A 72,089-nucleotide genomic window follows, 5' to 3' on the forward strand; every position below is an offset into this window, starting at 1 on the left:
AATTAATACACATTCGGCCATTTGATAAAGATTTAATTTCAGGGACCTCCGTCTGACAACATTTTGGCTGTTCGATATGATTAAGACCAGAATTCAATAGAAAACTGTGGAGGAAGTGAAACCTATGATCAGAACAGGTCCTCTAATGAATCTTGCTCACATTGGGCTCACTTATTTAAATAGTGGAAATAAACTTATTCCCGTTTTTCTGGGGGACGCATAGAACTCCCTGAAGGACCCCAGGGGGTTCACAGACCACTGTTGATTGAGAAGTACTGGATTAATCAATTGACAGAAAGCAATTTTAACAATCAATGAACCATCATTCTTCAAGCATCCATACCTAACATGCTCTATTTCCATCTCTTCAGCTGTGTAGATATGCCACTTTTCTTTGTCTTGTACTATATGATAGTAAAGTGAATATCTTTGGATTTTTGACTGTTGGTCAGACAAAACAAGCTAATTGGTGACATTACTTATAATTCTTGCAAACAGCATACAGTAAAACAAGCTTTAAACTGATAAACAACCGAATAAAAGACACCCCTACTTGAGGTAGAAAAAAGGACAACCATATTTTTTCATGATTTAATAATTTGGACTCGACACTCACAGACAGTCATTACATACAATAAAGCAAATATTGCATCAATATCTTTGTCCATCTTTGAAATGTATACTTTTGAAATATAGACAGAATTATAATGGATCGTTTGATTAGGAAATGCAAACGTATGTGTATGTCCGTCATTATTAAAGTAAGGAGATCAATGTCATTTACATGTACCAAAGTAATGTTATCTTGTCATAAAAGTAGGTTATTCTACTATTCACATCACTCTTATAGAGAAGGATAAAAAAATATACCCAGTTCATTATATAGCTTACCAGTTCAAGAACTGGTGGGGTTTTAACCAGTAGCAGCATATGGACTTATTTCCCTCTAGGTTGTTTCCTGTGTGATTTTACCTCTTACAACCTCAGCAAAAACAAACAGGGTTTTTTAATGAAAAAGAGAAAAACCTGTGGGATTCTCTTTGACAGGTAATGTCAGGTTTGGTTTGCAGGTTTCACTGTGTATGTGTGCACACACCACACTTCTGTGTGAATGCATGGTGTTCGATGACATCAACGTGTGTCTGTGTTTGTATGTGTGTGTGTGTGTGTGTGTGTGTGTGTGTGTGTGTGTGTGTGTGTGTGTGTGTGCTTTGGATCCTAACAGAACAGTGGAGAACTATGGGACTTTGCTGTTTCCTGCGCTTTATGAGTTTTGCGATTAAAGGCCTGTGGCAGCGAAGACTCTTTTAATCTCTGTCTGTTTGTCTCTTGATGGTTTTCTCTAGAGCTTCCTCTCCCCCTCGTCCAACATGGGCCTGGACAAAAGCCTCTTTCAACTACTCCAATGTGGGATCCTGCTCCATCCCGCAAGACAGCGCCTTTTAATTCCCATTTACAAGACAAGCATGAGAAACAGAATGTTATGAAATAGTAAAATGATATTTATATAGTACAATAAGCGGATTTAACTGTCGAACACAGACAGTGGAAAGTACCTCAGTGCAGAGAGGAGGAGAAATAAATTGAATCAGGGCCAGGCACATGTGTAGTTAAAGAACGGTATCTTCCACTTAGATAATTGAATTTCCCTCAATCCCAAGTGGAGAATAAAATAAAAACCTGTGATTAAGTTGAAGCTGAGTGTAGAGGAAAGGGAAATAAATTCAGTGATTAGCCAGAGCATTAGATTTAATTTGTATTGTGTTGGAGCAGTATTCCAATGTTTCCTAAAGCAGAGCTGTGGGTTAATTGAGACACACACCTATAATCATTGCTTTAGAAGAATCTGCTGAAGAAGGACTCAGCTTTTAAAAAGTAAAATCTTGTGTCTTTTCATCTAGTCTATAACACTGTAAATGGTAAAAACATATAAGGAATGCAGTATTGAAAACAATGTAAAATCCTGGCACTGCAGGTAAAATGCACAAAAACAAGACAAAGACTGATAAATCAGCTGGTGCTTTTTAGATTTTTACAATTCCTTAAGGAAAAGAAAAACATCTGAGAAAACCCAGTTGAATCTGTGGCTCTGAGCACTCCCAGTGTTTTGGGAAGAAATGAAAAAAATCAATTGAATATATGTGAGGGGATAGAAATAACAATATATTCGCGATACTACACACAGTAGGAGGCGACACCGGTATCAGCATTGTAACATGCAATGTAAATGCCTGAAAAGGGCGCACACCGCTTTCCTTGCAAGTGTTGTGATCTATAAAAACAAACTTCACAGAAGAATGAGCCCACCAGGAGGTAAACTCTGATCTAAATGTGAGAGGCTTCATTATACATAGAAATGTCTCTCACACTTTTAATTTCATATCACACGTTAGCCTACTTATAGATCCACTTTATCATAAACACTACAACCATGCAGTGTTATTTCTAGAAAATATAACTCAATTCTTCAACCAAGCTTTCTCCCCATCACATTCTGCACCCCAGCAGCACAGAGCAGACACACTGTGGTAACTAACTGATGAAATCATAATCAGTTGCAGATAAAGCATAAGCATTAGAGCTGCTGAGCAGAGCATCAGTAGTTTGTAATAATATTGTCGAATATTGTGCATTTAAAAACTAGATTTTGCTACAGTGAGACTGTCTACCACACACACGCGCACACACGCACACACACACGCACACGCACACACACACACACACACACACACACACACGCACACACACACACACACATACACACACTTGTACATCTATCCCCGGTTGTTGGAGGTACCTCTTCCAGTGGTGTGAGCTCGGGCGTGCCCTTGTCCCCACCAGTAGACACGCGCTGACAGGTTGCAATTCTTTTCTTTTGCCTTCACCTTTACATCTGACCACTTTTTATTTCAGGTCTGTGTGATGAGCTCACTGCATTAACCGCAGCAGCAAAACGTTCAACTCGCTGTATTTCATTTTGTCTGTGACCCCGCTGCTGTGGCCACCAGACTAAATGTGTTCTCTAACCTGCACCTCACCTGCAAACACCACGCTCTAAAGTTATTAATAAAAGGAGTAAACACGCAGCACTTTCCATTTGTCAAGTATTAAGTTCACGCATAGTATACAAAAAGGCTTTACAATGTTGTTATTTCATATGGACTATTTATTTATTGAATTATTTACTGAAAAAACATGCAATATCAGGATATATATTGTCATTGAGAAATTACATCAGGATAGAAGCCCTATTAACGAGGTGTTTGAAACAGCAATCATGCTCCAGGAGGAAAAACATTTCCCTCAAAACTTAATTGAGAATACAGTTTAGTTGTATGTAAACATTCTTTTGTAGGAGAAGGGGTTGCACATATAAGGCCACATATGTAATGAGTGAAGCAAATGTTGGAACTATCTATAGTACACTCAGGATATGACCTGTGTCAAAGCTTGCTGCTTTGTTGGTCCAGTCACTCACCCACCCTTCACCTTTACAAGCAGTCATCATTCGCACAGCTGCATGAGATCATTGTAAGATAAACCTTCTGTTGGTGGTTTTGGATTAGAAAAGATGACCAATGCTGTTGCTTTAAAGAAAAAACAAAACAAACATGGAATTTGTCCTTGTTGGTTGAGTAAATACTGAAAAAGATTTATTTTCTTTATTCTTTGAATCATAAAGTTTTGTGTTATTTTTGTTTCTTCAAGTCAGATAGGAGACTGTCTGTTCACGCCTGCACATTTCCAGACCCGCTATGGACTTTTTTTCTTTGATTAAGCTGCCAAGACGCTGAAAGTAAAGCTATTGGGTACTGCCTGCAGGGAGAACAGAAGAGAGATACAATGATAGGTCTTAGTCTCTGAGGTGTTTTTTTATTCCTAAATCTTTGTCTCAGAAATCCGTATACGTATTTCATCTTCACCTCGTTACAATATGGCAGCTTTTTGGATCCCGGCCGCTGCTTGTGATGGTAAACAAAAACATAAGCCTGTGTTTTTATATCTGGTTGAATTTTGTTGGATATGTGTCACCTATTTGCAATACACTGGTAATGAGCAAAGTCTGATCCAATTATCAGCGCAGCAATGTAAACAGCTATGTGGGAAGGAAGAAAAACAGCTCTCACAAAGCCTTTCTCCGTCTATAATATCAACTCACACTGAGGCACACACTCAATACAGACAGGCAAACACTATACCGCATGGTAACACTCAAACACTAGAAAAATATGTAACTTATTTGCAATTGTATTGGTAGGTTTGTTTGTCTGCTGTTTGTTTGCTTTGTTCCCAATAAGCAGGTATACTGTGTCACAACCTTGCTGAGCCCCTTGCTTCACTGTCCACGCACACCACTGTATTTATAAGCAAAATACATTTTGTAAGCATTTGTAAGCAGCAATTAAGTTTCATGGTTATCAGAATTTGCAGGAGTTTGTGATTTTCTGCCATGATAAAGGGATTATCTGGGGGAAAACAAGGACATTGCACTGTGCCATACCACAAAACAAACTAAATGAGGCATACAGACATCAGCTTTGAGTCTGCATCATTGCTTTTGTGTTGATCCTCTGATTTATACACCATTGTTTATTTGCAGAAAATTCAGAAATGTGGATCAAGACTGCATCTATGCGCTGCTGTGTTTCAACAGAACAGAAGATGCACTCTAATGAGCGCCTACAGCAATGTAGTGACCTACCATTTTATCCATAAAAAGTTGTGTGAGCTTGTGTGTCGGAGAGAGATGCCCACTTTTATCTTGTGAGGTCTGAGGGCAGAAGTGACTCATATGAACTGTCGAACCAAGACACCGCGCTGAAAATCTCAGAAGAATCCAAGACCCTATCAATCCTTACACATATCTGATGGTATTTAATTCAATATTTGGTGGAAATTATGTTAACCAAATCTTTATCGTTATTATTCTTCCGTACGTTTTTTCAGTCGCCTCTAGCTGCTGCATACTTTCAGCTACAAAATCCATTCAACTATCAAAATGTTCAGCTCCTTTAGCTGATTTCTGCTTATCTTCAACTTTTTTTCTGCCTTTCATACGTTTTCATATATTCATATTTTTTTTATAATGCAAACCAATGGAGATAAGCTAAAAATACTAAAACAATCATGCCCCTCTTTGAACCTCATCTTGTCCCACATACTTCAACCTACAGACTTCATTCCAACTTTAATGACTTTAAATGAACACGTAAGACTATTTACAGATTTTTTCTCCTTTCATCTGACCGCACCCCTGTCACTCCACGGCACTGAGTCGCGGCGGTAAGTCAAAATGGGCACTTTAGCTAGCGTTAATGTGGGACATAGCGTATACTGTATTTAAATAAATTTGCTCAGCTGTTTTTCTTTATACAATACAGTATATTTCCATTTACCACCGTTTATAAACGTGTATTTGCTGAGTAGTCCACATTTAATTTTCATAATTACAGATTACCCCAAATTAATTTGTTTCTAATTGAGGATAAATGCATGCGATCATCCGTTGGTAAGGTGTATCAGCTGTTGATTTGCGTTGCGTTCTTCAGTTGGCCGTTGGTTTTACGGCCTGATTTAAACTGGATAATTTTTTTTTAATTGCCGTTTTTCATGTGCTGTGAAGTCACATTCATGTGACTTCACACAGAATGAAGTCGCTGATCAGCTTAGAATATAACATCTGCATGTCCTTTATTGAGCTTAAAACACTGTGACTGTGCAGAAAGCACAATGTTTAATCTCAGTTTAAACATCTGTAATTCTTATTCAGTGTTATGATATCTTTTACAGTTTTCCTATAACTGCGGTAAATGTTTTATGTTATTTTTAGACCTGATCAGAGTTTAGAGGGAAGAGAATAGCTTTGATCTCTCACCCACTCTGGCGTTCAGGTGTGAGTTTCTTTCTGACTAAATCTTCCACTACCTTTACTTTTCAGATATTATTTTGATCTCTAAATGTAGGCATTTTGTCTTCATTCAGAAAATGTGCTCATTGTAGCACTAAGACTTGTAATGTTTTTTAAATTCTGTGGCTCAAAGCACCAGGAAGTGCCTTCCTGCCATTGACTTAAACTATGATTTAGAAGCCATAGCAGTCAAAAAGTGAAAAAAATTTCAACAATACAAGTCGTAGTTTTTCCCGCGAGAAGGAGTTGTTTTGCAGCATGTTTCTATGCATTTCAGTGCAGAGACCAATGCTTTAGTTTGACCTACATATGATGAACTTATCTGCATGGCAACCGTTGATTCGTCTCAGCTGGGTGGTGAGGTCAAAAGGTCCGTCCTGACAGAACTCAGCTGGGAACTGAAGGGTCGCTGGCTGGAGTCCCTGGATGAGGGAGCTGGCCTCTGATTGGCTCTCACAGAGCTGGCCTCTAAATGGCTCTCACAGAGCTGGCCTCTGATAGGCTCTGAGAGAGCTGGCCTCTGATTGGCTCTCACAGAACTGGCCTCTTATTGGCTCTCACAGAGCTGGCCTCTGATTGGTTCTCACAGAGCTGGCCTCTGATTGGTTCTCACAGAGCTGGCCTTTTGCACAATTTCAGCTGTTTTAATATTCCTTACAAATATTCAGCTATATTGTACTTTTACACATATTAAGTTGTTTTTCACTATATCTTAAGCATAAAAGCATTTCCACGTATTTCCGCAGGAAATGCATTTTCTAGTTATACTAAAAAGTGAAACAATAAGGTTTAAGTCACAGTTGATCAGATTCAAGCAGCAACCTCCGGAGCTAAAAAATAAAGCCAACACTAAGGGCCAAAAAAAGGCAGTCACTCATGCCCACTTGAATAGAATAGAATAGAATAGAATAGAATAGAATTACTTTAATGATCCCAGACTGGGAAATTATTTTGTAACAGCAGTAGTGGGTCAGCAAATAAAACTTTGTACATAACATAAATAGAATCCAATATATACATAGTGTATATATACAGTGCACAGTGTGCTATAAACAATAAACAATAATAATATATACAACAAAATATGCAAAATATACTATAACAATAATAATATATACAAAGAAACAGTAGAGAGAGCAGAGTTCTCTGTCAGGCAGAGGTGAGAGAGTTATTATAAAAAGTGATGGATTGTGGCAGGAAAGATTTCCTGAATCTGTTGCTACGACAGTGAAGCTGAAGCAGCCTTCTGGAGAAGGTGCTCCGCTGTCTGACCAGTGTGAGTTGGAGAGGGTGGAGAGGATTATCCATGATTGATAACAGTTTTTTCAGTGTCCTCCTCTCCACCACAGCCTCCAGAGTGTCCTGTTTGCAGCCAATCACAGAGCTAGCCTTCCTGATCAGTTTGTTGAGTCTGTTGGTGTCGCTGGCGCCAATGCTGCTTCCCCAACAAACCACAGCAAAGAAAAGTACACTGGCCACCACAGACTGATAAAAGATCTCCAACATCTTGCTGCACACGTTGAAGGATCTCAGCTTCCTCAGGAAGTAAAGTCTGCTCATCCCCTTCTTGTAAACAGCTTCAGTGTTAGATCTCCAGTCCAGTCTGTGGTTGATGGTAACACCCAGGTACTTGTAATCCTCCACCGCCTCCACATCCTTACCCAGAATGCACAGATGTTGGAAAGCTGTGTTCCTCTTCTTCCTGAAATCTATCACCATCTCTCTGGTCTTGCTGATGTTCAGCCGCAGGTGATTCTGTCAAGTCAACTTCACAAAGTTGTCTACCAGTGCCCTGTACTCCTCCTCCTGTCCCTCACTTATACACCCAACAACAGCCGAGTCATCAGAAAACTTTTGCAGGTGACACGACTCAGTGTTGTACTGAAAGTCAGTGGTGTATAAGGTGAACAGGAAAGGAGACAGTACAGTCCCCTGTGGAGCTCCTGTATCACTAACCACCACATCAGACAGAACACTGCCCATACGGACAAACTGTGGCCTGCCTGTCGGGTAGTCAGTAATCCAGGAGATCATTGGTTCATCTAGTCCCATCACCCGCAGCTTCTCCCCCAGTAGCAGTGGCTAAATGGTGTTAAAAGCACTGGAGAAATCAAAGAATGTGATTCTCACAGTACCTCCTCCACCATCCAGGTGCAAATGGGCTTGTTGCAGCAGATAGATGACAGCGTCATCAACTCCCAAGTGGGGCTGGTAAGCAAATTGCAGAGGGTCTAGCAGGGCTCTCACCTGCGGCCTCTCACCTGCGGCCTCAGGTTGACCAAAACTAGTCTCTCCAGCACCTTCATGACGTAAGATGTGAGGGCCACTGGTCGACTTCTTTGGAACAGGAATTAGGCAGGAAGTCTTCCAGAGCACTGGTATTCTCTCCTGACCAAGGCTCAGGTTGTAGAGGTGTTGTAGGACAGGAGACAGCTGGCTGGCACATGTCTTCAGGATCCTGGGGCTGATACCGTCGGGGCCTGCAGCCTTATGCTGGTGGAGTCTCTCCAGCTGTCTCCTAACCTGGCCTACAGTCACTGTCATGCGGGGGAGGCTGCTGGTGTCTTCAGTGGAGGACGAGGAGGTGGAGGTTGAAGAGGTGGAGGAGGAAGAGGTGGAGGAGGAGAAGAGGTGCTGCACATGAGAGCTCACAGCAGGGGATTGAGGGGAGGGGAGGAAGCATTTGGGGCAGTGAGGGTATGTGGGGATCTGGAGGTGTCATGGAGACGAGAGAAGGCTGTGAGCTGAACCTATTGAAGAATCTGTTCAGCTCGTTTGCCCTCTCAAGGCTGCCTGATGACTGTCTGCCGTTCACCTTACACCCAGTGATCTGCTTCATACCAGTCCACACATCCCTCACATTGTTCTGCTGGAGTTTGGCCTCCAGCTTCCTCCTGTAGACGTCTTTACAGGTCCTCAGCATATCCCTGAGTTCATGCTGCACTCTCCTCAGTTCTTCCCTGTCTCCAGACCTGAACGCCCTCTTCTTCTTGTTAAGAAGGGCTTTCAGGTCACTGGTGATCCACAGGCTTATTATTAGAGAAGCAGCTCACAGTCCGGGTTGGCATGGTGGTGCATTCACAGAACCTGATGTATTCTGTGATGCAGTCGGTCATGCTGTCCAGATCCTCTCCATGTGGCTCAACAAGTGCATCCCTGTCTGTCGACTCAAAGCAGTCGAACAAGGGGAATATACTTAGGGGTCAGCAGAACCAGGTTGTGGTCAGATCTTCCGAGAGGGGGGAGGGCTGTGGGACTGTATGCATCCTTAGCATTTGCATACAACAGATCCAGTGTGTTACAGTCTCTAGTGGGGCAGTCAACATACTGGTGAAATGTTGGGAGGATTTTATCCAGTGAGACGTGATTAAAATCCCCAGTGATGACAACAAATGCGTTAGGATGCAGCGTCTGTATCTGGGCAACAGCGGAGTGGATGACGTCACAGGCCAGCGTTGCATCAGCTGGACAGGAACGAAGCAGGAGGAACGTACACACCGATAATGATCACAGGCGTGAATTCCCGGGGCAAATAATAAGGCCTCATCCCCACAGTCAACTGTTCAATGTCTCGGGTACAGGGACGTTTCTTCACGTGAACGTGTCCGGGATTACAACACCTCTCACTCACGTACAGTGCAATCCCTCCTCCTTTTTTCTTTCCGCTGATTGTCACGTCCCTGTCCGCCCGAACAGTGCTGAAGCCGGGAATCGCCACGCTGTGGTCCGGGATGTGTGAAGCCATGTCTTCTTGAAACACAACACACTGCACTCACGATATTCCCTCTGAGCCTTTATCAGTGCGGCGAGCTCGTCCGTCTTGTTCCCCAGAGACCTCACGTTTCCCATGACGATCGCCGGTACAGTCGGTCTGTGTCTCCTCCTCTTCACCCTCCATTTCACTCCAGCTCTGCAGCCACGGCGTCTCCTCCGCAGCTCCTTCAGGACCTCAAGTCTGGCTCCAGGCAGCAGTACAGGTTCATACAGCGCAATCAGCTGGTCGCGTGTGTAAACAATGCGCTCAGTGATGCGCTCCTGACCCTCCGTTGCTAGGGTTAGCAAAACCATCACAAAAACAAAAACAACACAGAAAGTGCCGTGAAAGTTCAAAAAAAAGAAAAAAAATGAAAGGTGTTCGTCCTCTCCCAGGAAATATTAATCACGGAGAAGAGTCGCCAAACGTTGAGCAAAAACCAGAACACAAACACAACAAAAACTTTTTAAAAGCTTAAAAACCCACGGGAGCTGCTGTTGCAGGCTGCCACCTAGTACGGCGCCATAACAACCAACGGTTGGCTCTAACAAAAAGTCTGTCCCCATAGGCCCCCATGATAAAACGGCAAATTATTTGGTGTTTGTTCATAAAAATAAAAAAATGTAAATGGTAATTAACTGATTATTTAAGTGGTTGTTAATCAATCAATTAATTGATTGATGCACTTATCTTTGCAGTTCTATTTATTTTCAAGCATCCTTTCAAAAGTACATGAATAGAACACATTTTTCAAATGGACTATATAAAAAAGTGTTTTAGGTTTGTAAGCAGGGAATAAAGATTTTCACCAAGTGAGAGTGAATCTGTAAAGATGGCTGAATTGTTCACCTAAGGAACTAACAGGTGTTAAACATGTATACACAGCCATTAGACACGTTCTTGGGACAATGGGCAACCAAATCACCTCACCAGCTCTGAGAGGAAAGGAAATTGACACTGAAAGATAGATGATTTAAATCCATTACAGCTGGGCAGTGGCAGGCACGATATGGGAAGCTTTCCTTGTTTCTTCAAAAACAGATGAACTCTTACATGGACAGCTTTTGCGATTTTGGCATAAAATTGCTTCTCACCAGCCAGAAAATGTTTCTCTAACAACTTGACAGGAGCCATTTAGACAAGGATAAGCAGATTTTCACCGATAGGCCACCTACTTAAACTTGGGGTAGGGACTTTATTTGTTTTTGGCGATGCCAGGTAAAAAAATCCAAAATCAAATTCTATTTCAAGTGTTATGAGAAAAAAATAGACTTCTCTTGGTTCTGTTTTCAGTAGGGGTGTAACGGTACACTAAAGTCACGGTTTGGTACATACCTCGGTTTTGAAGTCACGGTACGGTACAGGACGGTAAGGTTCATAGTTAAGGGGGAAAATGAAAAAACTGCATGTTACATAAGATTAATAAGTAAACAATTAAATACAACAGTTAAATATTTAAAAAAATATTGCTGCAATTCTCCAATAAATAAAATACTTCTTAAATAATCGCAACTTCAGCATTAACTTAGGTTATGGCATTTGCACGTTCTGAATTCCCAGGTAGGGGTTGTTGAAATAGTGTCCGGAGCTGGGTTTGCACAAGTTGTTATTTTTCCACAACGGTGATAGTAACACCTGGATGGTGCCTTTTAAATGGATGAGCATGTTCGCAATTAACCTGGAATCTGAAATTATCCCACACTTGGGCTTTGAATGACTGGGGGACGTCTGCAAGCTCCAGTTTCATGTTGTCGTTGGTTGGTGTCACCGTTCTTTTTCTGTTCGCTAGCCATTGATCCACACAGCTGCGCTCGCTGGGGTGCGGGGCCTGCCTGCCGCCGCCTGCTCTGCTACTCTCACTTGTTGGCTACTTCTGCACACCCATGCTGCGCAAGCGGAGCTGGAGGCTGAACGGACCGGGGGGAACTGCTACTTCAAGTTGTAAGATCCGCACTGCAAAACAAGACTGTACATTCGCCATATTAACGATATGTATGCCACATTTACAGGCCGTGGTCCACCTCTGTACCCGCTCAGAAGTGCCCATACTGACGGTTTGGTACGAATACGTGTATCGATACACACCTAGTTTTCAGACTTTAGAAAATATAGCACATGATGGGAGACTATGGCCAATCAGAGGTCCTTTCAGAGAGCGCTCCTATTGGCTCAGGATAGAGAAGGAAGAAGGAGAGCTGCAAGTAGAGGTCTCACTCTAGTTCAAATTCTGGTGTTTTTTTGCTTTTTACCTACTCAGCTTTAACTGTCATTTGTTTTTGTTTTTTTCTCTGTTGCATTCACATGAATGAGGCTGGCAGGGATGAGTATGTATAACAAAGGTATTTGCTGGATTATAATTATTTGCCTGAATCAAAAATATATTGCTCTGCAACAATGCTGACTTTGCAAACTACAGTATATTGCCACCACACATGCCCGGTATAATCTAATATCCTTTATGCCCCATTCAACACACCAGTTTTTATAACAATATAAGCTTCTTTTTTTTTACTTCCTGAGAGCGAAATTGCTCTGGCCAGATGTCAGTGAGAATATGAATTACTACAGAAAAATAGGATTACAAACAGGGAGTGAAATATTAAGGAGTGAAACACTGGCCAAAAAAGCAATGTCAACCAGCTGAGTTATTCAGCACAATGAGACTCCTATTTGGATTGTTCATTAAAGCACCATGGTTTCTGTCATTTCATGCTAAAGCAGTGAGCAATAATATTAAAATGATGTTTTTTCTAGCAAATGCTAGTCTAACATTATAAAGGGGTATTAATAGACAAAAGTAGACAAATTAAGAATGGTTATACTGTATAACATGGAATCAAAAAACACATTTATAGAACAATACATGCATAATAATTTGCATGCATACAATCAGACAAAAGCATGTGTTGGGGTGCCACCAAGGGATGCTGCCGAGGAGCATCAGCGAGGAGAGATTCATGAATTAATAAATAAACACTTTGACACTTTTGACTTATTCATTCTGAGCTTTCAGTTGCTGAAAGATACTCTGGGTTTCCACATGTCACTGAGAATCCTTGAAAGCCAAATGTGCAAATCAAATATCTCCATGAAAAATGAATTTCTGTCTCTTTCACCACCTCTAAGAATAACACTGAGTGCAAGTCCGTTGTATGTTAAAAGAACATACACATTACGCCCAACTTTCAAAAGTGCTGTGTCTTCTTCTGCATTTTTCAGCTAACCTCAAATTAATTTAATTAAAACGATACTTATGTATGCTATGTACATAAAAGGTCCAATCACTTCCTTTTTCTTCAAGCATGTTGAAGCTTATGCAGTGATCCAAGACTTTATTTAGACGTAATATGCTCCTGCAGCAAACAACTCAGGCAAGGTTTATATTGTCATGCATTCCACTTGGGTGATTTATGTAAGATAAATTCATTCAGCCTAGGTTAAAGCATTCTTATGTTTTTCAGGGCTCAATCACAATCCAACATGTAAAGATCCATCAATAGGAACCAGGAGAAGTTCTTACGAAAAAATTGCTTCCATTGTTGACTCACATTTTCTGTTTTTTTCCCTGTATATTCTCGCTTTGAATCAGACGAAGAAAATATTCCTTGACAGTTTCTGCCATCTAGTCTCAGGTTGAACCTATAGCTTGGTTCCAGTCAATAAATCAAAGCCTTTTTCATGCAGTGGCTGGTGTTAATCTTTCAGGCAGGGTAGAGCACTGCCAGGTTGTATGATCAGGCAAACAAAACTCTCTTTGCAGGGCCTTGCGCTCCTGTTCGGTGCTGTTTCCAAAACAGGCAGTGAAGTTACTCATCCGGATGCTCTTGATAGAGCAGAAGTAGAAATTCCTCCTTATTTGAGGGTAATTTTCTCAGGCGATTAAGATGAAACAGTCTCTGCATGCTGGAGCCGATCCCAGCTGACATCGGGCGTGAGGCGGGGTCCACCCTGGACAGAACGCCAGTCTATCGCAGGGCACATAGAGACGGACAGAGACAGACAACCATTCACACCTACGGGCAATTTTTTAGAGACACCAATTAACCTAACACGTGCACGTCTTTGGACTGTGGGAGGAAACCGGAGAACCCGGAGGAAACCCACGCATACACAGGGACAACATGCAAACTCCACACAGAAAGGCCCAGGCCGGGATGCGAACCTGGAACCTTCTTGCTGTGAGGCGACAGTGCTAACCACTACACCACCGTGTAGCCCATTACAGATTATTACCTTTTATTATTTTTTCAAATTTGATATGTTATATTTTATTTATTCTTTTTATAATTTGTTGAAAAGGATGTTGTGTTGCAAAGAATAATGGTGGAGATGTGCACTCATGTTGAAATAAATCCCCATTGTGAAGCAACCATTACTTCCACTGAATTGGAATTATTTTAGAAAAAATACACGGAATTACAAGGCTTTAGAGAACAGTGCGCTATTGTATGCTTAACATGTAAAGTTATAATTACATTGTTTTAATATAATAGGTCGTGATCTAAAGTGGGCCGGTCTGAGGTATGAAACTCCAGGGCTGAAAATGAGTCCCACTCCGGCCCTGTTCAGTGCCCAAGTCCGGCCCCAAGTGATGTGTACACCAAGGTTCTTGAAACTCTCAACCGTCTCCATTGAGGACCTGTTGATATTAAGGGGGGCGTCGTCCACTATCATCTCCTTAGTCTTGCTGACGTTCATGAGTCGGTTGTTGACTCCAGCGGGTCAAGTCCTCTATTTCTTTCAGGTAGGCCTTTTCATTGTTATCTGTGATCAGGCTCACCAAGGCTGCTGACAGTTGCTTGACAGTTGTGTGAGTACAGGGAGTGCAGCAGGGGGATCGAAACAGGGGGTGCTCCGAAGTCAAGGATGAAGGTGAAAGTGGTGTGTCTGTTCTCTCTCACCACCTAGGGTCTGTCTGTCAGGAAGTCAAGGATCCCCATGCACAGTGAGGTGTTTAATTTTTTTAACTTTTTTATTATTAACCTTTATTTATACAGGTCAAATCTCATTGAGACCCAGGGTCTCATTTGCAAGAGAAACCTGTTCAGGTCGGCAGCAGCAAAACACAAAGTTACAGACTAACTGAACACACAGGAGACACAACACAGAACTCAAACAGTAAAACAGTGAAATATTACAGTACAAAGTGCAAAGGGAAAAGAACAAGATAAGTTCAAGTTAAATTATGTACAAGTGCAGACCCCCACAGACTGTCTCAACAGCCTTCCTACAAGCAGTTTGAAGTCCCCTAAAGAAATAAAGCTGGACAGCTTCAGCCTCTGCTGGAGCTGGTTCCAGGTCGCAGGCGCAGCGTAGGAAAATGCCTTCTTGCCAAGCTCAGTACGGACTGACGGGACGGCAAACGAGATGTAGTCCAGGGACCGGAGGCTGCGATGGGACTGTTTCCGTACCAGATACATTGACAAATAAGATGGGAGCAGTCCGATAATGGATTTATAGACAAATAAATACCAGTGAGTGGTTCCGCGCATGGAGAGTGAAGACCAGTTTGTGAGAGAGTACAATGTACAGTGATGTGTGAGGGGTTTACAGCCAGTTATGAATCTCAAGGCCCTGTGATATGCGGCATCCAGTAGTTGCAGGGAGTGAGCAGAGGCATTTATATATACAACATCCCCATAATCCAGGAGTGGCACGAAAATGGCCGCAACAATACGTTTCCTGGCTTTAAAAGAGAAACAGGCTCTATTTCTGAAGAAAAACCCCAGCTTTAATACCAGGTCCTTGAGCTTTGTGCAAGCCTGGAGGGAACTCTGGTGTTAAACCCTGAACTTTAGTCAATGAACTGAAATCACACATAGGTCCTCTTTTTTCCCTGTTAAAATAGAGTGGTGTGGAGAATGTGTGCGCTAGCATCTTCTGTTGATGTGTTGGGATGGTAGACAAACTGTAGTGGACCCACTGTGCTAGGTAATGAGGGGCAGGTCGAATTCTTGACCGGCCATTCAAAGCATTTCATCACTACAGAGGTGACTACGACTGGGTCGTAGTCCTTCAGGCAGGCTGGTTTTGTGTTCTTGGGCACCGGAATGATTGTGGGCTTCTTGAAGCATGTGGGTATGACAGACTGAGGAGGTTATAGGCTTGAGAGGTGCACCCACCCATACATTTACCTCTGTTTCCTTGTTGACTGCCCGTTAGGGGTCAGTCTTGAAATTCAAGGTGAGGTTATACAAAGATTACAATTTGATTTGATAAAGCCTGACATCTAGCACATCTCTCACCTGTCACGTGTCAGGCCCCTTCCACTATCTCTACTATCTATCGCAAGGGCACCATATCTGCATCCAGGGCTTAGCACCTTCCAAGACAGTTATAATCGGTTTAAAGAAATACAAACAACCCAGAGTGTTTTTTCCCCATCCGAGAATGATAAGCTGGTGTAGTCAGCTCTAATACAGCACTGTGGAGGAATACAACATTACAATTTGATGGCTAAATGATAAATAAATGAAATACACAGAATAGAAAAAAGCCTCTTGTAGTGAGGCCAATGTCATTTTCACCATCAAGGTCATCATTAGAACAGCTTCTAGGTCATCAGAGGCAAGAAGAGAGAGAGAGAGCGAGCGCTACGATGGATGATGATGCGCTGCTACACATGCGATCTGAAATATTAAGAAGTTGGAGAAGCAACATCGCACAGAGCAGTTGATCCCACTCAAAACAAGCAGACATGCAGAATTATGAAAAAAACATAAACTGGGAGAAAAACAAGATTCCCATCTAGAAAAAGCAAAAAACATGTTTTCCCCTCTCACAGAACAGAAAGTTAGACCCAAAAGAAATATGTGAACTTCTGCTTCAAGCAGTTTCACTTTAAATTGCTGGATCATGTAAATAGTCAGACTTGCAATCAAAGGGAAGTGATGAATAGGATGAAATATTTAATTAGGGAGAAGCATCTTTAGGTCACAAGAAAATGGTCTGGTGAACGGACAAAGATGGAGAATATTTCTGGAGAACATTTTGCATGCAGCAATTTGTAGGCAAGATGGAATACTTATATAGTAGATTGAATTTCTGCAACATGCTAATGATATGAGTTTAGAAAATGGGGAAAGTGTTTTGATTCAAAGAGTTAAGATGTAGTGAAGCCATAAATCCTGATATGTGATGTACACCAACATTCATACATACTGTAAGAACTCAATAGTTATATTTTAGAGAAAACAATTTGTGATCATGTAATCAGGTACGTCATCTGTAGGGCTGTACATTATTTTAACCATCAGTTGAGATTTACTTATTCTCTATAATTCTTAGAGCAATTTGGAAAACGGAGAGCTTAAGCTGTTTATCGTTCTGAGTGACTTGTTCTATTCAATTCAATTCAATTCAATTTTATTTTGTAGTGCCAAATCATGACAAAAGTTATTTCAGGACACTTTACAGAGTAGGTATAGACCACACTCTATGATTTATTTAAGATTTACATAGACCCAACAATTCCCCCGTAGAGTACAATGGCAACGAAAAACCTTCCCTATAACAGGCAGGAATGTTGGACAGACCCAGCTCTGTGGAGGACGGACATCTGTCTGCACCGGTTGGGTTCTGTATCAGTATTCTGGTGGTCTCATCTCTAGTTAGAGAAATCTGACAGAAAGGTTTACTAATAATGTGGGAATGTCAATATGAATGTCATAAAAGTTTAAAAAATGTGATGTGTCACTAAAGTGTGGGCAGTGAAGGTTCTGCAGGTGGTCCACGAGAGGTCACAGTAACTAATGAAAAGTTTCAATTTTGTAATTAACTTTGAATTGACCATAACATATTTATGATTGGATATTTACATTTGTTATTCTTTACTCAATCAAACGTATCTTATCTCAATGGCTTACATTTGTTCCTTTACACTTACTTTATTTGTTAAATGTATTTGGATGGCTTATAAGCACGATTGACTGGGTGGATTATCTGCTGTTCTGTTTATGAAATACTACTCGGGGCAGCAGAAACAGCAACGTTAACCAAAATTCCTCCTCCCATACTATAGCTCTATGGAGCACATGAAAACCTTTGCAAACAACTGGCCCTTCAATGTGCCAATCAGAAAAAAAATCATACTACAGCATGAGTCCTAAACCTGCCATATTCAACAGTCAGCAGCCATTTTGTACACATAGAGGGCTCTCGCACGTCAGACTGAGAAAGAAAGCTCCACAGTTTTTGCTAACACAGAGCACTAGTTAAAAAAGAGCACATCATAAAAAAGTGAAGCAGTCAGCGTATTCTGACGATAAGAAGGGTGTGTTGCGACTGATGTTAATGTTAAAGACAGCCACAAAGCTTCTTCTGCATGCGTGCGTAACTGTAGCAGTTTAAGTTGGTTGGGGAAGCATAATTAATAGGAGAGCAAACAGGAGCAGCTCAGTGCTGGCCTTCTTGTTCTGCTCCATTAGAAGGAGAGAGCATCATTGGCCTAATGTGCCCAGAACCAGCTGTAGAAGAAGAAAGAGCTGTCTGGAGTCCAAGTGGAAACACTAATGAGCTGCTTTTAAAGACACAGCCCTGCCACTGGCCGACAGGCTGAGGCTCGAGGGACTAGCATACACACACACACACACACACACACACACACACACACACACACACACACACACACACACACACACACACACACAAACACACACACAAACACACACACATATATGAGCACGTACACGCAAAATGCTCAACTTGTTATCCTAAACTAAGGCTGTCTCCTCAGCTAATGAGAGGAGGATTGGGAACAGGATGTGAGGAGACAGGAGGATAATTGTGTGAGTTGAGTGGAAATACTTTGAGAAGCAAAAGGCAGGGGAAGGTAAAAGGAGGGTAATGGCTGCCGGATGGAACAGATGACAATACACTTCCACCATGACACAGCAGGCTACATGCACATTTGTCTCCCCCTCCCCTGAGAGTGCCTTACAATACTCCGCTGAGAGTTGCTGCATATGATGATCGGGGAATGAGACTGTTCGGAAATCAAGGACACTCAGAGAAGCACACAAACAAACAAACACACCCTTCAACATGCACTGACATATACACACAAACACACACTCAAGGGTAAAGTGATCCATTGCAAATGACATTGCTTTATAAGCCAGGACCTCTGCAGTCACAACAATCCCTTTAAGCTGCTCTCTGGGAAAACCCACATTTTCCACAGCTACAGCAGGGGCGATTTGTCCTCCTCTCCAACAAACTTTTTCTGCATTGCTGCAAAACTAATACACATTTTAAGCACTAATTATTCTCCATTATTTGTGCTGGGGGTATTACAAATGGCATTTTTTTTTAGGTTTCTGTTTGTTGGGTTCTATACCAATACATACTTTAGATCAGACCGTGCTCGCCAAAAAAATAAAAAACAAAACAACCATGTACTGTAGTAGGTTCATTGTGCCATTTTCTAAACCTACTGTAACCAAGTATTTTTGTTGCCTCAAGTTCTGTTCTCAAAATGTTAACTACATGTTTAAAGTGGCTAGGGTAACTGTTTAATTAAAAAGTAGAACGGTAATAGCAATCGTTGTATGTCGTTTAGGTATGAGGATGTTGTTTAGACAGTACATAGACTGAAGTCCATATGTGGGGGTGAGTGATAGTAATATATGTTTGTCTACAGTCGGATATTTTGTCATAGTGGTTATATCATGGCAGCTATTAATGTAAAACCACTGGGTGTACTAGGCCAGTGTGGGCACTGAAGTGTTTTACAGCAATATTAGATTATTTTATGATATTTGTATGAATATGATGAATCACTTTGATTTATCAGGTATTCAGTTCACTGGATTACCATTAGCAAAGTAATCTGGTTATTATATGAATAAATGATTTCTTAATTGATTTTGAAGTATATTTACTAAATCGCCAGGAATGTATTTATATCATTTAAAAAACAGATGTATCATGTGATTATATCCCACCCATATTGCGAGATGTAGTACTTTATTTCTACTATTTCTAATAATCTGCTAATGGAAGAAATATAGTCTTTAAGGTAATATTAGAAGAATGAATTATGTGAAGACAAAGCTTCACTCATGACAGCATATGATCAATAAAATAAATCGGCTTCAAAGTAAACAACTCGCTATAGTCGCATCAGTCAATCATGCATCATATACGGTATCTGCTATTGACTTGATATGATGAGCAAAGCCTTGAACATGTTGTTGAAGGTTGATGACTGAAGCAGACCATCTTTGCCCTCGGCAAAACCAATGTTTAAATCCAGTATTTTCAGACACAGATCTACATAAAAAAATACCTCTCACTGCTCCCTTCTTTGCTTTCCACAAGCGCCAATAATCTACTTTTCCTACTTTGACAAGTTAAAATGTCTTCTGTGAAAAAGGCCTTTAAAACAGATACGTATCAAACCCATGTACACTTTTTCTTTTCTGCCAGTATTGTTTTTTTCTGTTTTTGATCAAAAAATAAATAGATAAAAATCTAATTTAAATGATGCAAACATTATTTTACAAAATGACAGAAAAAGCAACTGTGTTCTTTATCTTGTCCAAAACAAAAACCTTCTCATTGAAAAGCTAACAACATTACAGACGACCAGAACAAACTTGGTGTCAATAAGAAAGAACACAGTCCCTCAGTTGCTGTACAGTACATGGACAAAGAGATATATAATATAATGTTTCCTCCACAACGAAACACATAAACAATGCTTTTTATGGAGTATATTTATATTTGGAATATATTTATATCTGCCTATCAATTAACATGATAGAGTACTAGTTTTTAACTGCACACACAAGTACTCTTGTCCTAAATAATATGAATAGCTTCAGCTTCTTCACATTTGCTTTATAATGAGAGCCACTTTGATCAGGATGGATGGAAGTTCCAAAACATGGTTCCAGCTACTGCATGCTGGTGGCTCATCGGGTGAATGAATGGGAAATGTATTGTCTTCTGATTCTGCCATTTTCTTTTAAGTGGTAAAAAAGTATAGGAAATAAAAACTAAAATAACATCTACTACTTGGAATACGTACATTTCAAAGGTACTATACTCAAAATAATGAGTAAAAAAGTGGGCTTGCCTCCACACGGCTCTGACGCAGAGAGGGAGTGACTTCATTCTCTGCTCAGGCCGCCATTACTCCACTTTATCTTTACATAACAAATATTCGTTTACTGTTATATTAATGATCTGAATGTTGAGTACAGTTCCCTTAAGTGCTTTACATAAAGGAACATTAAGTCTTATTGGAAATCCTCACACTTCTCAGTCATCTCACAGCGCTTCTACTCTACTGTTGTTGTGACAGGCTTCCCTCTGTCTTATTACGGCGATCTTTTCATAGATCACTGGGTTCGTGCCTCTGGGACAATTCATTAACCTCAGATTTATGTTGTCATAGTTATTGCAACATCAGCCTGAGGGGAAATTCCTCGAGTACTGGCTAATTCAAAGATTGAAACAGAGTAATAAAGGTTGTGTGTCTGTCACTGTCTTGATGTGAGAGGAACAAAGAGCATAGCCCTGAGGTAAATAGTGTCAGTCCCAGTAACTGGCAAAGACAGACAGCTCAAGTCAGAGGGGTTTCAATCAAGATGGACTGCAACAGGGCAGTGAGTCTGCCTGTTGGTTTTGCACCACAGTTTAGGTTGTTAACTTGGATAGCGCTGACAATCATGAACACGTGGAATTTAGTCATGAGTTTAAACATTGGTATTGGGAAGAATTGGATCACAGTACCAGAGATAACAGTCGGCATGATATTATGGGCAAAATCCCTAAGAAGAGCGTAAATAACATTAAAATAATGTGTTTTCAAGCACTAAAAGTATTCAGCCACCAATAGCCGCAAAGAAAACAGTACTTGGCAGACTGCTTGGTGACTGATGTTTCCCACTCTTTGCTCTGTGTACTGTTTGTAGGGAGTTTCTCTCTGCCCTTCAAATCATTTCTAATCCCAGAAAAAGGAAGCACTGATTAAATCATCAGTTAATAAGTATGCAGCAAACCAATGCTAGGTTTAGGACAGTGCTGTCTTTTGAGATAAAGTAAGTTGTGCCTTATGAAAAGTATGACTCACAAACAAAATAATGCCTAAACAAACCATGAAGCTCATTTTTTTATGTTTTATATATATTTTATTCCTGTGATCTTGACATCACAACTTACTATTGAGTTTGTGGAGTTTCCTTTTGTTTTATATGGGGCGTTCACACCAAACGCGATAGATGCGAATTGAGCGACAACTCTACATCGAAAATCAATGTAGATGGGGGAGGGGGCGTGAATGGAGCATCCACTTCCTCTGAGAGCTCATTTCTGTTCTTTGAAAAGCATTCAGATCCCTGTTATCACTAGCATCACTTTCCATTTAGCACAACAGCAGAGTAGGCTGAGCTGGGGGTTAGCTTCAGTTAGTTACCTGCCTCGACTGCTACATGCGAGACACGCAAATGGAGCGGTGCACTACTACTATAAATGAACTCAGCTTCAAAATTCAGCGTAATTTGAAATGTTTTGAAACATTGGAAACAAACAACAACATGCAGAGGGCAGCACGGTGGTGTGGTGGTTAGCACTGTCGCCTCACAACAAGAGGGTTCCTGGTCTGAATCCGGCATGAATGACATGCACGTGTTAGGTTCATCGAAATTACCCTATGTGTGAATATGAGTGTAAATGGTGTCTCTGTGTCCCCCACAGCTCTGGCTCCAGCTGACAGCTAGCTGCTGGCCCTCACTTCGCCTCGGAGGTATACATCAGCCAGATGGACCAATGTCACATCAATGCCCTTTTTTGGTAAGAGGAAATGAGGCGGAGTCAAAGTCTGACAAGATGGTGACTCCCGTAGGCGAGTACGATTGGATCAAGAACGGACCCCGACGGGTATGCTACATCCATTTTTTTACAGTCTATGTTTTTGAGGCATAAATGCAATCAGCAGAAGTAAAAAGGTAATGCTTAAAGCAAACTAAACCAACCACTATAGCTGTCAACTAATTTTGCTTATTTGCGATAAAGACGTTTCTAGTCTCATTTAGCCACTTTTTTTAAAAACACGCACAAGCTTCGGATTTCATAAATGGGATATTTACTGACATATTCTAAATCTTAGAACAAAAAATGAGAATCTCTTAAGCCTGTGTTAACCACAGACGGAATTTAAGGCATACAACCAAAAACCCATTGACTTTGAGACGAGGGAACCGAAAGTGCAAAAATGCTAACTCATTTCTGGGTTTAAGCACTTGTTCCTGCATCACTCTATTCTCATCTTTTAAGGGAAAAATTATCACTATCAAAAGTAAATATGCATTGGTACCCTCTGCAGTCATTTAGAAATTGCAACACATCACACATGCTTATGGAGCAAAACACGGCTCTACAGCGCCACTTGTGGTCAAAAACTCAACACGCAACCTTTTATTATTTTGAGAAATCAAACTTTCTACTCTTGTAGTCACAATTTAATAACCTTATTACCATAATGTGTTCTTGAGATCATGACTTAACTGGTTATCTCAGTGTCAATGATGATTTATGTGAAATCTAATGTGACGATCAGTCATGATATTTCTGTCTGACCAGAGGTGGCCTTGAGCATGTGGGGGCCCGTTTCAAGAGCCAATGCGGGTTTCCATTGAAAGGGGTCAAAACAAAGCTAAGGCCATCACTGTGTCTGATTGTTCAGTTTTACGTTGTCTACTGTTTGACTCTCCAATCAGGTCTATTGCAATTGCCCTTCATGAAGGTACAGTAACAGCAGTTTGACTGCACTTGAGACCTTGAAAAACCATTAATTTTCTATCTTGAGATAACAAGATGATTAAATCAAGATCTTGAGATTAGAGCAGTTAAAAAGCATGTGGAACAATGGCTGCACACAAAACTGCTGAGGTCACAGATATTTGGCTGAAACGATACTCGACTTTCAGCTAAGTGGGTGTTTAAGACTTTTCACAATTTGTGATCTTGCCGAAGATCATAAACATAATTTAAGCCATGGATTGGATAACAACAATTTCTTATCTCTTGTCACGAGATACCTAAGTTTTGACAACGAGAAAAAATCGAACCGCTTTCAGCTTAAAGAGAAAGTATGAGCAATATAAAAAAGAATATTAAGAAAGTATTGCAAGTCATCTACCGATCATTTCAGGGCCCACACCCTTATACATAGACTCACAAGGTATCTTTTAAAGCTAATTCATCTTCTGACAGGAAGTTTAGCCAGCGTTTTTCAGACTGCGTCGTGCAGAGTGTGAATTCAGCTCTGCAAGACTGCCAGTTGTAATCAGTAATAACCAGACCTCCTGTCGTTTTCACAGAATGGAGGGGGTGCACAATCGTTTTGCGTAGGTTGAAAACCTCAGGAGCCCAACGTTTTGTACTAACACTCCTGCTTTGTGTCAGTCAGTCTAATGTGCTGCTCTTTGACTAGTTGGAGTTACAAAGGTTATTTTTAGACCCGTTCCCATGATAATGATAGCCAAGTCCTTGGTATGCCTTGGCAAAGACTTGTGGGGAGAGATATCTTGTATTGCCTGTTAATGTGGAACGTATGGACTGGAGCCTTTTTTTATCGAAGGACACAGCCCTCAGCCATATGCTTTTATTGCAGCACAATTGTTTTGACCTAAAATACACACACACACACACACACACACACACACACACACACACACACACACACACACACACACACACACACACACACACACACACACACACACACACAAATACACACACATATTTTTCTTTGTACCCTCACCATAAACAACAGAACTGTTCAGGGGAGCCTGATGAAATTACCCTGGCAGATTACAAGTGAGGCAAAGTATACATCACATGTGGTCAGAAAGAAAATAACATATGTCCAAATGGCAGCCTGTATATGGCAGCCAAGTGCCACATCTCTTGTTATACTTTCAGTGTGTGTTGTTGATGTGAATTCTGTCCGTATACCAAATTTTACTTGCTAAATTACAGAATGATGAGCTAATTTAAACAGAAGGGATTTGAACCTGACTCATTTGAATTTAATTTGATTGAGTCATACTCAATAAATCTGAGCACAGCTGCACTGAAAAATGACAACAAAGTGACAGCACTGTTGTCAGAAAATCAGCCTGTACTGGCCAAAAAAAACGGCCATGTAGGTCGATTGTGCATGCAGGTTATTACAACTTATTATTTACGTTTGTTGTTAGCCGGCAACCTCTATTGGTCATAGTAGTTATGGCAGGAGCAAAGGAGGAGGTAGTATAAAGAGTGGTAAAGTCGGCAAGAAAGGTCAGGATGGTGTATGGATCAAACAAACAAACAGGATTTGTACCCACGAGACAGCTATTTGTGACTCAATAGAGTCAGAGAAGTCAGTGAAAAGTTTTTAAAGTTAACCATAAATAACTAGGTCATGGAAACCATGAACCTTTTCTAAATCCTAACCAAGTAGTTTTGTTGGCAAAGCTAAACCAAGTAATTCTGTTTCATAATGCTGTACATGTTTAAAACTGCAACCGTTTCACATGTTAGGGTCACAAAATAAAGAAGCCCAATGTTGGTGGCTCCTGTCGCCGGCTGCCAGGCTGTAAACATGTGTATTTCTTCTGTAAGGTTGGGCTTTTTAACATGGGAGTCTAGCTCGCTTTTGGAGCCAGCCTCAAGTGGCCGATGGCAGATGAAGGGAGGTTTTTGGCACTGCTGTGTTGGCTCCTCTTGTTTTTCAGCCCAAGAGGTTGCCGCTTGTTCACAATGTTTAATACAGCGGTCATAGGAAATCACTGGCAAACTAAAAAGTCTGTCGTTTAGGTATGGAGGCATGTTGCAGCCCATGGCAAAATAACATGAGGAGACAAATATACATAGAGAGAAATAATGTGCATACACATCTGTCAGACATATAAAACTTACACATGCCTCAAAACCTGGATATTTTGTCATCATGACCCGATTATTTAGCGTTGCAAGGCAGTTTGATTTTTGCAGCATCTTGTAAGTCAGGTTACCTCGTTGTTAAGTTTGTGTTTTAGTATTACGGACATGAAATCAAATTTCCATGCACATCTGAAATTTAATATGTCACTTTTCTGTATTGGACAATTTGTAGCGAAAATGCCAACATTGAAACAATAAATTATAACCTGGTCTTTTTTTAGTTACTAACAACTCCTGATTGCAGTACCCATCCAACATTTAGCAACATAAAAGACCTGGCGTACGAGAGCTCCAATTTGCCATTTAACAATGTGAGTGCAAAATTTCCTTCCATAATGAGAGGGAAATAAATGGGCTTTTTGAAGCACAGAATTACATTATATGAAAAGAGCTGAAAATCAGCAAGACCTTTATGCTTAGTACTTTTTTCGCAGATGCTTTCCTTTACATCTAGAGTGGGGAAAAAAAGATGACTTTTGACCATTTTTTTTTTTAATTTTCACTTCAGGCTTTGTCTTCATATTATTATTCAGTCGATTTGTCATTAGACAGTACAGCTGGGCATCATGTCAGTTCAGTCCAGGGTCAACAATGCTATTAACCATCTCATTTCTTATTATGTTTTCATGGCTCAGCCACTCGTGAAATCCAATAGCTGCACTGAACTGCTGATGCCAGGATGTGTAACACCTGACCTCTGAAAATGATGAGGAAGAAGAAGATCGACATGTGTGTACAATCTTCTGCGCAAATTTGAGCAATGAAAAAGATCCATTATCTTTCAGTTGGGCATCTGTGTGTGCATGTGTATGCAGTATGTGCTGTATATATGGGCTGTACATTGCTGTAAACTGTGGGGATCAGAAGAGATCAAAGGGGTTAATTGACTGTTAAGCCTCCATAGTGTAGAGATCAAAGACTTGCAAATCTTAGAATCACAATCAGCACCTTCTCCCCTTCTCCGTGCAGGCCACTGCTAGATCCTCTCTTTCAAGTTCACAGCTGATTGAACTTTAGATTATTTGTTTTGATTCTTTTGTGCATCTGTGTGGACTTGTGTGTCTCAGATCGGAGTAAGTGTTCACATCTCACATCTCTAGTGTAATGCAATGGTTTCTTTTAATGCTCAGTTGTCATGGTGAAACCTTGTGCAAATGTTAATTAGATCTATTGGATGAATATTAAACATCAAAATGTTTGTGTTCACCATTTCCATGCTTACTTATGTGCTGCTGCTCTGCAATAAGCCACAGTAGGGCTGTAGATCACAGTGTAAATAGTTTGTACATATGGAGTATGAATAAAATACTATTACTATTGGGTAGCCTGGTAGAAACAAGGGAAGAAATACAGTAAATAATCAATTGGCAAGTTAATGAAGGACATAGAAATAAACTACAATGTAAGTACTGTTGACCAGTCGCAACACTGGTATTTATTTCACCATCTGTGCCTGTGTGTGTGTGTGTGTGTGTGTGTGTGTGTGTGTGTGTGTGTGTGTGTGTGTGTGTGTGTGTGTGTGTGTGTGTGCGTGTGTGTGTCATCATGGCAAAATGTGGTCCTGGAGACACCCTACTCACCTGACTCATCAGATGGTTTGTTACACAGAATCATAGATCATTGGCAAATGATTGGGAAAGGTCTTTCAAAACAAACCTGGCAGGTACCACCTGTCTATTAAACTCTTACTGAGGTCAATTAGGAGAAGAGAAAAAACATTTTCCATCGAGAAAAGCCTTCAGTGCCGTCCGCTTATTTCACTGAAGAAATACTCACAAGTTCTGATCAAACTGATTCTATTATAGCCTGGCCTACTATAGCCTGGCCGGGCACAGCCCGAAAAAGTGACGTGGCACTTCCCTCCTCTCCATCCTGTGGGCCCACCACTTGCGGGAGGAACCGCTAGGGTAGGGTACGCCTGGCAGCAGAGGCTGGCTCTGGGGACGTGGAATTTCACCTCTCTGTGAGGGAAGGAGCCGGAGCTTGTGCGGGAGGTGGAGCGCTACCAGTTAGATCTCGTTGGGCTTACCTCCACACACAGTCTTGGTTCTGGAACCGTACTCCTGGATAGGTGTTGGACCCTATTCTTCTCTGGAGTTGCCCAGGGTGCGAGGCGCCGGGCGGGTGTGGGGATACTCACAAACCCCCGGCTGAGCGCCGCGGTGTTGGAGTAGTAGTAGGGGAGGGGTTTCAGTTCGGTGGGCTGAGGATCTCGTCTCTGCTTTTTGCAGATGAGGTGGTCCTGATGGCATCGTTGGTCAGTGACCTTCAGCACTCACTGGATCGGTTCGCAACTGAGTGTGAAGCGGCTGGGATGAGGATCAGCACCTCTAAATCTGAGGCCATGGCTCTCAGCAGGAAACCAGTGGATTGCTTACTCCAGGTAGTGAATGAGTCTTTACCCTAAGTGGAGGAGTTCAAGTACCTCGAGATCGTGTTCACGAGTGAGGGGACAATGGAGCGTGAGTTTGGCCGGAGAATCGGAGCAGCGGGGGCGGTGTTGCAGTCGCTCTACCGCACCGTTGTGACGAAAAGAGAGCTGAGCCGGAAGGCAAAGCTCTCGATCTACCAGTCAATCTTCGTTCCTACCCTCACCTATGGTCATGAAAGCTGGGTCATGACCGAAAGAACGAGGTCGCGGGTACAAGCGGCCGAAATGGGTTTTCTCAGGAGGATGGCAAGAGTCTCCGTTAGAGATAGGGTGAGAAGTTCAGCCATCTGTGATGAACTCGAAGTAGAGCCGCTGTTCCTTTGCGTTGAAAGGAGCCAGTTGAGGTGATTAGGGCATCTAGTAAGGATGCCCCCTGGGCACCTCCCTAGGGTGGTTTTCCAGGCACGTCCAGCTGGGAGGAGGCCTCGGGACATCTCCACACCGGCCTGGGAACGCCTCGGGTTCCCCTAGTTAGAGCTGGTTAATGTGGCCCAGGAAAGGTAAGCTCTGCTAGAGCTGCTGCCCCCGCGACCCAACCACGGATAAGCGGTTGAAGATGAGATGAGATGAGATGAGACCTGGTTTGGCCTGTACGTCCTTTCACAATAGTTATCATAAAAAAGAGCCAAACTAGCTTGGTGACTTGTGTACACCGTCCAAAAACATTATGGAAGTTATAAACATTTATTCAGAGGCTTATGAATTCAGAGCCACAGAACTTCTTGCTTTTTACACATCTATTTTAAAATTTATACAGACATATTTGGTTTTCTGCATGATAATATTTATTGTGGAGAAAGACTGCACTGTCTAATTATACTGGAATAAGAAATGCTATATATTACAGTCCATAATACTTATTTTGTAATTTCAGTGATTCAGTGATCATCTGTTACCTCAGCTGCAATTACTCATACATGCTTTCAACAAGGAATTGATAAAAATGCAGATAAAATTAACACATTTGTTAGTGATGAACAGCTCGCCACACCATTTGTTTTGTCCTGTATGTCTAATAACAATCAATAAAGTTGAGTGAAAGTATGTGTCCGCCTCTTTAATGGCTTTTGATCTAATGTTGAGACAGGACATAAAAGCTCCTCAAGGTTCTCCTTTAACATTAATATTAATCATCAGGTGATTCTTGGAATACAAAACTATATTTCTGTTTCCCAGTATTTCATTAGAATTTTAAAAACATACTATTTCACAGCAAGCAAGCTTCAGGCACGTCCAGAACATCTGTGCATGGTCGGCTGGGGACAGCTTACAGTGGTTACAAGCATCACTGTCACTCGGCTATATCTTAGCCAATTTAGCGTTGGTGAAATGGGTCCAATGAAGCACCTTCCACTGTAATAGGCCGTACCTGGCACAAATCGAGGATGAATGGACAAGTTTTAAAATGTCCCTCCACTGGACCTCAGTAATGTCTACCCCCAAATCCTTTTCCCATGCATTTTTAGGTGATACAGTGGGGACGGGGCTCAGAAGAGCAATCTTATAAATGACAGATATCAGTTGTTTGTGTTCTACGTTGAGAGACAGGAATTGGTCCATCCAATGTAAGGTTTTTTACCAATATCATGCGCATGGTGTGTTTGTTGCACATAGGTCCTATTAATCAACATTACAAACTACAAAAGTGCAGATTCTGATTATTGAAAGAACCCTTTATTCTTGAAATAATAAGAAATTACTTCATTAACATGTGTTACTGCAGAACTGCCTTTAGAACATTAACTGCAAACTTGATGGGTTTTAAAAATAAATGGCTAATTACTTATCTTCGAAGCATTAGTAAGGTCTTATTAACCACCAATAAAGCCACTCGTAACAATTTTGAGAGTTTAAAAAAGTCTTTATCTGGCATGATCCTGCTAATGTTTATTTTTTTTCTCTCCCAGTTGGAACAACAGTTTAGCATTAGTACATTGAAACTGGACTTACTGTATGTGACTGCTGTGACACACCTATGTGTGAGAGACAGATTATGTGCGTTTGTGAATGTAGGTACCAGTACATTAGTAATCCAAAGGTTCGCCAGAAGTGCAGGAGCGAGAGGGAATTACCATCTGTTAGTCCTCTGCCAACATCCAACGCAGCACTAACCGTCTTCCTCATGCATAATTACCCCCACACGCCACAAGGCTGATTCTTCTCCACAAGATTGCTTCAGTGGCTGCCTCGGCTCACTCCTAAAGCCTGATTTAGCAGCAGATTACAGAGTTAGATTAACACAGCCGAGCGTCTGGAATTGCTTTCAAAAGCAGACCCCAGGTCAGCGCAGAATAGTTTCCCCTGAAGGATCAGGTCTCGATTCATTAAGGCCACACTAAACTCTGCTGTGGGATGAATTACAATGGCCATATTGTGACTCAATTTGAAACTGTTGTCAATCAGTTCCTTCACATCCATGAGTTCCTTTTCATGTTTAAAGCCCTTTCCATAATTTGGATTTGCTATAGCAGGTACAAAATACACTCTTTTTGGTTGTGATTGGTCATGCACTCATATCTGGGAGAATCAGTGTTGCTGCAACCCCGAAGACTGATTATCAAGAAAGCAAAGTCATAAAGTTGGTGTGGAGCAGGATGCTACGTAGCAGACTTATAAATAACTGTCCTGTCAGTACAGTCACATAAAGCTGCCAGCATGGCTGTCTTTCTGCTGCTTTAAATGAGCATGTCTATCCGGACCTTTCTGTCAGGCTGACAGGGGTAACTGCTAGTTTTCTGTAACATGAATCTTGATTTCAAACTGAAGAAAAGACTTGCTTTATTCAAAGCCAGACACACAAGCCTCTTTACCTCTGAACAAAAAGCCCACTAACATCTTGCTTTTGTCTTTACTGGGAAAGGTTACAATCTGCATTCATTCCTGGGACAAATTACTCTGCTGTAGTCACTGTCCACAAGGCAGTGATAGAGACATGACATCCGGGTGGACACGCTACTTTTTCCTTTTCCTCTTTCCCTTTTCTGGTGTGATGCTATGACACAAGTCGCCTCGGTTGGTAACTTTCGTCACTCACCGTCATCTCAGCCACCATTTTTGTCTGTCTCCAGCCAAGCAGCGCTTAGACTTCCAAATTATTCAGCACTGAGTTTGAAAGAGAGACTGAATAAGTAACATATGATAAGTAGTCACTACTGTAACATTTTCACTGACCACTATGTTGCCTTCTACTGCTAAGCAATCCTAGTTTTCACATCTTCCTAATGTTGAATGTTACACGACGGTAAAAATACAGAAGAGTAAAAGAAGACAAAAACAATGACAGACTTATCTAAGAAAGAGAAGAAGATAAAAATAAGAGAGGAAGAAGTTTCTTAATTCTCTTCCTGTGCTTTGTAAATGTCCCTGCTTTCAGATCATTTCAGATCCAGAAATGTCTTAGTGCATTCATTTCTCTCTCTTTCCATCTCTGTATTTCTTTCTCTGGTGATTTCAAAAGCCTGTCTTCCTATCTCCAGATCTTCATTATTCTCCTTTACATCCATTTCTGTCTCTCTCTTTAATTCTCGAGGCAGTCAAAGAAGAACAGAAAGCATGCCCAGAGAAGGAAACGTACTGAAACTGAGCCTCCATGTTTTACCTCTTGTCTTTTTTTCCTACTCAATATACCCACCTGCCTTTATCACTGCAGGTGATTTCTCCTCTCTTCTCCTCTCCTCCCCTCTCCTCTGCTGAGATGTGAGATATTATTTCCCTGGGCATTCAGGGAGGCATGTAGCCTGTTAAGGCTGTAGGGTCTCAGGGCTGTTGATATGCTGATAGCCTGAAGAGAGCTGAGGTGTTCCTCTCTTCTGTGTGTGTGTAAGCCGTGTATGTATGTGTGTACACAGCAGACGATACAGTTCTCAACTAGCACTTTAAAACATGCTCATTAGCATTAAAATGACTTACAAGAATACATTTGCACACAGTGCACACATAAGGTATGTAGGTGCTCAAATGATTAATAAACTAATCTACGCAAATTAGAAATTTTCTTTAATTAATTTAATGTACTGTGTTTCTGCATGGATAATTATTATGGCCGCACCACGGGCTTATGCTGTGGACACTACATCCGTGGTGGATACATGCTATGAAAAAGACATGATAGCGCTGATTACAAGGTGAATGAAAAGACAGAAAAAAGCGAGGGGAATAGACAGGTCAGAGAAAATGATGGATAGTGTCAAAAGTTTAGGATCGTTTTAAGCAGAAACGAAATAAAAATTCTATACAGTGTGTCTTCTAACCCAACTAGCTTACCACAATAGCACAACGTTACAACGTTGCTTCAGCATCTTAGCAGAAAGTTTCCAGTCCTCGGAGCAACCCGAAACAAGCAATATGCAATTTAAGCAATACAAATGTTGATATTACTAAAAAGGAAGCCAATTAGTGTCTGTCATATTTCATCTCTTGTATTTTTACTATAGCTCCTCAATCAAGACAATGTATTTCTTATCCAATTACTCTATTAATTGATGGAATAATAGGTAGAATACTCTATCACTAAAAAATTAGATAGCTGCAACCCTAAAGGTTTGAAAAGCACAAATAGGTAACATGCACACTCTGCTAATGGACATCTTTGCTTCTCTGCTTCTACATGCATATGGGTACAGATGACTCATTAACTCAGCCATGGCCGTGCATCCCTGATTGAATTGATACCGATAGATGGAGCAGGAGGAAAAAACAACCTTTCCTATACTCCTCCCCTGCGCTCTCTCTCTCTCTCTCTTCTCTCTCTCTCTCTCTCTCTCTCTCTCTCTCTCTCTCTCTCTCTCTCTCTCTCTCTCTCTCTCTCTCCATCTCGGAGCCACCGGCGGCATTAACAGTAAAGGAAAATAATCTGTTTTCACACATAGTGGAGGCAGCAGTGACGAGAAAACAACACACAAAAACGCACTCACACACATTCAAAGGGAGAAAAATGGGAGGTGGATTGAGGCTCCAGCTGTAGCATGTCCACTGGCTGCAGTCAGACATGTAGGAGGAGGAGGTGCTCTGCTCGGCGTTCCATGTCCGCTTCAGTCTAAGCACCTCCCCCGCCAACCCCCCACCCCCTGAACGCTCACTCCCTGGCTCTGCGGCTGCTAAGGTGCTGGCTGGAATGACCCAGGAGAGCGGGAGACACAAGGAGATGCGCTAGACGGGGCTGCCAGCAGGGAGGACTCTCTGATCCTTGATCCCTCCTATTCTCCAGGCTGACAGATACAAGGAAGACCACTGATCTGCCCTACAGATGCATGCCCATTTAGGAGGGCATAGCTGTGTAGACCGAGGGTCTTCATCAAGCACAGCCACAGAGAGGAGGACCACCACAGAGACGTGCAGGTGAGAAGCAGCACAGCTGGGAAATTTCTGCTGGATTTCCAACTTAATTGATCTGCGCAGATGTGAGGGAATTAGTTATGTGTCGGCTGAGATATAGATTACTTTGCTCCTTTGGTTGTCATCTGTGTTCATCCAATGGTTTGATCATTTACAAAGGTTTTGCTGTGCTTGTCTTGTTTCATAATGCTTACTGTGCTGCATGGTCATTGATTAGAAGAGAGATGGGTCTGGATGAGCACTGTGGCAGCATAATAATGGAATATGTCTCCTGGAGGACATGGTCCGATATCCATCAGATGTCTGGGGGATGTCAGCGGGAATGAAGAGGGTCCATGGCATTTTATATAATTTATTTGAGTGCCATATCCTGTGGGGTTTCTTCTGTTTGGGCGATCATTTGACTTTGCTTCATTTGTGATTCATATATTCATCTCACACTCCACATTTGGCCAGTTTTTCAATTAAAGGCTAAAGGCTAAAGGCTAAAGGCTAAAGGCTGCATTCTGCGGTGTGTCAGGGTAGCTGAGGGTGCTTATTTTAAAGAAATGCCATAGAGGAGTTTGAAGAAAGGGTGCTCACAGTAGCCAGAGAGCACAGAAACCCCATAAGTGTGAGGTTGGTGCTACACAAAGACAAGCAGGGTGGAAGTTGGTGTAGAAGTCTGGGGACAGAGAATGATACTGTGATTTGCTGCATAATTAGACTAAACAGTTGCACATTGAGAAAACACATGTTGGAGCTATCAGAGGTTAATGAAAATGAACATTGATGATCATATTACCGAAGATGTAATGTTGCTGGAGCCTGTCCTGTTGCTACCCCTACAGAAAAGGGAATAAAGGTCGGTTTAAAACCTCTGCCAACAGAAGATTTCTTCCCTCAACCCTCCACTAATACTCCCAAGCCTCGTTACATGATTACGACAATGTTATAGTGCTTTTCTTCTTCTGCGAATGTCAATGACAGGGGCAGCAGCAGCAGCCACAAAGCGCATTTCAGAGATTGGCCCAGGGTGCATGTGCTCATTCAGAGATGCCTGTGGCTGAGAGAGATGAGCTGTCCAGTGCCGTTGCATGGAGCATACATCACCGGTCGCAGGGCCGTGGACCCAGGAGAAATCAACAGAAAAAAAGCCATTACTAAGATGACCAGGCTTCTCTAAACTCATCAAGTGGCTGTACAAGTCATGGAGACACTGGACAGGGGCAAATGGAGGGAATGAGACAGGTAGAGCAACGAGGCAGGCCGACAATCAGACGAGGAAAAAGCACTCTCCTCAATGCCATGATTAATTCTATAGGCGGTACATTCAGCATATGCCAAAACATAAATATTTTCCATCATACTGTGTGTTTCAGAGTTGATGGTGGCAGATTTAGAGGTTGATTTTAAAAGCCATTCTGCAACATCCATCCAGATGCCACTCAGCCCGACACTGGTTAGGCTGGCGTTTGATGGAGTGGATGTCTAAGGTTGATTGGGTGTTCTTTGCACAAAATGCATGCAGAGGTAGATTGTGGGAATTTTTTATTATTTTAAATGCACACACAGGACTATAGAGGGAAAGTTATCAGATAACTAATTATGCTAATCAGAGTTTTCTAAATGCATCATATATGATTCAAACATATTTTACACCCAAAATCAGTTCTGTGATCTTGCTGTAGGTTGTACTTTCAGACGCAGCCACTATTTTATAATTTCTGTCAACTTCTGCTAAGTCATTAGAGAAAGCAGCACAGCCCGAAGGTTGTATGGTAGAACAAATTAATGCAACCTGTGGTGCAGCCTTTGCCCAAGTGCACAAACAGGTACCTAACTCTCGTATTATGGCTAATTGAGACCGAAGAGGAATACCGAGCCTGGATGTGCTTTCACAATCCAATCAGTACCAAAGCATTGAGGTTGGATGCACATGTAAGGAGAGGCATTTGGGACAGGCTGGCAGCTCTGCAGAGGCACATAAGAGCACATTATAAAAACATACTTGATCACACCAATTACAGTGGTGGGCATTTAAATGAGAGTAAACACCACATATTATTCTAGTCTCGCAAACACTTTACGCCAGTAGTTAAGCGCGAGTGGATAGCTCTGTTGCAAGACACGTGAACGCTCTCAGGGACGCGCATGAATGCACAGACTTACACCAACTGCTTTCCCCTGCTGGAGTTGATTTTTAAATCTAAGCACAGAACTCTATCTTCAGTCTTGTTTGTCTAAATGATTTATGTCCAGCTTTTAAAGCTTTGCAGTATCTAAAGCATGATGTGGAGGCTTCTTTTCATGTTTTATATTTTTATTACAAACCACCAATGAATTGAGTTTTGAAACGCGTACTGTCTGTGCAACCAACGTCTGATGCAGCTTATGCCTCTTCGCCATTGATCCCCGCAGTTGCATTTGGGTGACACCTGGAATTACATCCCTGTGCATGCTATGCTAAATGACGTGGGAGAGTTGTGTTTATGATATTTAAAAAAAAAATGCAGCCTTGAAGTAATGTCAGAAAACTCATCATAATGTGTCAATCAATGCACTGGTCTCTTTCATGTGTTCAGTGACATGCAGCTACAAACTTTGGCTACACAGACGATACTTGTAAGTAGAATTTACTTCTTAAGCAAATGTGTTAGATTTTTTTTTGTCTCTTCAAAGTATTTGTTAGTGGTACCGAAAGAAAAATAACACCAGAGTTTTCCTTCGTTCATAATGATTCTTTCTAAAATGATACATACAACTAGTATTATGTAAAATGTGTAAACCATGAGAGATTTTTGACGACTTTTGCTATATTCCTGAAATCTGGTGACTACGAGGATCACTTTTTGTCAACTCTGACAAGCGAAGGCTGATTCCTAACACTGATCCAACATTTCTATTTAGTTCCCATGGAAACCTTTTGTATTTCTACAGAATAGAGAGAAAAATAGTCATTAGATAAGAGATAGAGAGGACAAGACATACCATGAGCAAAAAGAGTTGCAAATCAGAAAACTGTAGAGCAAATCTCTCCCTCTCTTTATCTCTCTCTCTAATTTGCACACTCACTCACACTTGTGGTCACCACTGACAACCAACTGTTTATGCTGCTGTATCGGACGACCAATCTGGCCAAGCTGGAAGACAGGCCTCACGCACACAAGAACAAAAAACAAACAACCACAGCACAGTAATAAACTGACAGTGTTACTGGGGCGATAAATATCCGGGTAACAACATGCATATTAATTGGTCTTTTGTGCCAGCACATATCTGAGAATCACGCTAGTGCTCCGCAGAGGAGCAATGCAGTGTGAAGTCATTACTTAACTTGGCGAGGATCCCAAACTATCAACAGGGGGAAAGAAAACACTTGCAGCAAATGCAAAAATAAAACCACACTTAAAGATATGTGAGTGATAGGATCAGGAGAGAGAGAGAGAGAGGGAGAGAGAGAGAGAGAGGGGGGGGGGTATATATACTTTCAGTCATGCAAGTGTGATAGATGTTGGTCAATCAGTACAGTAGGTCAGTCCAACAACTAATGGACAGATTGCAATGAACATCACCTTCATGTCCTCTTTAGGATTAATAGTACTAATGTGGCCTTTCATCTAGCTTTATTTTAGTTTGTCCAATACTTTTTATATATATATTTATAATCTCTATAAACAGATATCTGCATATGATATGTTTGTACATCGTCTCTCAACTCCATCCTCATGTCTTAAGTTGCTAATTGGACTCAGTGCAAAGAAGAAGAAGTCTAAACACAGCCTTAATCTTGTTCCTCACCATGTGCCTTTCCTCAGCTATACGTATAGTAACACTCCACTTTTACTCACGGAAAGGGAATGCGTCAACATACAGTAAACACCAACTTTAAAGATTTTTTTTCATCACGTTCTTCATGTCCATTGTCGAGCAACAGCTAGCTGAAAATGCTTGGGGTCATGCAGCACTTGGGAGAAGTGTGCAGTCTTTGGGGAGCATATTTGAATATTTTATTATAATGGTGCACATTTGCACATAAATATACATGCTTTACACACAAACACACACACACACACACACACACACACTCAAAGTAAAAGCACAATCAGTACTGTTAGGATCATGCTGGTGACATTTTCTTGTAGTTTCAGAGGGTACAAACATAGCCTCGGGCCACAGGGCTAATTACATTATTAACTGTAGTTTCTAGTTCTCTTTTCTGTCTCAGTGACGCTCCAAAAGATGCTTTAAAATATCCATAGTATTTCACAGTTGGGCATCTCAGGACTCCCATCTAGTACACCTGAGAGTGTCTTTAAGTCTCTCTGCAGCCAAGTAGAAAACCGATGACTGCAGTGCTTTCTGCAGGTTTAGCCAGCAATCCCCAATCTCTTTCTTCTGAGAATAATATCATATTAGCTTTGCTTTGTTTAATTTGTATCCAGAATAAACACAAGGATTTTAAACATGCTCTATATTTGTGTGCCAAAAACCAAAAACTCCATTTTGATGGTGAGGACAGTTTTAGGGGGGGGGGGGGGGGGGGGGGGGTGCTACTGCAGGACACATGAGGAGATCAGTGAGGTAGACTAAACTGAAGAGCCATCATCTCTCTTGTAGTCCACACTTGTGTTAATCCAGAATGAACTAAATCTTTCAGTACAGTAGGTCTTTCACCAAAGGAACGGGGAATGTATTTGAAAACAGATATATTTACTTAATATTTCAAAAGGATTTAATGGATTTCTCTTACTCCCTCTCCCGCTCACTCACTCTCAATCACCCCCACCTATCTTCTTCCCTGGTCCTGTTGTGTTCTTTCTCCCTCTTTGTCGTCTTCCTGAATTCTGGTTCACACAATGTAGACACACGATTTTGAAAATAGCTCATGGACATGGCACGGCAATATTAACATTAGCAGCTTAAATGGTTACACTGTTTTAGCTTTTGATTACTTTTGAGTGATTGACCCCAAAAATTCATTAATTCAATTTATAAATCCTCCTTAGTTCATGTAAACAGTACATCCAGGTTTTTACCCAAAAGCAACAGCACAACCCAGGTTTTGTGTAAGTCTTAATATCAACCACAGAAACGTCAATCCTTCCCACTTTGGTCTTTCTTACCGACAATATCTTCTCAAATATCCATTGTCCATTACATATCCAGCACAATTTGGACAGAAAAGCGAACATCTGTCCTCGGATAATCTGCAGAAAATGTAATGGAGTCTGATCAAGATAAAATAAATAAATAAAAGCAATATATTCCTCAAGTCTGAAGCAAGTCAGAGAAACAGAAACAGACAAGAAAAGAGATTCACAAAGGATGTGAAGTTGAAAATGATTGATGGTCTTTATTTTTTTTCCCGTGCAGAGGAGAAAACAATCTCACAGAAGCGTTAGAAAGTAGATTTTGGCAGCAGATTTCAAGTATTTTGAGATGAGGTTTAAAAAAAAAACTGCTGTCGTGCATATTACACACACGTGGTCTGTGGTCTCACATAGTTTAAGATTTAAATGAAGCCTTTGCGGATAATATAATAATTATCTCATAAGTATAGCAGCTCTGTGGACACAATCACATAATGATCAGCAGTGAATGTGGGCCATTTGCTAAAGGGCTGTCAGAAAACTGAACTGCTTCACTCTTAAACCAGATATAGCTCTGTGAAGTGGAACCACCACAGTGCTGCTCTTCCAGCTTTCTCTGCATCACAGCATTCAGTGGCCCTGCTGACTGAATCAAAAGGCATCACTTATAATACATTTCTATTAAAGTCTGGAGGAAAACAAAATATTTAATGTCTGTTTTTTTGTCTTTGAGTTGCTCATAAAATAGAGAGACAGTACTTGTATATGCTTAGAAGATCAAACAGATACAGTAACTGTTATATAAACAGCAACACGCAGGGAGGCAAGCAGGGGAGTTAGTGTTCTCAGTTGAACCATACGACCCTTTGCTTATGCACTAAATGGAGCCATTTATGTACAGAAAGACAAGATCTTGTGTGCAAACAGAACACCAGCTCAATCGTATATTTCTAACACGTTTTCATCTTATGATAACATTTCATTCTGTCCAGAACAATTAAGTAAGGTATCCTGGCTTGCTACTCTCTAAACTACAACCAACTAAAAGGTCCCATAAAATACAAAAAAAACAAAAAACAGAAACTCTGACCAGTCAGATCAGACTGGGCTTTTTCAGCAGGGTGAGACAGGCACTAAAACAAACAGACAGAGGGTGAATACAGGTATATTTTGACAGACTATGAGAAAAACGAATGTGTTTTTAGGAAACAAAAAATAGTATGAACCTGAAAATGAGCATAATATGTTTCCTCTAAAATTCAACTGTGGTGTCACAAAATGGAGGGCATAGTAACTGACTCACTCTGCTTACAGTTATCCTCTAACTCTAACTCTTCTCTGCAGAAATGATTAATCATATATTCTAAACAGTGATGCCCATAAAAATGTGTGGCAACTGAAGGCAAAGAGCCGAAAAGAAAGATTGAGAAAGAAACAAAACATACCACTCAGCTGTTCAGTATTCAGGTGGGCTCCCCAAAGGGAGGAAATGAAGAATTAAAGAATTAAAGGAGCAAAATCAATTCTGTAGATAGCTCAAAGGAAGTTAGCACATTGAATTATGTTGCAAAACTACACTTGATTAATGGGAGCTTAAGTGTACTGCATTACTGCTCCAGGTATTATTCAGTGACACCGCAGCCAGATTGCACATCCGATGCTTTAAGATGAATTGTCTTCAGTTGTATTAGTTTTTCCACAGTTACTGTTTTACACTGAAAAAAATCTGTACCTTTGTTTCCAACACCTTTACCAAAACCTTTGATCTACATATTTAAACTACACTTTCTTTCTCTGTCTGATAAACAACATTATGGGGTGCATTAATGGATATAACATATAGTATAGTATAGTTTAACAACAGGTGGGTGGGAGTAGAAAAACAACAACACTGACACTTGGGTATACTGATCTACAGTATATTACATGCTAAAATGTTTCATTCAACTGTCCCACACTTTGACATTACCACTTTAATTAAATGTAATTTAAAAAAAAAACAAATCGCAGCCGCATCTATAATCATTAGATCTACTCTACTTTTGCTGTATCTCTATCATTTTCAGAGTGAAATAATTCAAATCAGATTGATTGAATACGAGGGTCACTGTGTTCTGTTTACATTTGTAGTAACCGACAAAACATTTCATTTTAAGTGCCATAGAATAATACGAGCAAGAATCATTAAAATCTTCAGCATTTTTAGTGCGTTACTTCCTAAATAATTTTAAATTTGAATAAATAAAACATTTAACCAAGATGTATCACTGTAAACAGAGCACTAAAAATTCTGTCTGCTGCTGATGGAAATGATCATTTGCTTATAAAAGAAGGCAGCTAATGAGAGAAAAAACTGAGGAAACTCTCCTGGTGCATATGATTTGTTGGAGCAAATAAGTCTGAGGATTCATCTCAGTCGTCTGCTAATGTATTTCTGTGGAGATTTGAGAGGGGACCCAGTGTGCTTGTTCAGTCTTTGATGTACGTGCTGCTCCGCCCCTGAAGTAGTGCAAACCTTTCCTTATAATGCAGGGCATCACTTCAAAGGTAAAAAAATAATTAAACACTATTACAGGCATGTGTTTGCGACACTGTTGCCCAAACATATCGTGTACATTTACTTTGCCTTTAACACGATAAATGTTACTTAAGAAGAAGACACACAGATTGGGTTAAAGCTTCAAACCTGCCAGGTCTGAGTCTAGGCCTGACCACAGCACCAGAGCTTGGGAAAAGCCAATGTGCTTAAAGAGAAAAAAGTTATATGAAATACTACATATATATATAGTATAATATTACTACCTGCTGTAATATTATCCGTCATTTATAGTTTCTGTAATATGTAAGGGACAACGTACAGCGAGCAGGCTGTTATTATGAATGAGAACACGACTCGAATCACCCTGAAGGGCTTCAATTTGCAATAATGACTCGCCCGCTTCTGAGATTTGACATGAATTACAATCATGCTTTATACACATACACACAATACAGTTTTATATGTGTTGTGTTTCACATGGACTGAAAATGTAAATTAAATGTGTTTCATGGTTAAATCTTTTAAACTGAGGAGAGCTGGAGACAAATTGAAATACTGAGAGTTTACAGGTTAGAGGCCATGAACATTGTTTGTTTATTTCACTGTATTTGGACTTAATGTTGTTCTCAGTAATTAAACAGATTAAAGTGTACTACTATGAACCCAGCAGTCTCAGACAAACAGTACATGTATTGCAAAGCCTCACATTTGACTAGCAGCTGTTGAACAAAAACAAAATGCAATAATCTTCCAAATATTATTTACTATTATCTATTTTTACATTCATACACAGTATGTACATTATAGTATAGCATTAAGGTGCAGAGCAGATGAGAACGGGGATTCAATATTCTGCTAATTTAGTCAAGACAGACGGTGTGATTCCCCTGCAGATAAAGATGTTTTCTTTTATAAAGCCCTGCTAGATTCTTCCGTCGATGCAACATCTATGTACAAACATGAGCTAAGACATAGACTAAAAAGCTCAGATTTACAGTCGCAAGCAACCACATCACATTCTGTTTGAGTCATACTGACTACTCGTGTAACTGAATTGTTTTGAAAACCCCAAAGACAGGGTTTATATTAATCCGCAGACTGTTTCGGGGGTTGTAGCTTTCAGCCCACAGGTCTGTTAGCATGCACTCTACATGCTGTATGTGTGTGTAACCTCATGCATGAGTATGCACAGCTAAAGCAGCCCACGATTATTTATTACCGTAAGACACATTCTTCCCAACCCCCCTCACGCACATACGCGTGCACACATGCAGCCTTCCACGCAAATTGATTGTGTCTGGGTACATTCATTCTCTTCAGAGAAGCCTAATTTAAATTTTTAATGGATTCAGACTCTTTGAAGAAAATAAAGAAGTGGCTTTACTGAATGCTAACAACCCTCCACCCCTCCCACCTCTACATTTCTACAACCCTGAGGGAAGGATGCAGACCAATATGAACATTTAATGTAATTGGACACGGTAAATGTGGTATTATGCAGAACATGTCCTCACGTAAATAGCACTCTGCCATGCATGAATGACTGATTTAGTTGAAACCTCAGTGTACTCCTCCTTTCTTTTGTTTTAAAACTTTGAGCACGGTTTCATATACAGTACTACATTAGTCTTAGATATTGCAGTGCATATAAAGTAACATATTTTTACTAATTTGACCTGTGCAGAATGATTTTGTGGTAATTCAGAATTATATTTATGCATCACACAAAATTATTACTTATTGTAATGGGATACATTATTAATGACAGCAGGCTCCCTTAGGTACAGTCAGATTCCTATAAACAGATTAAGAACTGCTCATTTATTTAATTATAGGGATTATTATTTACAAAGCAGGGTGGGAAGCTGTAGAAAAATCAATCCAACTCAGAACCAACAGAACAAGCACATTTGTGTGTGTAATGCATTAATGCAGAGTGATAACCTGGCAAGAGAAGAGGTGTATAGGGAACAAACTTATTTAGAGTGAAAATTACTGTTCTTTCACTTCAACTTCACCTCACTGTTAAGTTTGAAATGTTATACTATGTGTTTCAAATTCCATTTTGCTAATTTTCATTTTTGAATATTTTCAAGGAGGTCGTGTTTTCCCTTTTTGTCTGTTTGTCAGTAGGATTACGGTGGATTATATGGATGTGGATTATTTTCATTAGATTTGGTGGAAGGTTGTAATGGGCCAAGGAAGAACCCATTCAATTTTTTGAACTGATCTGAATCATGTGTCAGATGCACATATATTTTTCATTTTCACTTTGTTTTTCTTCATGGTCATTTTATGCCTCTTTGTGGTCAGTAGGTGTCTCTTCGAGAGACATTTTGCATGTGAAGGCCAGGGGGGGCTCCTGCCACTGGAGCCCTGGGCCTGTACCGGCTAGGCCCATTCGGTAATCCATCCATGCACAGGATAGAAACGTCAATCACGAGCCCACCCACTCTCACTCTCTCATACACTGCACAATGAGCTGCTCTATCCATACATGCTAAATCGGAGATTACACTGTCTTTGAACTAGGGAGCTGGCGGGGTAAAGTCGGTTTGACGTCCGATCCGACTGATTCAGACATTTGCCCTGGCACGTACAGCTTGAGACACCAAGTAAGTCATGCAGTTATTAGAGACATCGTCCTTTGATATTTTCTTCCACCTGACATTAGCTGACGGTAACTGCCTTGCTGGATGTCTTTTAGGCTGATATATAAAAACAGAATCGCCATTGATCTTGTCCAGAAATTTGACGGCTGATAGTGGTGTGCACAACCGAGGGGCCACTGCTGAGATGAATCTATTGTCTGGTTAATTAATGGTCTGCATGTAACGTGGGCGACCTGGTCTCCAGCAGCAGTGGAGTACATTCTCTGGAGAAGGATCGGCTTGTAATGAAGGGCACTTAGACCACCTGCCAGGAGACCACAGTCATGATTAAAAGTCACCGTGAATTTCCCCTGACTGAAACGGACTTCATCGCAGATGTGCTTTCGAAATGTTGCGCTGCCATAAACCCGCAGCTCTGAATCTGTATTCAAACGGAGTGCAAACACAGGAAACAATAGCAGGAATGCAGCATGTTTTCCATTAATCTCAGATTGATGAAGTATCTTTCTGTGAGGAAAAACACTGATAAATTGTGCTTTGCCCAGCGTATTCTCATTCAGCGACTGTCTCTAAGGTGAAAAGTCTGGATTCAGACAAATCCTTTGCTAATGGCCTGTCATTTCTCTTGGGAATAAACACTGGCTCTGTAAATCATATTTTAGAGTGTCTTCTTGACAAATATGCTGACAACACAAAGCACAACAAATATAAAATATGAATAATGCACTTACTAATGATTGGGAAATAAGAACATGCAAAAGCCTGTTGGGATGTGTACATATCAAGCCATTTGAATGAACAAACTCTAATCAGTTTTCAGAGTTTGCTGCAACAACCCACAGAAGGATGCTCTGTCTAATTTTGGCTAAGGCAGTTTCATCCAGCAGTAGTGTACAATCACAGCTGCTGATGTGCAGGTTTTTGTCTTTTTCCAGGAAACACAATGGAATTAATTATGAATTTTGCAAGGGAATGAAACAAAAAAAGAGTCTATGTGAGCGTCAGTAGCATACAAAATTACAAATTAGAAATTATTCATGAGCATAATATGCCTTTAATCCAAACTACTGAAGTAAAAAAAATGCCTTTGGCAAGTTTGGCCTAGGGTTTAGCTTCTCCACACTGAACATGCTGCAGTCTGTTAAATATAGTAAGTTTCCTCACATAAAGTGATGTGTCAGCTTTAGTTTGTCATTATTGTCACAGTCTGCGGTTCAGTCAATATCTGACTATATTGTTGATATATGTTTATTGCTTCTGCCAGCTATCTTGGAAGAAGAATATGTTAATTTCACCCACCAGTTTGCGTGTGGGTCGTTCTGTGTCTGTCGGCTGGATCTGTTAATTACTTGACTGTGAGAAAAAAGAAGGATCAGCTGACCAACTATTAATGATTCATTATGGTAGTTTTTCAAAATCTGATCTTTGTCATTTACTTTACCATGCATCTCAATGTCACCACAAGCAACATTTAGTAGTAGTTCTAGATCTTTTATCATAACTCGTGATCTTTATCAGCAGATGGACGTTTTGTCCAGTTGTCAGAGAACAGTAGATGTTAAAATTTCCATTTACCTTCTTAACATTTTAAGGATTTCTTGTCCATGTTGGCTTAAAATGCTGAGGTTTAAGATGTATCCTTGACCTTAAAAACAGCAGGGATCTCCCATTCAGTCCATTAAGATGCTGTTTCTGTAGCTTTTGGTTCAACTGTAACAATTCCATGAAAACTGTAAACATTCCGCCGATGAAGATCAGGTGATACAGTGGGATTGAAAGCTCCGCACTCGCTGCTGTACAGCATGTGGTGAGAATGTTTTGACAACTGACCATAAAATATCACTGACCAGTAGGGATGCACTTGTGATTTGGTTGAATGTTCACCATTTGGTGGTTTACATTCTACCTAATATTAGGTAGAATGTTATGGATGAATCCTTTTTGGAACATTTAGAAACACATCCCAATTCTCTCACGTCTCTCGTGCCATCAAACTGTTAAATTCTCAGAATGACTCAGCAGAAGAGGTCTTCAGGCCCGCAATGTTGATACTAGTTGGCCCTTGACGTTAGATTTTTTTAGCCTTTGTGAAAATACACAGATTTACTGGTGATGACGGTGAGGTTGTTTTAACCATTAAATACTGGGTTGGATGATGATGGCTGGATGTATGCATGGCTTTTCTGTAACTGATCTACATTGTTTTATGTGTTGTGGGTCTATTACATATTTTGATGATGTTATATTTTATGTTCAAGTCTGTGTATGTTCAGCGTCTATTTATTTCACATTGATGATGATACAGTGGTTGGTCAGTGGTGTTAGGGGAGGTTTGTAATCAGAAAAATCATTTATTTTTAGGAGGAAAAACATCATGATAATTCTCTCAAAACTTGGTGTAATGGTGAGAGAGCAGCTCTGTAAATGTACACTATCTAAATATAGGTCTGACTGTCCATCTGCTGTTGTGATATTATGGTTAGTTTAAAATGGCTAGGATTTAAAACAGGCACATTTCATGTCTCAGTTTAGAAGCAGTGAACATGAGAAACAAGCTGATCAATGAGCGTAACAGAATATATTAATTTCAGAATGGGAAACTGGCATGTCTTATATCCATCTATCTGATTGCATAATGTTGGCAGTTTTTGTATGCAATCTACCAAATGCCAGCCATTATGGTGCATTTCCATCATTCCCTACACTTATCACCATTATGTAATACTCAAATGTAAAAACAGGCCTTTCTATCCAGACTGGTTGGCAGCAGTTAATGACTTCATATACTGTATCTTTCAAGCAGCTCTTTTGCCAAACATCTCACTGGGCAAAGGTGCGGCTCCCAGCTAAAGGCTGTAATCTCCCTCACACCTGGCTAGAGTGGCCGAAGCCAATAACTGCCTGCCTCTCGGGCTCATCAGTCTGGCAGACAGTAAATCAGCCAGGACCCCCTGCACGCCACAGACAGCTTTATAACTAATGCCTTCCTGCAGGCTTGTTCTTCTGTCTGAGATTTTCTTGCTTTGTAAACATAAGTGTATGGATGAAGACTTGGGTATATTTTCAAAAATACTTTTCACAGCAGGTTGAAAAAAGTCCAAAATGTAATTTTGATAATTTCTGATGCAGGAGCAGATAACAAGCATACCTTCCATCCAGAGGGAACACATTGAGCTTTTCTGGAAAGGCTGCGTGATTACTTTGAATGCAGCTCCTCTGGTAGTCTTTTGTCAGAACATCAGGGAGAAACTGGCATATATTCCTTGTGTTTCTGCCGATGCTGGATTCTGATGTGAATTTGTTATGCCAATGCTTTTGTGTGTGTGTGTTAAGTGCTCTCTCATCCGGATGCAGGAGCCTGGTATAACAAAAGCTTATGGCTTCAGACAGACAGATGTTCCTCTTCAGATATCGATCTCAGCACAGAACATGGCTGTGAGAACAAAGCCATCTCCTGTGATTATGCTTCTTCTACAGCCTGAACCTGGGGAATACTTTGTGCGTGGTACAGTCAAGACCCAGCTGATTGGAGTCACACAGAGATAAATGATTAATGCATTTATGACAGTTTCTATTTTTATATCTACCACAGTGGCTGTTTGAAGTTGGTGAAGGGGGGAAAAATCTGAGCAGACTACCCGACTTACTCGCCTTGTTTTTGCTTTGAGTTTTGAAGCCCACTGAGATAAGAGAATGGGGGATATGGCAGCTGGCAGAGAAAATACTGTTTTTGAAAAGCAGAAACTTCAGAGCCACATTTAATCTCCACCTTCCTACCTTAATCATCCCTAGCAGCTGGGAGAGGAGGACCTGAGCAGGTGATTACCAAAGGCAAGGGCAAGGATGTGACTGCATCCCGCCCCAGTTGTCCTAAAATCTACTGAAGTGCCACCAGTTTCAAAAGAGTAAACACACACACACACACACACACACACACACACACACACACACACACACACACACACACACACACCATTCATTGACTGACAGCTTCAGGGCTTCTGTGAGTGAGAGCTCCTTTTCTGATAACTTGGGAAAAAAGGTGAGGGCTTCAACATTTTTTCAGGCTCCAGCTGACAAGCCGGCTGCCATGCACATGGTAATGAATGGAGAAGGTAGCCTTAATGTGACTAAGCCCCTGGGATTTTGGCTCTTGTAGGAGGCAGCAAGGCTAAACTGTGTTGGAAATGCAGTGAGAACAGAAAATCTCATTGAGAGAGAAAACCTATTTAACTGAGAATGTACTGTATACCTTAAAACTAAGCCATTCTGCCAAAGATTAATACACTATACAATTTTGAAAATGCAAGCATTACTTGATGACATAGTAATGCCAGTCGAGATTTTAAAAAAGCAAGCTTTTCTCTTTTTAAATTGTGAAGAAATGAAGATAAATTTGCAAACTAATACGCATATCTACAAATGTGTAATGTCAAGATGCAGGTTTTGTTTTTTGCAAAACGACAATACTGTCCTTCCAAAGAGAAGAACAGAAAAGCACTGGAGAGCAATGTAAAAGTACAAGTAAAGTAGATTTATACAGGGACTGTCGTAAACAACAATTTTGAGGTACTCATTTTTTTTGCTACTTTATACATCAACTTCAGTACATTCAGTGGTAAAGATTGTACTTTTTACTCACTTTTGTCTTGTGACCTCTTAAATAAAACCAGTGTGTAGCTGGGGCTCTTTGTCATGTTTAAGATGTCTATGAGTTGTTAGCAGTTCCACTTAAATTATTATCCGTAAGATTCTCATCTAGTTAATTGTCTGCTAAATTACTATCTATCAAAGAGTGAGTTAAAACAGTGGTGATTGATCATATGACCCACTAATGAAAGCACTTCTCATGCCTCTTTGCCGAGTATTACAATCTGCACGTCTATGGCTGCATCTCCTCATATGACATATAGGGGACGGACCGGAAGTAGAGAGGTGAATGCCTGTCAATAAAGTTTACCCAAAAAGTCAACACACAGCGACCCTGAACGTGACAAGATGGAGGGAACGCATGACGTATGACATGTATGTCAAATCTTAGGGATTATGACTTTACAGATACATTTACCTTCTAAACCTTCTAAATTATCAAATATTTCACCAAGAAGCAAAGAAAAGTCAAAAAACTGAAGAAAGAGATGAGTCTATCAGAACTTTTCCTCAGTTCTCTCCCATTAATCATCTCATAGCTCCTCAGATTCATTGTGTGACCCTTTGGAGGGTTTAGAAACACTGCAATAAAAACTAGCTACATGTTTATAAGTACTAAAAATAACTCCCCCTTTACCAGCTGCAGTGGTAAAATGCTGTTTACACACTAAAGCATTAGTATCGATAACGTAATTTATTATTGTCACACAGATCTCATTCCCTTTTTGTACATATGACTAGGAAAAAAATGTTTGTATTCCATATATCAAAAGCAGGAGACGTAATATAACACTGTGGATCCTAATACTAACCAAGTCGTTTTGATGCCTAAACCCAACCGTCATCTTTTGTTGCCTAAATTTAACCGGTCACCTAACAATATCAATTATATATATGAAAGGAATGTACTTCAGGAGAGTTCATGAGCTCTATATTTTAGCCAGTGGTCCCATTTTAAAATCCCACAGCTTTTACAGCCAGAGATTTGATGTCACAACAGGAATGTAGGAAAAGGGCAACTTTGATGTATTGATGCAGAGTGGGGGCATGACCTGTTCTGCTGCCACTAATCAATGTTCACCTCAACCTTCAACATTTCCTGTGTCCCAATGCAGTCTGATCGCTTCCCCCCTCTCACTGTGTGTATGTCAAGATTTGAAATTTGTGACTGTACTCTCTTCTGTTCAAACGAGACGTGAGCTTTAGAGGGCCAATGCAGGGGCTTTTTAATGATCTTGGTTTTATGGTGCTACGTAAAGCATGACGTTAGAGATGCGTGACAAGAATGCTGAAGAGGCAAAAGGATATGGTGCACTGCCACCTCCTCCCCTAATCACAACCCTCATGGGCTCCTCCCAGTTCCTCAGCGCAAATTTATGGTTTCTGCTGAATGCACACGCCGCTGTTTTGCATATTACCCATCAACTGCTGCCGACAGCACTATAGATCATAGATGTGTTCAATGGTTTGTAACTGGATGAACTGTACAGGTGAAAATGAGAATACAGAGCAGATCCAGGCTTAATTTTCTTTTCTTTTTTTTAAAGATTTTTTTGGCAGTTTTCAAGCCTTTTTATTAGATAAGAGAGGCAGGAAATGGGGTGAGAGAGTGGGGGAGACATGCAGCAAAGGGCCGCGGCTGCTGCCTCGAGGACCTTCAGCTTCTTTACATGGGGCGACTGCTCTAACCACTGTGCCATCGGCTGCCCCCAGGCTTTATTTTTTATAGAGAAAGGTAAACGGTAAACTATTATCAAGGACTACATTTTTTTTGTTTCTTAATATTACAAAACCTGAGTAAAATCTATGTTTGACCATGGCGTACAGGTACAGGTGTTCCTCCGCAGCCATTGCCTGATCTGCTGTTTTCTTGTGAATATTAAATTTGGCTTCATCATTAACCCCAAACAAACAGAGCTAATATTATATCTCACATCTAACAATGTACCTCACTCTTAACGTACGCCACTGCGTCAGAGAAAGACGAGTGAGGATTAAAAGTTATCCTGTAACTTTAGCAACAGGCTTCTTTCTTCACTTATCCTAATTGTTAGGCTCTCTCAGTACAAACCATTTTGTGTCAGATGGAGATCAGCAATCTTTGAGTCATTAAGTCCTCTCAGTGCGTCAGCATATGAAGATCTCTTCAGAGTTATCAGTGAGGATACATCACCTCGTTGAGCTGAGAACAGTTTCCTGAAATGGAAAGCGAAGGCTTCTCATTCTCGTTACAGTGTTGTGATGGTCCTTGTATCATATCTCATTTACATAAGTTGCTCTACATCTACTTACTGTACTCCTTTTGAATTTATTTGCCTCAAAATAAAGATGACCAGGGATTTGTCAATGCTCTGCCATGTTACCTTTTTTAAATGTTTTATTCTTACTCTGACTTTTATTCCATGTCTGCTTGATTCGGTTTTGTAACATTATAAATATGTAAGCAAAAGCTGCCTTTATTTTAGTCTACTGTAAGGGGGTCATTTTTAATAAATGACTCTCTATTTTGTGATTACTTTGGGTTGAAAGCTAAAATAATTATAAAAAGGTTAGCTGATTCTGGGGGCATAAAGGACTGTACCAAACTCATTGGGGTTGAAAACTTGGCTGCATCTTGTATTTTTTATATCATCTGCATATGGCAAAGCAAGGCTTTATGACCCAGTGCAAAAAATTAAGCTATTAAAGCCATCCAAACAATTAATCTCTGCAGTGAGGAAAAAATAAATGACCCTCCCCTGCTTAACTCTATTTACCACAAAGAAAACATACAAATCCTTCCCAACTTTATGACCCTCACCACCACCACCAACCTACCCCCTTATGACAATGACTTGAAAAACAATGCACTCCAACAGCCTCGGTACATGTGCCATCAAGTCAAACATACCTATTTCTATGCAGTGATTTTGGTTTCTTCCATGAGCACTGTATCTTATTAAAGATCATAGTCATAGTAGTGACATTGTCCATGTAGAGTGACCAAGTTTTTGCTCCCCCTGTAAACTCTATATGTGCAGACAGCAGCACATATACAATTTGAGATTTCAATTAAAAAAAAATGTTTCTGTAATGACACCCTTTTACTGCAAACTCAAAACAGGTTATAAAACTCTGCTCTGTGATTTATAATAAAAAATCTATTTAACCACTATTCCTTCTTTTCTGTAGATGTGCACTCAACATTGAAAAAAAAGGTCCACACACTGTTGCTGTTGCCGTCTCTGTGTACAGTAATAGCTTTCTCCAGATGACTAGTAGGCTAGATGCCCTCAAGCTCTTCAGTGTGCCAAACTTGTTATGATGCAATGCTTTTACCACATTCCCTTGAGACTTGACTTTTTAAGAGTTCAAGGAAGTGCCCTTTGAAGTATAAAGTATTAAGTTCAATTTGATGTTACAGAAGTACTCAGGTTTACACGGGTAGTACTGTACAGTATGTCAGTGGACTCGTGTTCCCAGTGTGCTGAGGGCCACCCAAAGGTTTCTGGATTTCACATACATAATTTATAAATATATGAGAGTGCATTCAGGTAAGGTAGATGGCTAGACTTACAAAGGGCGAATAACCATTGACAATGAACAGGCTCTAGCTGATCCATGACAGAAAAGAACCAAAATGAAAAATAAGACACCTATATAAGCTTTCACTCCCACATGTACACAATGATGTTGTTGCCTGAGTGCAAAATTGTGAAGCTTAGCTCATCCTACTCAGCCTCTCTCTGTTTGCTTTCCATCACACTCTAATGGTTTTATGTTGCTGGCCTATTGCCTGTTGCACTTTCAAAACCATCCACCTTCCCTTCGGACTGCATTCCCACCTGGTTTCTAAAAGCTGTATTTCAGGCGTTTGGTCCGGATATTCTAACCATTATTAACTGCTCTCTGTCTCCTGGCATTTCCCCCTCCAATTTTAAACATGGCACTGTTTACCCCTTCTCGAAGAAGCCCTCTCAAATCAGAATTTTCGACCCATCTCAAAGCTGCCATTTTCAATCAATGTAAATTTCTTTTATTGAACAACAATATGTTTTCAAAGCTGGAGTCAGCAACATATTCTCTGAAAACGGCACTATGCTCCCATAGAACAAAAAAAATAAACCCTGTTTTAGAAAAAAAAAAACGCGCCTCTACATGCACCTAGCGCCTGTTGTTTGTTTTGCTGTCAGTCACAGTTTGTGCACACACCACAGAACCCCCCGCATGTTACAATATCACATGCACATGCATGTTACCATATGCTATCTATGAGGAACTTAGCCAGCCTACCTCCGTGTAGCATGTACTCCATGCTGTTTATCAATGTGAGAAGAGACAAGCACTTGATGGGAGGGAGCAGAGGAGCTCGGTGGTAGTGGGGGAGGGGCGTGAGAGTTATAAACACTCAAAATTTGTCAAGTCGATCTGCCAGACTTGCCGACTACAGCTTTAATCTGTTTTTTGCTCTCAACACAGCACTGAGACTACTGTGGTCAAGAGAACAGGCTATACAGAGGACCCCCTCATATATGTTCTTTGGAAATATTAGCCTATTTTTTACACTTCTATGATCTTAGTTATATGAAAGAACAACACAAGGGAAATTTGAACTTGTATTAGTAGAAGAGACCACATCACTCCAGCCCTGGCTGCCCTTCACTGGTTACCTGCAGGTTTTAGAATATAAAATAATAATTGTAAAAAAAAAACATAATAATGTGTGGGTGAAAACCAAAATCCTGATGACCTCTTGCTTATTCAGCCAACCTGTCATTAATTTTCAAGAGTCATGTTTTACATTTATTCTGTATTATACTGCAGAGACATTATTTCTGGGGCTGTAGGGACGTTTACAAGAAAAAACTTTTCATTAAATGCACTGTTTCTAACATACCTCCAGTTAAATCTACACTGGATATCAAAATTAGGGAAAATTAACACTGTTCTTTTTATTGATCAGAATTTGATAGACTATCCGCTGTGGCTATACCACTACTGTACTAGCATGTTAATTTAAATAACCAAGGCACTTCAACAAAAAACTCAAGAAACAGTAACCATTGTGTCAGAAGAGAAGATTTAAACAATGTTTTCTTTGGGCTATAGGATTCAAAAATGAATACTGTAGGAAGTGTAGAGGCCCTTGCTTTGAATTAATTATGTGTCTGACTTATAAAAACCCCATAGACAATCTTTGGGACAAAGTAATGTCTAAGAAACCCACTACAGTTACTGAACTGTGGAAGAGACTAAAAGAAGAATGGACCAAGATCAAACCAGAGCAGTGTGAGAGACGGTTGTTGTTGATTATTTAAAAAAAACATGCTAGTACAGCATTGGTATAGCCACAGTAGATATTCTATCAAATTCTAAACAATAAAAAAAAAACAGTATTTCAGTATTAATCAAGTAATTATGCTTATAATTATAAGAGAGGAGGGTGGGAGGATAAAGAGAAGGAGAAGAGTTGAAGGATTTTAAGCTGTGATAACTAATATAAATTGTATAAATAGTGTGCAGCTCAATATCTGTCAAACTAAACTAAACTTTATGGTTGGCAACGATATAGGCGAATGAGTGACTAACTGTTTTTTTGAAAAGCAGGCAAAGGTGAAGCAGATCATTTGTCTAGAAAAGATATTTTTCGATTGCTCCAAATTATAATTGCAAATCACCAACAGCCGGATGTTGCCGTCTTCTATACTACAGTGCTTTGTTGTAAGCCACAGCAAAGTACAGCATGAATAATGGTCATTTTCTCAGCATAGAGTATCTAAGTGGTGGTGTGGGGGTGTATTTTGGGCACTGTTTGGCATTATAAGAGAAAAGGGGAGAGTGCAGTGAAAGACATGATTAGTCACAGGTGTTCTGGCTACTGACGTAAACTCCTTATGCTGGTCACAGAGTACGTTCATGTAATAAAGGACAGATTCCAGAGCTAAGGTGAGTGGGCTATAAAAGATACAGTAGTATCATGTATGCACTTAATATTGAATATTACATAGAAAGTGCCTCTGGACTTTTCATTTGTGTTCATAAACATGGAGGACTATTTCTCTCTCCTTTATACTATTGAAGTGTGCTCTATGTGAAAGATTTTTACAGATTAATGCAACAGAATTCTGCCAGATGGACAAAATGATGTTTAGGACGAAAGCAAAGCCAGAGTCTCTTGTTTCTAAAAATCAATAGTAGCAATGCCCTTACAATTGTTTTTATTGCTTCATGATTGATTGACTATTCTAAAATTAAACCTAACCACTAATGTTAGCTTTCCAAAAGTGTACACTCTCTTGCTATGAAGAAGTAACGAGAAACAGTAGCCTATACAGTGTTTATTCTTGTAAATGTGAGATCTAATGTTTTAAAAGGGGATTCATTTGTATTTGCTAAGTATTTTCTCAGATTAAGGTTAAAAAGGACCAAAAGTCTGGCTCATTCATTAAATAAATGAGTGGCCCTTAGTGTGCTGCGTCTTTCTTTCTCAAGATTTAAAGGGGTACTCAAGCAATTTAGTGTAATTCCAATAAAAGTGGAAGACTCACAAGAGACAGATTTTTTTTTTAAATGATCACGATCGAAGCAGCAAAGGCTGAGGTATCCTGACTTTTAGGGCCTATGGGTCAACCAAGAGAGACTGGCTGAGGATCCTTGCAAGTGTTGCTGCTAGTTACCAATTAAGATCTGCGAACATGTCCCTGATTGTGTTTAAGTGGTGTTTAAGTTATCTGGAAGACATCTCTACCTACAGCCACAGAGTTAAACGACATTGCCCATGATTTCTGTGTGGAACTTTCTAAACTGTGTGGATCTGTGGATCGGGGGGCTGTGGCTCAGTGGTAGAGTGGGTCATCCTCCATTCGAGAGAACGACGGTTCGATCCCCAACTCCTCCGGTCTGCATGTCGAAGTGTCCTTGGGCAATACACTGAACCCAGAATTATTCCCTGTGCTGCGCATGGGTGTGTGAATTCGCCGTGAATGGTTAGATTAGCTTAGATGGTACGTAGATGTCCACTGCCATCTGTGTGAATGTCTGTGTGAATGGTTGAATGTGACAAGTAGTATGAAAGCGCATGGGGCACCAAAGCACTGCTGTCTACAGCAGAGTAACCTGCAGAGTATCCTAAACACACCAACGTACTACCAAACACTACATAGCGTAGGCTATACGTTGTTTACCTCGAAATCACATACTGTATCTCGTTGCTGGATGAACTGACCGCTTTGACCCCCACTCTTTCCATGACACCCTTGTGTTGCGTGCACAGTGGACACTTAGTTACAAGAATTCAGAGGTGCACGACCACGGGCCGCAACACATTTTGGAGCCAGAGAAGCTAATCTTAGGTATGTTTTATATAAAATCTTAATTTGTAAACAAGTAACGCTAACTGTCAAATCAATAAAAAGCACTACTCATTAAACGAGTAAATATGTGTATTTAAGTACAGTACTTGAGTAAATGTATTGCACTGTATAGTATGTCACTTGTGTCTCAAGTTATTTCAGGCAGCATTTAAAAGTGTCATGCCAAAAATGTTGGCACACTGTTTATTTGTTTTGAATTGAAATCCAAAGAGGTTGAAATGGATTAAGACTGTGGACCGTCTCACAAGATTATTCTGTTTGCAATTTAAAATATCTCCCAGGATACTAAATGTGGATGTGGGATCTGATCTACAATCTAAATAGCCAAAGTGTAAGCATTATCTTTTTTAAGACACAAAGAAGCAGAAGCTCTGAATCCCAATGCCTGCAGATCACCAAATATATTATTAAACTCGACTCCAGCTGAGCCTTACCTTCATTTCCTAAAATCACACCAACAAGCAGTGTACAAAGAACACCCTGCTGAATACCCAGTAAAAACATGAGTAGATTTATAACATGATATTTGCTTTCCTGTGTATAATTGTTTATTTGGATCCCCATACGCTACACCCCAACAACTGACTTAATAATGTTATGAAGTTAGGTACACTGATGGCTCAGCCAGAGGTAAAATTATAATCTTGTTAATTTGGATAATTCCTACAACAAGCAAATATGTGTCTTAAGACTGCAGACAATTGTATCTCATCTCTGAGATGTGCAAGGAATTAGAAATTGGTAGTCATCCAACAACCCCCCATCAGCATCACCACAGACGCTCTCACACACACAAGTCTGGATCATTGTTCTGAGAAAAGACTACATTAACAGTCTTTTAGTTGCTCACCTTCCTATTCATTGTCTTACTTAAGGCCCTCTTCTACTTTGTATTCATTAGGGGAATCATGTATGATTGTCCGGAGGTGTAAACATCAAGCTGCAAAGTAAATCATCATAATGAGCCTAGTAAGGTCTGTGCAACTGGCCCTAAGGGGAGAATAATCCTTATAGCTTCTGTAGGTTACCAGTGAGAATTATTTAAGTTATTCCTAAGTTACTAAGTTATTTAAAAGGCTAATGGAGCATGTGGTATAAGGAGGGAATACTGTAATGTTCAGCTTCTAAAAGCAGATGCTGTGAGCGTCTTCTGATTTGTGCTGGTGGAGAAAAAAAGAGAGAAAAGTACATAAAGTACTGTCATACCAACTATGGCAGCTGAGGACATTTTTGACATTTCCCTTCCAGCAGCAAATTGGATTTACATCCAGAGGAAGGGGTTGTTGTTTTAATAGTTTTGACGTTGTTTTGACATTGTGAGGCTTGTGTAGAGCACTGTTGGTCTCCAAGGAGTAACTTAAGAACTGCATGTAGCTGGGGGATGGAGGAGGACGCCAAGGACATCATATTTTAGACCTTATCTTGTTTGTCTGTTAGTTAGCAGGATATCTCAAAACTACTTTAACTTATGCCAGTGATGTAGTGCTTAACTATAGCAACAGCACCACAATTTGTCTACGTACAAATCTCTTTATGGCATAATACAAAGGCACAGAATCCTGAATTTCTTAATTTAAGATAAATCTATCAATATTTTTTTAAATATTCTGATAGAGATTTTTTTGGTAAAACATTTTGTAGCCAATTTCAAATCAGCTAGTCGCTAAGTTTATGGATTGGGCAGGTGGTGTCAAGTGGGTTTATCAGAGCGTGTTTGCGGAAAAAAGCTGCTCACTGCTGGAAATGATGAGTGGTAAAAATAAACAAACACAGTTAGGTTGAGAGACATAAATCCAAAATAATGATCTTAAAACGTTAAAAGTTAAGAGTTACGTAATAGAGCCGAGTCACATTACACATGCTGATTTCACCTATTGTTAGTTAGAAATACTGATTTTAGTGTAGCATAGTAGTAAGTTTCATACGGTCTGTAAATGTCCTAAAATTCATGGCTATTCTCACAAAATTTACAGCCACCATCTGCCAATATTTGTCACAGTGTCGATGACGGTGAAAATCTAAAGATTAGAGGATTGTAGGATTGAAGTATGCACTCCTTAGAGTGCTTTATAACTTGATTGAAATTTTGTGTTTGCATGACCATGTCCTTGTTTAAATGTGCTTAATGGGAATAAGCAAATGTAATTGGTGTTGCATGTCGCTGATATGAAGATGCTTTATAATAAACATTTGAAACAGAGATCTACAAAAAAAAAGTTTGCATCGCAGTTACAATCAGAATGGCATTCAGGAAGTTGTGAAATGTGCAGACTCTATTAAGAGGGGTGTTGTTTGTCAGATGGAGTCACTACACTACATTTCAGTGATATGAGCTATTTTATGTTCTTCTCATTACTCCTCCATTATAGTGGTGTATATTTTAGTATATTTTACACTCCCGACAGAGTAGTTTCCACTGGCTCCTCTATGGAGTGCTGTTCTACTGCACTAGTGTTCACAAATCTTCTCTTTCTCTCTCCATTTTCCACTTGTGAAGCCTGTAGACCTGTCAACGTCTCACTCCCACGGTGAGCAAAAAATGACTGCAGAGAAGAACACCTGGGGAATGAGTATCTTAATTTGCAAGAATTCCTTTTTCCAAAGTGAAGCATGCCACAGCAGAGGGCACAGTGAGAGAGGGCCAACCTGCAGCTTTCCATTAAAAGCTTAACTAGGTTAGGTGCTAGCAAGAACATCTAACAGCAGGGTGATCAAAGACATGACTCACAATCTCACATATGTGTGCACACATACAGTACGAACTCACAGGCTTTTATTGAATTGAAACCATTAACGCTTGCAAAACAGCTGGACCACTGAGATATCGCTGTGTCCGAACACTTCAGCAGGTTTACGATGGATATCCAAATTTAAATGTTTTTCACTTTTTTGAGATCCCACAGTTCCATCGACTAGAGCCATGTGTTATCTAGCAATGACAACAAAAAAGCCAAAGCACCTGCTCTTATAACTACAGATCCTTTGAAGGCACGAGGATGCATATTGACAATAAAGGACTCTGGGCAATTACAGGCCTTATCTTCCTGCCTGGCAAACAGTCCACTTCATTATAAGCTTTTACCTGACACCTCGCCTCAGCCTTCCCCATTGAATCATCACTGCTAATGCAGAAAATGAAATGGCTAAGAGGTTTGTTAAATATATCTGAATTGTTTAACCATCATTTTCATCCTTGATAGTCCTTTTAAAACTTCCATTAGTGAGTGGATGCAGTGAATGACAATTAAAGAAAGGACATCAGGGGATGCGGAGGAGGATGAATATGTAATGCACTGACTTCTAAAGGAAAGCAGGGAGGATGGGGGGTTTAAAATCATTTCAAGTATATGACAATTACTAGAAAATGCTGTCTGAAAATACTGTATGAAAAGAACTCAGTCATTAAGATTACAGTTTTGGTTATCCATCAATCGATTGATTTATCCCTTTGTGTCAGGAAAAACTTCATGGCACATTGCAGAAGGGATAGTTTCAGCAGCAGGTTGCACTGGTTGACAACTAATGCACTGCATGTTTTGATTAAAGAAACACTCAAAGGGTAAATTAAATTGTTTAGTTATAAATGTTTTAATTCTTCTAAATGAGGGTGCTTGTTTTTCCTCCTCAGAGTGCCCTCAAATTTTCCAACTGTGTGCAGGTTAAGGACTTATCCACACTGAAATAAGAGATTTCAGATTCAGGAATGGTTCCATATTTTGAAGCTTGCATGTATAAGGTTTGTCCCTGTAGCACAAAGCCCAACCATCTGAGATGCCCTACAGATAAAAGTGTAGTATAACTCTCCAGATGGCTTCCTTTGAAAATATACTCAGTGATAAAGACATGGTTCAGAAATGTCCATGGTGCTGAAATGTATTCACCAAAAAGCTTGCTGTCCATGGTGCTGAAATATCTGGGGTTTGTTTTTGAATGTGCCTCTACTGTGTCTGTCCAATGACATCCAATGGCTAAACATTGTGGTCTGGTCCTAACTCTATCTCAGCACTCATTTAGCAGAATATTTTTTCTAATAACTTTTTGGTTCAAAATTGAGGTTCAGACCGATAAGCTAATGAGCTGTAATTACTGATGATGGTTAGTTATATTTGCCATGAGACATCTCATGATGTTGCCATAGCAACACAGCGGGTGCCAGCGTTATGGGTGTAATCTTGACATATAGATGTATACAACATGGTGCACAATATGGTACCCATTAATTAAATATTAATTAACTCCTGCAAATGTTTAGAGATAACAGTATGATGTTGGCTTTGGGTTTTTCCATTTTGCCCACATCCTGCCTGACCTTGTTGAGTACGAAGGTTAAACTGGACAGCAAAGTATGTTTCTAGATACAGTAGAAATCAGGTGTTTGTCCTGGCCACAGAAATAACCTCAGCGGAGCATTGTGAAGGAGAAGGAGGAGATAAAAGAGAGAGAAGGTGCAGACAGATACTGTTTGCAGGGGAGGACAAATAAGTAGTGTTACAATGTATGTCCAGGGAGAGGGGGGAACTATGAGGGTACAGAATAAAGTGCAGACTCTGAAAGAGAATAGCTTGGTTGAAATGGACAATGGGTCAGGCTCTGTTTACTGAATCTACAAGTCAGACGGGGAATAGAGGGAAGAAGGAAATTAAGTTTTATGTCAGTGGAGAAGAGAAGGTAGAAAAAAAGAAGATAAATAGGAAATCATTTACGTGAGTGAAACAAACTGGGGTGAAGGAAAGATGAGATAAAGGCACAGAAAGGTAAGGAGTCTTCTAAACATTAAGATACTGATTATTTCATGAGACCAGGCAGTGAAGGGCTCGACTACTTGATGTTTTCAGAATTCAACAGAGTAAAGCACCAGCTAACCTGGCCAGACATTTGAGATGAAACGGTAGGAAAATTTCAGATCAAGTTTATCGAGACCAAAATTATCACGGTTAATAGTATTAGTGTGGTATTGTTAAATGTGCTGAAAATGTTTTTTAAAAAAGTACTGATACACACAAAATTAAATCTTTTCAAGTTATATATTGAAAAGCATTAATAAAAGTATACCACTGCACTTTTTGTTTGCATGAACATTGCAATATAGCCAATACCTTGACGTGATAAACACCTCCAAGAGACTCCAAGAGGTTAAAAAGTTGATGAAATAGTGATTTTGCTCCATTCAAATCTTTCTTGTGTACTTCAGTACATTTCTGTTGTGGTGTCACATTATACTGCACTCTATTTAACACTATTAGCACAAATATCAAGGAAAAATTAGCAACTAAATCTGCAAGTCATCAAGATCGGGCAGGCAAATGCTCTCAGTTATTCTGAGTATACATAGCACCATCATCTATGTGACATGTGTTTATGTTGTCGCAGACAAACCCAAGTGAGGCGATCTCTGCTCCTTGCCAGAGGGAGCCGCTGCTGTCAGGAGTAGAGCTCTTCTTCCTCCTGAAGAAGCTCCAAGTGCAAGTTGAAGGCAGCTGCAAAGCCAGATCTGCAGCAGGCTTCACTGCCATCTGATATATAGGCATCAGTATTGAATAAATTATGCATGCTGCGGCTGCGGCTGCGGCTGCGGCTGCGGCTGCGGCTGCGGCTGGGAGACTGTTGCTAACTTTGGTTGATGCTGGACAGTGGCCTGTTTTTGTTTTTTTGCAGTTTTTCAAGCCTTTATTATTTAGGACAGACAAGAACTGGGGTGAGAGAGACAGGGGGGCTGCTGCCTCGAGGCCCTTCAGCCTGTAATGAGTTTTTGGTAATCAAACAAGGTTTTAATGATAATTTAAATTTGACACGGTAATACAAACAACCTGGATTTTTACCGCGGTTTTATCATTAAACCGGTGACTCTTTCAGCCATACAAGACATTCAACGTTCAGTCAGCTGAACCTAAACCCAATTACAATTCACTTGACAAAACAAAAGTCTTCTCAAAAGTTAAAAACATTCCATCAACAAACAGATCTGTCAGGGCCACTGAGGAAAAGCAACAAGCTATGAAGTTGAAACATCTGTGTCTCTGGAGTTTGTGTGGACTATGCAAAGATGCTAATAATAAAGGATCACTTGAAATTGTTGTAAGTCCTAACTCTGTAAGATTTTCATCCATTTAATTGTCTTTTAAGATACTATCTATTAAAGGGTGAGTTAAAACAATTGTAATTGATCATATGACCAACTAATGAAAGCACTCCCACCTGTGTGTCTGTGGCCACATTCCCGCTACAGCGGTTGGTCTGCCTGCCAAGAGCCTCACTAACGGTTATGCTGCATTCACTTGTAATCGGAAATCAGGAACTTCCAACTTCTGAGTCAGGCTTGTAGTAAGGGAAGAAGGGAAATAGGAACATGTGTGTGTGTGTGTGTATGGATTTAAGAGAGTAACATATGGGACGTACTGGAAGAGGAAAAGGTGAATATGTTTCAATAAAGTTTAAAAAAAATGTCAACACACAGTGACCGTGAAGGTGACAAGAGGGAGGGCTCTTAAAAAATAGGCTCACCTAAATTTACATCTTAGCGCCAAAGAGGCCGCTAGGAACAACGTATCTCAATGTTTATGTAGTGCAGCTTTAAGCTATTACTATGTAGAGGTTGTTTACTTCTTCTAGCTGAATTTCACTCCCATCATAGCTTTCCTCATGTCTGGCTTAGCGTTAATTTATTCTAGAACAAACACACTGACTGCCTTTGCAGTCTCTCGTTAATAATATTTAATTGGACTTAAAAAAATGTATGCACTGACTCGAGTCAGACAGATGTGTCATCATCAGAGATCACAGTGTAGTCAGCAGGAGATCCCTCCCAGATATTAACCCTTAGTCATTTCTTCTGTTATGTTAATTTGCTTCATTGTTAATTTCCTTTTAATATTTTTAGTGTTGGCACCAAAGACCAAGGCAAATTCCTTGTATGTGAAAACCTTCTTAGCAATAAAACCCATTCTTATTCTGATAATTAAAGTTCACGTTTACATGTGTATCTGTACATATGCCACAACAGCAGGGGATCCTTTTAGTAATAACTTGTTAATCAAAGTCAGTAGCTGTGTCATTATGTGTCATTATGATAATATTATAATGAGGAATGCCTAAGACCTAAAAAACTAAAAATATGTTAGAATTTACATTGCAGTTTAGAGTTGCAACTTCTAAAATGCAAATCTTACTTTGAAATGATTGTCTTTGTGCATGTTCTTCTTTGATATGTTTTCTCACTCTGTGCACCTATTTTTTTTAATCAGCATCTGTTGATTAGTAAATGTGACTCAGTGTAAATATGTTAATGGTGTGAGGTCAACAATGCATTAAGATGTCACCCCCTTTATTGACAGCCTTCCCTCAATTTCTTCTCAGTGTTGTCCAAGTAATCTTTTGACACTTTCAGCTAAAAAAACAAAAACCTCAGCGTCTCCAGGCAAACAGAGCAGCTTTTGTGTCCAGAGTAGGTAGAGGGTCTTATTTGGTGCTATGGTATAAGGCCAGTCCTTGCTATGTATAAGCAAATGAAACATTTACCCATACTATTAAAGGAAGCGCCACTGGGCCCTGGGTGGTTTTAATTAATATCCTCCTACTTTTCAGTCAGACCTGATTTTTATCTTGGATTCTACACAAAAATCCTCCTGGGTCGGTTTTTAATAAGTGGTGGGAGACTGTTATGTATGAGTTCTCCAAGTTCCAGTCTCCATCCTGTTCTGTCTCTTGTAATCAAAGCTGCAGGCAGTCTGTCTCTGAAATGTACCATTTGTGCAATTATAAAACGAATGTGGATGGGTTTGAGCCCATTAAAACTGGAAAGCTGTGCTCGACAAGAGCTGAGTATTTCTGTTCAGTCTATCTGCATTTAGAAACTTAGTAGTTAACTCAATATTACAGTGTGTTGTATTAAAACAATACAACAAATACACTATAAATCACTCCATGCCCTTCATCTATGCAAAGCGTCCTTGGGCCCTTGAAAGGTACTATAAAAATTCAAGCTATGATTACCAGCCACGTACTGTTTTCACCTTGCAAGTGTGTGTGTGTGTGTGTGTGTGTGTGTGTGTGTGTGTGTGTGTGTGTGTGTGTGTGTGTGTGTGTGTGTGTGTGTGTGTGTGTGTGTGTGTGTGTGTGTGTGTATGTGTGTGTGATGTCAAAATGTGGTCCTGGAGACACCTACTATAACGGGAACTAACACAGAGGTGGTTTTGAGTATCTTGGCTGGTGTTTAAAAGTCTGTCCAACTGTCCATGTGTCCGTCAGTCACCGCAAAAGCATTGCAACCATAAAAATACAGTCAAGAAACTTTGAAGGCATTTTAAAGATGGGCGTGGGGTCGGAGCAAACGCAGCAGAGATAGGGGGATAAAAAGTAGAGAAGGGGCCATTGCCCCAATGCTTAACGCCCCTGGACAGATTTGGTGTTGCGGCTGGTGTGATCCCATCACAGGATGGTCTCTATTATTGTTTTCTATTGATCAGTTCATATTGAGTTCACTTGTGTACCCAAAACAAAATATACTGTATATGAGAAAAAGAAAACACATAAAAATACCAAGATGATAAAAGACATCACAGAGAGGATTCATCACACATGCAATGACAGCATAATCAGAATGCAAATTGAATAAACAATGAAATATCTGGAGAAATATTTATCAGCTATCAATAAGTCGCCATCATGTTCATCAATACGGTCATAACAGTAATTGCAGAGCAGAGACATAGGCTCTATCCCCTTTCACCCTACCCCTCGGTTTTGCACGTTCACATGTAGGGGTAAGGGTGGAAGGCTAGGTGGCCCTCCAAACAGACATTTTCCGGACCCACACTCCAAACGGAGGGCTATGAGATACTATTCATTATTATTATTATTATTATTATTATTATTATTATTATTATTATTATTATTATTATAGAATCTAAAGAAACTATTGAGTCACATGAGCTAGTTAGCATGCTGTGTAGCTAGGTAAGGTTGAAGACGTTTTTGTTTTTGGAAAGTCTTTGCTTTGCTGCAGACAAGCACAAAAGGATGCTAATAGCCCAAGCATGCCATCACAACTGAGAACTGCAAAAACATGTGGCGTGTCATTAGGGGTGTCCCATTTCGGAGGGGTAGATTTTCAATCCCTCCCCCTTGTAACTCTGTTTTAAGGGCAAAGGGGCAAGGATTAGGGGTAAAAATGAGAAATGGGATAGGGCCATCACTTTGGGCAAAAAGCAACAAAAAATTTCAACCTTAAAGGACACCATTACTGCCCAGCTGCAGCCACAACCTGAGAAGATAGGAAGAAGACCCACACACTGCAGACTAATTTGTTCGCTTACTCCTACTCCCACAAACAGACATGCAGCAACGTGAATGAACAGGTTCACACAGAACACAAAGACAGGATATCCATCTAAAATTGCATTGGCCAGAACCTGAACCTGTGAAGTAATGATAACACAGGCGTTAAACATTACTTTATATGAAGAGAATGAGTCACCTCCAGTTACTGATCATAGCTAAACAGAAGGCTAGTAGCAGCCATTTTGCTGCTCTCAACGCACACTGCTGACACGATACACCGATTGTTTTACATTCTTCCACCTAACTGCAGATGGCAGTAAAGTGCCAAAAAGTCAGAGAAGAAGAAGGCTGCAAGTTAGTAAACATAGATGCAGGGTCTAAAATACTCAGAAATCCAGCTTTGCAAATATTTTATGAGGAAGGAAATGTATTCAACATGTTTGTTAAGGATACACAGTGCATTATGGTGAATATCGTCGAATGTAAACAGAAACTTTGTTTACAATACAACTCCTCAGGGCATCTGCAAAGGTAGTCCCTAATGTTTGTAAATGTTTAACCATAGATTAATGCTACCTTTTGCAGCCTTTTACAGCACCACTAGCTTTTGTGCTTTACCTGTACCATGGTCTGGGTGAATACTTGATTCTGACTGGATGTTAGGTGTTGATTGAAAAGTATTAATGGACACCTACTAAGTAGCTCCATCACAAATGTCTCTTTAACTTTCTAAATCGCTCATTCTTCCTACCAAACATCTTTGCGTTAAAAAAAAACAATTATGCATTTTTATTTATCAAAAAAACTTAAAACTTCTGTTGCCTCTCTGTAATTAAAAAATGTATTAAACCTGATTTTTACATTAAGATGTGTTGAAGAAGTGGCAAACTCCTCTTAGGAATAACTCTTTGTGGGCTTAACATGAGAGAGAGGAGGTTAACAAGAGCAGTTTTAGTTGCATTAAAAGAAATAGCTTTATATTACGTTACTCTGTGCCACAACAAATGAAAAATCAATAATGTTATGCACTAATGTCCTGACACCAATCAGTACCCAGGTCTTGAATGCCCTGTAATAACCTACGCGAGTGTTTAAAAAATGGGCAGTGTGCAAACAGCCAGATAAACATCAAGCGAGTTTTCCAAGCGAGGGTCAGCATCCTTATCTCAAAGAGCGCTTGTGATCTCATTTCTAATTAGAGCAATCTTATATGTTATAAAAACATGAAGTCATTGGCAGAGAAGGGAGAGCCATCAGGACAAACTACGGTGCCAAATAGAAAATTCAGCATTTAGCCTGAAATCTGTAGTTTTGACTGCTCACAGTGCACGCATATAATCATTAATTACCTCCGCCAAGGTGGAAGGGTGTAGCACGAGCCAAGTAATAACACAGTAAATGTTGGAGCGGATCCGAATCACGGAGCAGATACACAAATATTTGTTTACTTTCATTAACTTTGCAAGCGTAGGGCATTTGTGTTGCATCCATGTGGTGTGGAAAACAATGAGGTCCTGACTGGGAAAATTCACACTGCATCAAAGTTGTGAGATTGTGAAGGAATGACTTGGCAGGATTGCACTTCTGCTTAAATGTATTAGTTAATTATCACTCCATGCAAAACAGACTTCATGTATATAATTTAAACTCTAGTTTTAAATTTTTTTTAAATACAGCACTGTGTGCTAAAAAAAGGGTGGGGGGGGGGGGGTTAAAATGCTGATATTGCATTACCACAGTATAAACAGAAGCAGCACAACGAACATCAAACTGTGAAACTGAATATCATCTTAACAGCTGACTTATATTGAGATTTTTTTAAATTACAGATTTCTGTTTCATTTTTAAACTATATCTTGCAGCAGTAATGTTTTGCCCTTCAGTATATGGATGCAATAAAAAAACAATGATAACACTGAAAAACTGGTCTTATGAATTAATACCTAAGCCAAGTACATATGAGTGTCGATGTCACTCACCCACACACTGTTCTGATATTTAAATATATCTTACATTATTTACATGTGGATCTATTAATCAAGGACCATTCTATATATTATTTTACTTTGCTTAATTTTATTTTTCATCCGTCTCACAGGGCCATTTTAAGTACAAATGAGAATTTAAGTAATTTGTGCTTTTGTGTCTCTCAACAGGTACACACCCCACTGACCACCTGTGTGTGTGCGTGTATGTGAGAGTGTTTATGGGAGACCCCTGCTTAAGAAACAAAACCTCCTGTCCACCAGTCATCATTCAGAGATCGTAAGTACACTTTTTACCTTCCATTTTCTCCCAGGTTTTTATGAGCCAAAGCTGTACACGGATCCTGAAAGGTCCCTATGTTAATATAATACTGTCTGATCATTTATATTGTAGAAAATGTTAAGCCCAACTCAAAGCTAAAATGACCATTAGGAGGAACATGAATCAAGGGAAGAAAGATTTCAAGCTTGTTACGCTTCAGTTAGGATATAAAACCTAATCTTACAAGGGTAAAACGCTAAATCCTTTATCGATATGAGCCATAGGCAAAAGCTATATAGTTCAATTTTGCTTAAATGCATAACTTCTTGCTGACTGATCATTTGGCTTTAATGGACCATTTTAAAAAAGTCACACATAATTATTCCCAGTGCTTTACCCTTTAACGTTCTCCATCTCGTCTTTTAGTTATATCCTGTTAGAGGTTCTGAACTCTGCTTTCGTGGGAAGCTGCTGTTGTCATGATATTGCAGTGAAGGTGTGATCTTGCACATGCAGCAGCGGTGTGTGTGTGTGTGTGCGTGTGTGTGCGTGTGTGTGCGTGTGTGCGCGCGTGTGTGTGTGTGTCCTCTGCAGCTTTTGCTCACATCTGCAATTCTGCATTGATTCCATGCCAGTGAGCAGAAAGCTGATGCAGAGTGGTTGGTTCTCTGTTACAGCAGGTACATCAGCCAATGGTTATTGCCATTACAGGATGAGTGTGAGGGACTATATATTATAATGCAGCAGAATAAATGACTGCATCAATACAGTTATCCAATTTGCTGCAGTCATAAGCAATTGTGGGCAAATGTACTGTATATGCAATTAATATGCTATTATATTTATCACTTTTTATTTTGGAATGAGATATGATATTTTCAGGCATTGTTTCTTCATTGTATTAATGCATCACAGTGCACTAAAATTTCTAATTTGAAAAAAGGAAATACTCGTCAACAATTGGAAGCTTTCTTTGATTAGCTTATGAAAGACAATGTTCACAAACATCATAAACATGCTGTTTATCCCCACAGCGCTTCAGGATTGTAATCAACTCACGGGCCCACTTATTGCCTCAGAGAGGTGCCCACTTATGCTTGTTAGGACCCCTGCTGAATCACTGCCACATAGTGCATTTCATCACCTTCCTTTTCAACAAATTAACATGAGTCAATATCAGGGAAATAAAAAGGCCTTCTATTTCAGATGAGAGTGAGTAGGCTGCTGGGCTGCTTTTTACAACATCTTTGGGATATGTTAAGCTTAAACTCATCATTAGGACTTGTCAAAAAAAACAACATGGTTGGATTTCTGTGTAAAAATAATGTTTGATCTCTTCAGCAGAATAATTATACTTCCAACATAAAATGTAGTTTTAAAGCATTATTCAATGTGTCATGTGGAGCTAGACAAACAACTGCCTTTAGTAATTATTTAACAACAAGACCAATGTTGCGTTCACATGGATTAAGGCAGACGGCAGGCGAACAAACAGCAAACACAAACACACACAAATACACAGTCCGATGGAAAATGTATAATATGTTGCTATGGGGATGTTGTATTGTTTACAAAGAATGGAATGATATAAATTATACAAAATTATTCCGTCTATTTATATGCAATTATTATAGTGGTGCATTCAACTTCTTGTAATATCTTGGTAGGATTTCAAGCTCTAATCATATAATTCGGGGTGTTGTTGCTCCAACATTTTTAGTGTCTCTCCTAAATACATAACATCTGCAATTTCCCAGCTTCGGATCAATAAAGTATTTCTATTCTATTCTGTCTGGTTTTAAATTCTGTTGCATAGGACAGCAAAGAGTTCAAATATTTTCACTGTGAATGATAATGCCATCTACCGTCACCATTGCAGGTATGCTCTGCCTGACTTACACGCATAAATGCGTGTGTCCACATGCATTTTTTCCTGGCGGTAAGGCACTGGCAGGGTGCTGGGGAACACTTTCCAGTGATTCAAAGTGCTGCCGGTGGGTTGAATGTTACCTAGCTGCGTTACCTAGGTAGCTACATAGCTAAAGACAAGCTTTCAAGACATATGGCGTAACACTCACCAGCAACAATAAGTGTCCGGTCCCTTTTCCGTCTTTATTGTGACAGTTTCCTGAACAGGAACGCCTGTGATGACAACGGCGCTTTTGTGAAAGGTTCCGAGATTTTCAAGTGACACAGCTCGGAGTGGTTGGAGAAAAAGAAGCCTTTTCTCTAGGCATCCGCATACGCTCTCTCCTCACTGGGAAATTTTTTTAAAAAGCACTGGCAATCGCTGAAAAAAAAGTGGGTTAGGGTTAGGATTAGGGTTAAGTGGGTAAGTGAGTGTCTACAGAATATGCAGCCTCACACAGCAGCAAATTCTGTAGACAGTGCACAGCAGTGTTTTTAAGCTAAATGTTAACTAAGGCACGCTAAAATAGTCACACAATGCTAATGTCTAGCAGAGCTATTCTTCTAAGTGCTAATCAGCACTATAGGAAAGTAGAGCTGAGGCCGATGGGAATCAAAACAATCCATTTCAATCTGGACCAAAGTGGTGGGCTGACTGACCGACATCCCTAGCATCATTTAAATGAGAAGCAAACACAATAGATTTCTTCCCCTAGCATCACAGCTGCATGTTGTTGCCTACCACAAATAAAGTGCCACTCCTTAATATCTCAGTTCCGCTGGAGGAGAGAAGACAGTGTTCTTCACCTTTTTCAAAGAGATTTGAGCGAACCGTGCTGAGTGAAGGAGGCCACAGTCTGCTGGGGATAGACAATACAAAATGCTGCAAAAAAAGAAGTCCTCTTTGATCCGCCAGGCGGAATATAAACAGCTACAGTATATATGGAAGTGTTGCTATAGCAAGCTGGGATAGGGGGGGGTTGTTTTCACCTGCATTTCTATGTGTGAGGTGTGCATATGATGCTGGAAAATTCCTGTGATCTGTTGCCTGGCCTTAATGATATATAAATGCATGACGCTGAAAAAATAATATTCCGTGGTAAAGATAAGCCACTGTTGCATCATCAGAAACCCTTAATACTATGCATGCAGACTAACCAGGACATCATAGAGCTATCGAACCATTTCAACCACCCAGCGTCCGCTTAGAGCCCTGCTCAGAGGCTGTACCTTTTCCAAAGGTGTTCATCAAAGATACGCAGACGTAGGAATACAGTGAAGCTGCCATTTAACACTGAGTAACCGTCTTAAAGGGTAATCCTCTCCGGTTAAGAGGTCTCTTTTACTCTGTCACTGAACTGGCCTGGTCAGATGGTTTTATTGATCAAATTGATCAAATAACAGTCCGCCGTTCGACTTTATGCTGGGGAGAGCTCTCTAGCCATGATGCATTTCCCTGCTGTACAGACTACACAGACCATGTTCAAAGACATTCAGTCAGATAAACCCATCAAAGACAAGGCTGGGTATCCCAGTGGGGAGCATTTACCAGTTCAAACACCAGAACAATGATCCTCACACTCTGGTAGATTCCTCTTACTTAAGACACCTTGACCTCTCGACATTTATTCAACTACTCCACTTCTCCCTCTGCTTCCTGTATACAGTGGATACAAAATGATTGCTCCTCGTAGTTGAACGTACTGTGATGGTGAGCTTACAGCAGCCATCAAACACTGTGGATTTTTCTTTTTATCTCTGGGCCCTTGAGGGGAGAGACTGAGATCTTCCTGGGGTCTTTCTTCTACTCAGTTAGAGAAATGCCAGCTCCTTTGGGCGTGATAACACAGCTGAGCTCATGCTGACATGTTGATATCAAAAACTGCTGTAAATATTGACGCAGAAATTGCTGTTGCTAATTACCACAGGCAAAACTGTGAAATTGCAATTAGGCGATCACAGGTAAGTTTGGTCCCTTTTTTGTTTTTTTGAAAAGCTGACTGAATTTGGGCCACATCCCTTTCTGAAATCCTTTTCTTGATCTCAGTGGGAGCTCCAAGCTTAGATAAGGCAGCATGTGTATGACAACGCTGCTAACTCATGTGTGTGTGTCTTACAAGTGTACATCAGTGTGTGTGATAATCTCCAGACTCATCAACATGGCGCTCGTCTCCTGTCACAACACTGTCTGGCAACCACCGGCTCTGTCACACTGGGTGACACAGCACTCCAATTAATCACAGAGAAGGACCACTAATGAAGTCATTATGTATTCTGAGAGTTTCATCTTGACAACCACTTTTCCCACTAAAGGAATGACTGATACAGAAATACATGTAAAAGGCTTAAAGGCATTGTGGTAATGAATTGCAAAAAAATGGAGTTTGACAAGTGAAACATAGCTCTGAATAGTACATGGTTGATGCAAATTATTACTCCGTCTCTGCAAGTATTTCATTTCACTCCTTTTTCTACCAATGTTGTTCATTTTGGCCCCACCTCTAACATATAATTCAGCTTTTTTTGCATTTTATAACTACTGCAGTATCCGTTAAAAAACATGCCTGCTCGTAATAGGTCGATCTTTGGTATTTGGCCCCAAACAACTACAGATTTGAACTCATTTTAACTTGTAAAAGGCCCCCACTCCGCTTAAAAAATAAATAACTCAACTGTATTTTTTACTGTGTACTAGCTTCTACCAATACAGAGAACATTGTAGCATACTACATTTACCCGACAGGGAAATGTTACTGTTTGCATTGCAGTTTTACTTTAGTAAATAAATCCGCCCCTGTAAAACACACCCAAGTCAAGACTCACAGTATGAAACACAGGTGAAATATACTTAGGCACCCACTGTGACACAACCACCGTGTTTTTTAAGTAGAGCTTAGATTTAATTAGCGGAGGTATTTTGCAAAGGCACAGGAGATGGACAGATGCTTCCAAAACTAAAACATATAAAATTATAATAAATTCAGACGAAGTTCTGTGAGAGGTTGATGCTAAAATCAGGAAAACACCACAGTAGGCTAATTGTAGAAAGCGTTGTACTGTGTCAAAGTGA

The sequence above is a fragment of the Echiichthys vipera genome, assembly GCF_963691815.1.
Source record: "Echiichthys vipera genome assembly, chromosome: 6".
NCBI classification, from domain to species: domain Eukaryota; kingdom Metazoa; phylum Chordata; class Actinopteri; order Perciformes; family Trachinidae; genus Echiichthys; species Echiichthys vipera.